General features: G+C 43.0%; 4 protein-coding genes across 10 annotated transcripts; 3 read left to right on the forward strand and 1 right to left on the reverse strand.

Moving 5' to 3' along the window:
* The first annotated feature begins 4,275 nt into the window (after nt 1-4,275).
* On the forward strand, nt 4,276-11,693 carry cabp4 (calcium binding protein 4). 3 transcript variants are annotated; one of them, XM_081707322.1, is made up of 8 exons: nt 4,276-4,392; nt 6,084-6,119; nt 6,482-6,647; nt 9,518-9,548; nt 10,132-10,275; nt 10,380-10,489; nt 10,951-11,098; nt 11,471-11,693. In XM_081707322.1, the coding sequence occupies exons 2-8, from the start codon at nt 6,085-6,087 to the stop codon at nt 11,518-11,520; spliced, it is 684 nt and encodes a 227-aa protein (XP_081563448.1). In that variant the 5' UTR covers nt 4,276-4,392; nt 6,084; the 3' UTR covers nt 11,521-11,693. The 3 variants fall into 3 exon arrangements, with proteins under 3 accessions (XP_081563448.1, XP_026881695.1, XP_081563449.1); XM_027025894.2 differs by having other exon boundaries at nt 11,557-11,693; XM_081707323.1 differs by lacking the exon at nt 4,276-4,392 and adding an exon at nt 4,600-5,024.
* Nucleotides 11,694-11,823: 130 nt separating this feature from the next.
* lonrf1 (LON peptidase N-terminal domain and ring finger 1) lies at nt 11,824-22,633 on the reverse strand. Of its 2 annotated transcripts, XM_035521796.2 has the most exons (12): nt 21,918-22,633; nt 20,807-20,922; nt 20,398-20,520; nt 19,602-19,715; nt 19,142-19,382; nt 18,772-18,877; nt 16,707-16,821; nt 16,441-16,562; nt 16,085-16,243; nt 15,785-15,947; nt 14,509-14,661; nt 11,824-13,235 (listed from the first exon to the last, which is right to left on the reverse strand). In XM_035521796.2, the coding sequence occupies exons 1-12, from the start codon at nt 22,534-22,536 to the stop codon at nt 13,077-13,079; spliced, it is 2,190 nt and encodes a 729-aa protein (XP_035377689.1). In that variant the 5' UTR covers nt 22,537-22,633; the 3' UTR covers nt 11,824-13,076. The 2 variants fall into 2 exon arrangements, with proteins under 2 accessions (XP_035377689.1, XP_035377690.1); XM_035521797.2 differs by lacking the exon at nt 11,824-13,235 and having other exon boundaries at nt 14,522-14,661; nt 16,085-16,284.
* Nucleotides 22,634-22,638: 5 nt separating this feature from the next.
* Nucleotides 22,639-40,893, forward strand: LOC113587295 (low-density lipoprotein receptor). 3 transcript variants are annotated; one of them, XM_035521798.2, is made up of 14 exons: nt 22,639-23,403; nt 25,168-25,334; nt 25,808-26,179; nt 26,368-26,487; nt 27,236-27,361; nt 27,472-27,643; nt 28,397-28,612; nt 28,709-28,827; nt 29,074-29,213; nt 32,329-32,473; nt 37,337-37,411; nt 37,672-37,850; nt 39,672-39,783; nt 39,971-40,893. In XM_035521798.2, exons 2-13 carry the CDS (start codon nt 25,274-25,276, stop codon nt 39,732-39,734), a joined length of 1,788 nt encoding a protein of 595 aa, XP_035377691.1. In that variant the 5' UTR covers nt 22,639-23,403; nt 25,168-25,273; the 3' UTR covers nt 39,735-39,783; nt 39,971-40,893. The 3 variants fall into 3 exon arrangements, with proteins under 3 accessions (XP_035377691.1, XP_081563447.1, XP_081563446.1); XM_081707321.1 differs by lacking the exon at nt 39,672-39,783 and having other exon boundaries at nt 22,639-25,334; nt 37,672-37,858; XM_081707320.1 differs by lacking the exon at nt 39,672-39,783 and having other exon boundaries at nt 22,639-25,334.
* Nucleotides 40,894-42,114: 1,221 nt separating this feature from the next.
* b3gnt3.4 (UDP-GlcNAc:betaGal beta-1,3-N-acetylglucosaminyltransferase 3, tandem duplicate 4) lies at nt 42,115-49,395 on the forward strand. 2 transcript variants are annotated; one of them, XM_081707908.1, is made up of 3 exons: nt 42,118-42,228; nt 42,399-42,439; nt 46,959-49,395. In XM_081707908.1, the coding sequence occupies exons 2-3, from the start codon at nt 42,415-42,417 to the stop codon at nt 48,086-48,088; spliced, it is 1,155 nt and encodes a 384-aa protein (XP_081564034.1). In that variant the 5' UTR covers nt 42,118-42,228; nt 42,399-42,414; the 3' UTR covers nt 48,089-49,395. The 2 variants fall into 2 exon arrangements, with proteins under 2 accessions (XP_081564035.1, XP_081564034.1); XM_081707909.1 differs by lacking the exon at nt 42,399-42,439 and having other exon boundaries at nt 42,115-42,228.
* Nucleotides 49,396-63,730: the final 14,335 nt, after the last annotated feature.

The following is a 63,730-nucleotide window of genomic DNA, read 5'->3' on the forward strand; positions in this document are numbered from 1 at the left end:
GAGGCTCCATCCTGTAAGCCGTATCTGTGTGTTACAGTCTGCTTGCAGCTAAACAGCAAAGCAGTGTCACTTCCTGTTTCTCCTCACTTCAACACACACACACACGTGCACACACACGCACACACAGACACACATACAATTTTCCCCTAAGTACAACAACCAGAGGCAGTTTACACCATTAGAGGCATTGTATACCACCAGAGGTATTATGGGAGTTTATACCACCAGAGACATTGTGGGAGTTTGCACCACCAGACGTATTGTGGGAGTTTATACCACTAGATGCATTGTGGGAGTTTATACCACCAGAGGAATTGTGGGAGTTTATATCACCAGATGTATTGTGGGAGTTTATACCACTCGATGCATTGTGGGAGTTTATACCACCAGAGGTATTGTGGGAGTTTACAGCAGCCAGTCTCAGCAGATTGAAAAGGGTAGGAAAGGAGAGGAAGGGAGACACAGGCAGAACAGAAAAATACATTTACATATTCTGGTTATTTAAGGTTTGGTTTCCTCAAAGCAGAAGGCAACACATTTATCTTAACTGCTGAGGTCTAAAAAATAAGATGGTAATAAATATGGGTGATGTATTACAGTAGTGTGACGTATTCAGGGCTGCTCCTGGTTGTTCTCCCTGGGGCAGCTCTGAGCAGGGCACAGACTCCGCCCACCCCTCAGTGGAGCATGAACTAACCCCGCCCCTCAGCGGAGTGCAAACTAGTCCCTCCCCTCAAACCACCCACCTACCCTACTCAGGTCAGGCAAGTGACCCAGATATTCCTTCCAGAGGACATCTTCATTCCAGCCCTCCTCTTCCTCCAGCACCCCACCCCCAGTCGCTTCCTTGGAATATATTTCCTCGTGCTGTTTTCAGGCAGGACAGACGGGAGACTGCTGTTAATGATGAATAGCACAGTTTCTGTCAGTTTGTCTCTTCCTCACTCTCATCTCTCTCTTCATCACACTCTCATCTCTTTCTGTTACGTAGATATATATGGGGTGTACCTCGGTTAGTCTAATCAGTATATTACCCTAAATAAAGAGAGGTGGAGGACCAGCCTGGAGCAGGATGCAACCAGCACTCCATATCTGAAGGTGACCGAGAGGGGGGGTGGAGAGAGAGAGAGAGAGAGAGAGAGAGAGAGAGAGAGAGAGAGAGAGAGAGAGAGAGAGAGATGGGCAGAAACAAATGGAGGCAGACAGACAGGGAGAGACAGAGAAGACAGATAGAGAGAATGCTTGATGAAATAGAACAGGGGTAGATTGATATCAGGGAAAATACTTCTGGACTTTCAACCATGAGTCAAACTGTTAAATTTAAAAATGGAATGAGAGAATAAGAGGAAATGAAACAGAGAGTACAGACAAGGACTCAGAGAAAGAGAGAGAGACAGAGAGGGAGAGCAGAGAGAGAAAGAGGGAAAGAGAAAAATGAGGCAGAAAGAGGGAGACAGATGCAGGCAGAGAGAGAGATGGAAAAAGACAGGAAAAAAATGGAGAGGGAAAATTAAACAATGACACTCTAAAATGTAGACAAACATTCAGGGACAGAGGGGGTAGAACAGCAAAGCAGGACACAGGGACACACGGGCAGATGTGCACTAACAGGGACACACGGGTGGATGTGCACTAGCAGGGACACACGGGTGGATGTGCACTAACAGGGACACACGGGTGGATGTGCACTAACAGGGACACACGGGTGGATGTGCACTAGCAGTGACACACGGGTGGATGTGCACTAACAGTGACACATGGGCAGATGTGCACTAGCAGGGACACACGGGTGGATGTGCACTAACAGTGACACATGGGCGGATGTGCACTAGCAGGGACACACGGGCGGAAGTAAATTATCACAGAGCAGAAAAGAGGGAAAGAGAGAGGAAGAGAGATGGAAGGAGAAAGAGAGAGATGTGGGCGGGGAAAGAGGGAGAGAACATGTCTTTTTTGAGGTGACCAGTGCCCTGAGGGGTAAATGAATAGAAATGTTGCTGTTATTTCTGCACATCCCATCATTAGTCTTTCTACAGCAGTACCAGTGTTAGCTCACACCGCTTATTATGCTTTTAACACACCTCTGATAGACACACCTCCTCTGATAGACACACCTCCTCTGATAGACACGCCTCCTCTGATAGACATGCCTCTTCTGATAGACATGCTTCCTCTGATAGACACTCCTTTTCTGATAGACACGCCTCCTCTCATAGACACGCCTCTTCTGATATACCTTCTCTGATAGACACGCCTCTTCTGATAAACACACCTCCTCTGATATACAAACTTCTTCTGACACACCCCCTTTTCTGATAAACACACTTCCTGTAATAAACACACTTCCTCCAATAGACACGCCTTCTCTGATAGACACGCCTCCTCTGCTAAAACACACCCTTTTGTATTTCACATTTAAAATGTAACAACATTGTGGCACACAAGGTCCAACTAAAGAGGATAGTTTGGCATTGGATGTTAAGGTGGTGGCAGACCCAACCCTGTCCAGCTGAGTCCCAGATACACAATCTTCCATCTGACTGAGTCCTACTTGTTTTTTTAAGATATGACATTTTGTTTTTATAATGAAGATATCCACTTTTTTAGAATGTCTTTTAAAATAACCTTACTCAAAGAACATTAGAGGTGGCCTATCCTGACTCAAGGCAAAAAAATGGAATGAACAAGCAAATATGTGGTTATAATATTGGCACCTCAGCATGGTGGAGAATGGCTGCAGCGTGTCTGCTGGGAGTGGACCACGGGTCACTGCGTTATTGCTTTTCTTGCCTTCTGGCCCTCTGAGAGATGAAAAACAGTAGCGATTGAAATCGACCGTGCTCCATCAGGGGTCTATGGTTTGTTGTGGTAAGCATGATCACAGAAAATGGAGTAGATCTGCTTCTTCACACTCAAATAATACAGGAGTCACCAACAATACAAAGAGAATGCAGGACTCAAACTAAACTCTTTATCCTTCTTTGTGCCCTCACCCTCACTGTCTCTTGCTCATTCTCTCTCTTTCTCTCTCTCTCTCTCTCTCTCTCTCTCTCTCTGTCTGTCTCTCTCACTCTCTCTCTCTCTCTCAGCCTTGAAACATTCCAGGAAGAAGAACTGAGGAAAGAACAGATGTGAGTAAACATTGGTAATGATGTAATGAGTAATGACTTCAGTAATCATGTAATGAGCAATATCAGTAATGACATCAGCAATGATGTAATGAATAATGACTAATGACATCAGTGATGATGTACTGAATAATGAGCAATGACATCAGCAATGATGTACTGAATAATGCGCAATGACATCAGTAATGATGTAATGAATAATGAGTAATGCATCAGTAATGATGTAATGAATAATGAGTAATGACATCAGCAATGATGTAATGAATAATGACTAATGACATCAGTAATGATGTACTGAATAATGAGTAATGACATCAATAATGATGTAAAGTATAATGAGTAATGACATCAGTAATGATATAATGAATAATGAATAATGACATCAGTAATGAACTGTGTTCAGACTCGCTGCTCTTTGGACTCCATTTTTGACGTTGCAGACATGCCTCTCACTCAAGCTCCAGCTCTCATGTATTCAGGAATCTTCTAGAAATGCTTGTACCGTGTGTGTATATATATATATATATATATATATATATATATATATATATATATATATATATATATATATATATATATATATATATATATATATATATATATATATATAACAGACCAGTTATATATATATATATAATTCCTCTTCTGATAGACATGCCTCCTCTGATAGACACGCCTCCTCTAATCATTATTTATCTTGTTTGTTTTTTTTAAATGGAACATCAAAGGATTATCAAGAAGAAATTGTATCATCTTTTTATAATTAAAACAAAGAGTCACTGTAGTTACTTGTTTTCATTCAATTACTTCTCAGAGACATGGCAATAAACATTCCCATTAATAAATCTTCAAATCTCTGTCTTTTTGACAAGCCTTCATTACATCCATGTTATCCAGTGCTCAGGGAATCAGTATCAGTTGATTTGGTAGGATTTTACACTTGGGTGGTTCATATTACACAGCATGTCTCATCATCTGCTTTGAAGGTGAATTAGGTGTTAGTGCAAGTGTAAGCCTGTAAGTGTCTCTCACACACACACAGCCTCAGACAGGTACATTCAAACGTACAGTCACATGACTTAATTCAAACCCCACATGAACATGCCTACTTCATCGGATGATCCCTCCAAAATTAGACAGATTATCATCTGTCTGTAGATTATCGAGGGAGACGAGGCTGCACTCTAATCCAGCATCTTTCCCACAGAAGGAAAACTGCTCTGAAAGGTCTCCAGCACCTGCTTCTCCACCCTTCATGCTGAGGGTGAGTATTACAGCAGCTCTAAATGTAGCTGTTTTTTTTCCCACACATGCAAACCTATCTTGATGGTTCCAGTTGTATGAGAGTTCTGGTTCTGAATGGGTGAGTTGAGGCGCAATTCTTCACACAGTGCGCTGCTTCACCGTTACTCTGTCTGCGAGGCAGCTTTTTACACCCCCCCCCCCCCCCCCGAGAGCCACTGTTCACCTCTATGTAAGGATCTGACCCCATCTGATTCCAGTACCTTGGACAATCACATTCTGAGCATCTGTACGGATCTGACCACATCCAGGTCTGAGGCCGATAGTGCTTAATATGGGCGTTGGTCTGGCAACAAAAACCCAGCTGTCTCCACTACTGCCGTGGTAACGGAGGGGCCCGTCACATCTGTGACCTAAACTTGCAACAGAAGATCGGATTCTCCTGTTTGAGACAGTCGTGATGTTCTGGAGCTTGTTCAGAAAAACCTTGTAATGGTTTGGCAGCGTATGTTCACTGTAACCGACCTGTTACACAACAAGAAAGAGACAAGGACACTCCAGCTGACCACCTGACGCCAACAAAGTAGATTCAGATTCTCAAATATCAAATACTCTCCATTTGAGGCTGTGGGATTAAATCATCGAAAAAACATGGTAACATTTCCTTCTTGTTGAGTCATTATTTTACATACAGATGAAAAGCAAGCTCATCTTATCAGGCAGTCCAGAAAAGATGACTACAGCAAAATCACGCAAAGTCGGAACCGAACTTTCCTACTGGCCAATCCGGGTTAAAATCTTAAACAATAAGACAATCTCATGTTACAGCCTGCAAATACGGACCCTTGGCTCTGCTTGGTTTGGTAATCTGTGTTTCTCTTTGAGGGTGAAAGAGCTCCATTTCTGCAGGTATTTTGATCTTTCTGGCTGTGATCAGCCAGAAGTTGGGGTATAGTTGGTGTAGATGAGCAGGGGGTATAAAACCTTTCAAGCTTATTTTTGCTCTCCATGCTCAGTCAGTCGATATCTTCAGATGAGCCTGATTAGATGCCACAGGGATGCTGGTTTTGGGGTGAAATAACACACAGTAACAGCTAACCTTAGACAATCTCTGCTACACTAAACTTGCTTTAAAATGTTACCAGATTTTCCAAATTTATCACTGGAAAAATGTAAGAAATGCCTGTAATTTACAGGGGATACCTGAACTTGACATTACCCTGTGTTACACTAAACATACACATGTATACACCAAAAAAAAAAAAGCAAAACCCCTCTGAATGAGTGTGACCTGCAGACCTGCCTGTGGCTCTCTGTAGTTGTGTTTGCAATTATTTTCTCAATCCTCTAATATATTTCTCCAATTAGAGCTATTAGGACCTGAAATTGCTTGTGTCACTGTTTAAATTGGCAGTGATGGGCCTCTTAGTTTAATCACTCCTGTATATTAGTGCTGTAACTCTGTGCTGCAGGTCTGTCTGGCTCTGTGCTGCAGGTCTGTCTTTGTCTCTGTGCTGCAGGTCTGTCTGTCTCTGTGCTATAGGTCTGTCTCTGTCTCTCTGCTGCAGGTTTTTCTCAGTGTTTTCTCAATGTTTTGGCAGGACTCTTTTTTTAACCCTTTTTTCCTGTTACCCTCTGCCAGTTACTCATTAATTGTCTCCTCTCTCCCTCTCCACCCTTCTCCCCATCCTTTGTCCTCTGTTTCTCTGTCAGCATGTCTCAGAGGAGTAAAGCACCCACAAGCCAGAGGTAAGTGGTTTTAAAAAAAGAAACGTGAGGATGACGACATTGGTGAGGATGATTGGTTATGGTGAGGATCATTGGTTATGATGATTTTAGTGAAGATTTTCACATGCAGTCTTAGGGAAAAAAGCACAGAAATGTGCCTTAAAATATAATACACCTTAAAATATCAAGTACCTTAAAATATAAGGTACTTTAAAATATAATGTTTCTCTTTGGGGCAGTTTGTCTCTAAGATACAGGGCCAGGGTATAGCCTCAGGTACTATACCCCCAGACACAGCTAGGTAATGAAACCCTGGGGGTGAAGTTATGTGCCTAAGCTGGATCCTCTTGGTGCCCCACTGTGCCTGTGTCTGTTCCTCCTAGCCACTCAGCCCGTCCCTCTACATCAGACGCTCCGCGCTCCGCTCTGAAGAGCAGCTCCAAGCACTCGAAGGATTCATCTCACAAAGGCAAAGAGATGCGTAGGCGGGGTTTCAGTCAGGCCTCCGTCACTGCATACGCACCATACCTCAATGCCCTCTTTGGACAGGTAAAATACAGAAGCCCCGCTTCCATCAGATGGCCAAACAGAGCAGCGATAAGGTCTGCAGCAATGCCCAACTTAGAGGGTCTCACACAAAAGCCCTACCATGTGTGATGCAGGGGTCTATCGGGCCTCAGGGTTATGACAACTTTGGTCTACCGTTGAAATGAATTGACCTGGAGCTCCTGAGCAGCTCAGCACTCCAAACTGGCCCCATCATCACATGATTGCTGCTTTGATCCCTGCTGATGCCAAAGCCATCACTGGTTCTGAGACATCATATTTGGTCTCCCTCTCTGAGTGCCTCATTCCTCAATGTCATGCTGTCTACTTCGTGTAGGTGTGGGTGGAGCAGGAGGTTGGCCCTCAGTTCAGTTAGTGTTGGTGTCCAGCGGCTGGCTACAGGTGTTGTGTAGGATACACAACCTTCACCCTCCCGGCAGGCTGGAGTTGTTTGACTAGGGGGGAGTTGTGGAATTAGAAATAACTAACACCAGGGGAAATCTAGGCTAAAAAATAAATAAAAAGAATTTCTCCAGGAGGGACTATAACTCTGGGTTGGGCACTGTCAGTATTCTGTGTGGCCAGGTTACTAAGTCAGATATACACCACACAGTGTATGATGCAGTTATACAGTAAAAGAACACAGTCCATTAAACTCCTTCAGTGTTCAAAGACCCTTTTGTTTGAAGAGGTCAAATTAATTCCCTGTAGATGCTTGTACACGACTAGTTCCTTTAGCCTAAATAATGCGACTGAAGTCTAATCAATCAATTTATTATTATTAAATCTAATTCTTAAACTAATCCCAGGCCTAATCGTAATCTCAACCAAAATGCTAACCCTAATTCTGAACCTAACAAAACCTAACCCTAACTCTAAACTTAACTCTAACCTAATCCATATTGAGAATCACCTGAGTTTTAAGCATCAGAAGGGCCATCAGAAGTGTAACCCACAAATCTTTAAAAAATGAATAACATGGTACTCTGAGACTGCACACATACACACATTGCAAAAACCCAGCAAGCAAAACACAGAAGAGCAGGACCAGAGGGGTGTGTGTGTGTAGAGGTGGATTAGGGGTCCTTGTGTGTGGTGGTGGTTTAGAGGTTCTCTGTGTGTGTAGAGGTGGTTTAGCGGTCAGTGTGTGTCTGTGTGTAGAGGTGGTTTAGGGGTCTGTGTGTTTGTAGAGGTGTCTTAGCGGTCTCTGTGTGTGTAAAGGTGGTTTAGGGGGTCAGTGTGTGTGTGTGTAGAGGTGATTTAGGGGTCTGTGTGTGTGTAGAGGTGGTTTAGGGGTCTGTGTCTGTGTGTAGAGGTGGTTTAGGGGTTTGTGTGTGTGTGTGTAGAGGCGGTTTAGCGGTCTCTCTGTGTGTGTGCAGAGGTGGTTTAGCGGTCTGTGTGTGTGTGTAGATGTGGTTTAGTGGTCTCTGTGTGTGTAGGGTGTGGTTTTAGGGTGTGTTTGTGTGTGTTTAGAGGTGGTTTAGCGGTTTCTGTGTGTGTAGAAGTGGTTTAGCGGTCTGTGTGTGTGTGTTGAGGTGGTTTAGCAGTCTCTGTGTGTGTATAGGTGGTTTAGCGGTCTGTGTGTGTGTGTAGAGGTGGTTTAGCGGTCTGTGTGTGTGTAGAGGTGGTTTAGCGGTCTCTGTGTGTGTAGAGGTGGTTTAGCAGTCTGTGTGTCTGTGTAGAGGTGGTTTAGCGGTCTGTGTGTCTGTGTAGAGGTGGTTTAGCGGTCTGTGTGTCTGTGTAGAGGTGGTTTAGCGGTCTCTGTGTGTGTAAGGTGTGGTTTTTGGGGGTGTTTGTGTGTGTGTGTGTGCATGCAGAGTGGACATTTATATAATTGCTTTCTATCTGCTGGCTTTCACCTGTGCTGGAGGTTGGCGGGTAAGAAGATTATACAGGTATTAATAACCTGCTATGATGATTCACGGCTCCTCTCCTCACACTGGCTGCTAACCTGCGAAATGTGACATAATTTACATAAAATAATGAATGCTTGTATGGGAGGGGATCTTTATTTATTAGATACCATCATAATTATGATTTTTTTATAGGGGTCACAAGTTGAATTAAAAGAACTCAGTTTGATCACTTTGCACAGACATGTTTATGTGTTTAGTGAGTTTTTGTTTTGGTTGTGTAAATGTGAATAGTGTGCATGTATGTGCATGTGAAAGGTACTGTACACACACACACACACACACACACACATGTACACACACACGTGTGTGTGGTTGTTAGCATTGACACATTCGCTCTGCAGAGCTGCACACCTCTAGCTATGCTGGCAACACAAGGAGAAACTCTGCACGTTATTACACAAACAGCTACTGGCAGCACCTGCTATATCTGCATGCAGTCAGCCCCCCACAAGTGTGTGTGTGTGTGTGTGAGTGTGTGTGTGGACATCAACACCGGTATGGAAGCATATGCAACTTAAACTCAAATTAAAATGTTCTTTCTTTACTGTGCCAGAGCTCATTCAGTTGAAGGAACATAGTGATATACTGCCTTATATGTGTGTATGATGCATTGTGTGTGCATGTGTGTTTGTGTGTACTAGAATGGTTCATCATTTCATCATATTCGTCACAGTTGGTTGTATGTGTGTATGTATTGACGTCAGGGAGGGCGAGACACATTATGGTGTAATCCTATTAGACAGCACTTCTCTCTCTCTCTCTCTGCTGAGCTGTTCTGTTGATTGTGTGATGATAATTAGTGAATGTGGATGGGTTGGGGATGTAGTGGTAAATATGGGCAATATCTCACAGGGCTCTCAGCTCCAAAGCTGTCATGATTTCCATAGTTAGATACTTTTTGTGTCAATTCTCTGTTTCTCCCTCTCTCTCTCTCTCTCTCTCTCTCTCTCCCCATAGGACAGACAGCTGTTGCCAGAAGAGCTGGATGGTAAATGTGAAGCTGCTACATGTCATATAAAACAGTGAATAGTAAAACAGTGAGCAGTAAAACGGTGAACAGTAAAATGTCAGCAGACTGAACTGCATCTCAGATGCTCCCAGACACCCTAAGCAATTAATGTATAAGTGGAGTATTCTGGTTAGTGAAGAGTGAGAGGTGAGAGGGAGTGAGGATGAGGAGTGAGAGTGAGCTGTATCCGTTATTGTGGTGTATTGAGTGGCAGCTCATGTTGAGTGACAGGGAAATCTGGTAAATGGCAAACAAAATAAAATTTGGAACAGTGAAAGCATCCTGTATCCCCCCGTAACCCAAAAACACGGTGAGAGGCTCCAGTCTGTATTACTGTACCGCTTAAATGCTGGGGTCCAGGGGTAAGACTCCAGGTGTTTGGTATGTGGGAGATGTGTGGTAAGAATCTAGGTGTTTGGTAGGTGTGTGGTAACACTTCATGTAGGACTCCTGGTGTGTGGGAGGTGTCTGGTTAGACTTCAGATGTGTGGTAGGTGTGTGATGTGTATAGTAGGACTCCAGGTGTGTGGTAGGTGTGAGGCACCCTGTCTGTTCTTCACAGAGCTGCAGCAGGCATTTAAGGAGTTCGACTATGACCAGGACGGATACCTGCACTATAAGGACGTAGCTGAGTGCATGCGCACCATGGGATACATGCCCACGGAGATGGAGCTGATCGAGATCATTCAACAGATCAAAATGAAATGTAAGACTGTGTGTGTTTATGTGTTTAAAGATTTCAGAGACTGAAATGTTCAAGCTACAAGTCAAATCCTTTCTGGACTCATTTGGTCACGTGTGTGTGTGTAGGGGGTGGTCATGTAGACTTTGATGATTTCTGCGAACTCATGGGCCCGAGGATGGTTATGGAGACCACCGACATGGTGGGCCTTCCAGAACTGCACTGCGCTTTCAAACAGGTCAGCGGAGCAGGAAAACATGTCCTACCTGCCACAGCCCACGTCAGTACGCACTACCTAGTGCGTTTTGAGACTAACCCCAGCCTACTGGAGAGGACTGTTTGGGAAAACTATCTTCTGAACTGCCTTGGTACTTGTGCACCACAGACTGCGATTTGAAGTTCTTAAACTTCAGTGAGGAATATTATTCTTGGGATCACACCCCTCGAGTTCTGAAAGTCAACTGAAAGTTGTGCCCACGTTCACCACCCAGAAAGCCCATCTGTCAGCTAAACGCCTGCAGGCAGCAACTGGATAGAAAGCTATCTGAGCATTTACACATGACAATGAAAAGACACTCAGTGAAACGAACCAAAAACACATGGAAGAGACGTGAAAGGGCAAAGTAGAGATTGAATCCGTTTCTCTTTTATTTCTCTTTATTTCTATCACATCATCCCACACGTCTCTCTCTCCCCCAGGTTGACTCTGATGGTGATGGGCGGATCAGCTTCGAGGAGCTGAAGGAGTCGATGACCACTCTGCTGGGTGAGAAGCTGAAGAAGGGCGAACCGGAAGAGATCCTGTCCGACATCGACCTCAACGGAGATGGAACTGTGGACTTCAATGGTGAGCCAGGACAGTGTGTCCATGTCTGATTCAGAGAGGTGATCTGTGCAGAGGCTGGGCACCATGGACAGTCTGCCTGACACGTCACCATAACAACATATGCCAACTCCTTTTTCACCAATCCCAAAACTGTTCTAAAACCCCCCCAAAACCAAAAAGACCAAAGTTAAAACACAAACAATATTAACAAAGTGAATAAAGTGGAAGCTTCCATCAGTGAACGAAAAGCTAGATGGAATCAATTAGCTTGGGCCTTCTCAATTAGAATAATGCTACCTGATTTACATAATGATCTAAATAGGTCGTAATTGGCTTTGATTGGTTAATAGCACTGGTAGCATTTTTCAGATGAAGTTCTTTTTTTCCCTTTAGACCACAGAAAGTGGATGAGAGACTACTGCATGCGACGTGCCCTGCTTTGATTCAGTCATCGTTTACTGTTTTCGGTTTCCTTTCAGAGTTCGTCATGATGCTGGCAGCCCATTGACTGGGTGAACATTCCTTAGTGTCCACTTTGTGGTATGTTTTATATAGAGTACACTGTATTGTAATTTGTGTGAATATAAATTAACTAAATAAACTATCGCTAACAGTGGACAGGAATATAGTCTGCATACTGTTATACACATGGCGTGCAGCTATACTGACACAGATGTGGCTGCAGAACTAATGCTCTAGTGCCACCTGCTGGATCATTTCAGCAACACAGGGCCTGAGAAAACATGTTTCTTAAAATGTAGTTTTATTTTTAAATTAAAATTAATGACATAAATATTCAAGCAAAAAGCAGTTTAATAAAATAAAAAAAAACAAAAACAAAACAAAATAATTTGCATACACCCAAGTCAGTTCTTGAGAAACTGTTCATGGACAGACATTTGGCCGCAATGCGACTATAGATGATTAATCCACCAAATTGTTACTTAGAAAAAAAAAAAAAGAATGCAAAAAAGCCAATGCATTATGCCACATAAGCAGAATGCAAAATGGTTTTAATAAGGCAAACGTTAGTGCACGTGTACGCTGGAACAGCGTACTGGTGTTGACCGAAGAGACACGCCCCCGCGGCACCTGGAAATGCGCCCAAAGGCCCAGCAACAGTGCCCATGGCAACAAGTGTTCTACTGTCCTGTTTAAGCCTCTAAAACATACACAGATACATCTTGGGAATATAAGGATATGTATATTCCATTTTTTAGAATGAATTCAGTCATCTGAGAAATCAGAACTTTTGGCTTCAAGTTAACGCAGGTCTTTCAGTTCATTCAAAATCACAGCAACACTACGACAAATCCATAACACATTCCGAACCAGCAGGGAGTCACTCAGGGGTCACCAACTGTACGGACTAAAAACACACGACTATGTCTGGAAGTCCATATTTGGAGCAGTGCAGTTTTCAGGAACACAGCGAGGCAAATATCCATGTACAACAGGGGGCCGTGTTCCTGTGGTGAGATGGACACAGGCAGAGGGAATACCAGCACACTGGGGGAATCTTACATAGACAGAGGGAATCTTACACAGACAGAGGGAATTCCAGCACACTGGGGGAATCTTACATAGACAGAGGGAATTCCAGCACACTGGGGGAATCTTACACAGGCAGAGGGAATACCAGCACACTGGGGGAATCTTACATAGACAGAGGGAATTCCAGCACACTGGGGATGTCTTACACAGACAGTTAAATCCTCACATGTACAGAAAGCTGTTGTACGAATCGTTAAAGTCCTGTCACTTTTTGACAGGACGAAGACATGGGATGGCTCCCTCAGAACACACACGCACGCACACGTGTAAATATATATATATATATATAAAGTCACAGAACTAGCAAACAGGTCATTCTGCATTCGTGCAGATCAGAGCTAACACATGCTATCTGACCACCAACGTAGTAACAGCTAACTAACATCAATATTAAACCTGGGCTGGGGTGGTTCTGAGACAAGAGAGGACTGTGTGTGTGAGAACTCTATGGACTGTGCGTGTTCTGCAGGTAGGTGAGGATGTGTTGGATCTTGACGAGTCTCTCCTTCAGCGTCGTCATGGAGAGGAGAGAAAGCTGATAGCGTGGATCCACCGGCAGAACAGCTAACAGCCACCAGCAGCAGGCTGGACCATTAGGGGGTGCCTGGGAGTAACAGGAGAAGGGCAGAGAGACCGAGGATCAGCTCACCCATATCCATCTACTACTCATTAATATTAACCTCTGCTGGGCCAGAACCTGGGACTCTCATTCAGAATTACGTTTAAGAGTGTCATTTTTACTTGGCTTTGTCTAGACCATCTAATTCAGGCATTTACACTCAGAACTGCATTACATGATCACATTGTGATCATTCTGACACATATTACGACCATGTACACTGCAATACAAAAACCATTAAATGTAGCATTTAGTATTAAGGACAAAATTAGATAATGGCACAATTCCTTACATATTGAACATCTGTCATTAGCTAAAGGTTTGTATATAGCTCACATCTCCAGTAGCATTGCATTGCGCACCAAAAATTACCACAATGACTCCCTTATATATTCTTACTGAAATATTAAACTTAGTCTCATCACTTCAGTCAAGGCTTCAGTTTGGTGTGTGTCATAGTTCAGGGACGGGGGGGGGTGTTTCTCTTATGGTGCAATGTTCGCAAACACATGACTGTTTTTTGCGATGGCCCAGCTACACTTTAGGAAGAGGCATTTTTATGTGCATTTTCCTTTTAATGCAAGACATTCGTTGAAAAGTTCTCTTTCTTGTCTGAGATGGTGGTGGTGTTTCCATGCAACACGCACCCTCCATGAATCTGGTACGGCCAGTAACTGACATACAGGACCCAGGACTCTGGTACGGTCAGTAATTGAATACAGTATATAACTGAGTGTAAAATGTGTGCCAGACCCTAATAAAGCGATTGCTCTGTGCCTACTGAACGAACACACACACGGTCAGTGAGGGTTAGCGACGGTCAGTGAAAGTCAGGGAGGACGATACAAACAAATGACCACGACACAAGATTCAGCACAGCTCATATGTGTGCAGGAAGCACTCGTCACAATCTAACCTAAAACAAACGAATCTAATCTTTAAAGATGAACCGCATTAGGGACAAAACGGCCCTTGCAGGCCTTTTATTTTGGAGGGGCACCATCACGCCCTAGAGGGGCATGCTTTGGGTGATTAATATTAATCACAGTTTTCATCGGTGGGAAGTGGGTAGCATGTCCCCTGACTTCTCATTAATCATGGACAGTTTATGTTGGTTCACTGTTTACAGACACTGGAAGGTCTTGGCACAACAGGACCATAACTACATAACCACACCCACCGCAGGGGCTTATGGGACTTTGAGTCCAAGTGTGACTGGCTGAGAAGACGGCCGGGAGGGGGAGGCGGGCAGGGTTACCTGGATGTCGTCTTCTCTCTCAGGCATTGGACCAAAGTGCTGTAGGATCTGGTTCCGGAAGCGGTTCTCCAAAGTGTGGAACCACACACGGGCCTGGCTGTAGACTTGATCATAGAGCTCCTGCAGGCGAGCCAACTCTCCCTCATCTACCACCTACACACACACACACACACACACACACACACACACACACACACACACACACTCTTCCGTTTCATTTAGTCCCATTGCCACAGGCAGCCATGCAGTCTTTACACACATTTGTGAAAGAATGGGTTGTTCTAAAGAGCTCACTGAATTCAAGTGTGGTACTGTAATAGGATGTCACCACTGCAACGAGCGAGTTCATAAACGTTTTTCCCTCCTAGATATTTCATGATCAACTGTGAGTGGGATTATTGAAAAGTGGAAGCATTTAGGAACCACAGCAACTTAGCCATGAAGTGACAGAGCATGCAAGGTTACAGAACGGGCTCACCCAGTGCTGAGGTGTGTAGTGTGTAAATGTCACCAATGCTCTGCTGACTCAGTAACTGCAGAGATCCAAACCTCCTCTGGCATCAACAACAGAATAGACACTGTGTGCTGGGAGCTTCGTGGCAGGGGTTTCCATGGCCACGCAGATGCTCATGAGCCTTACAACACCAAGCACAACGCCATGCGGTGTAAAGCACGTCGCCACTGGACTCTGGAGCAGTGAAACCTGTTCTGTGGGGTGATGAATCACCTCTCTGTCTGGCAGTCTGATGGATGAGTCTGGGTTTGGAGAACGTGACCTGCCTGACTGCACTGTGTTTACCTCTCCTCTACCACTGCTTTACAGTTATGTTATGGGGTTTTTTATGGGTTGGACTGAACCCATTAGTGCCACTGAAGGGAAATCTTAATGCTTCAGTTTACCAAGATGTTCTGGACAGTTGTACGTGTCCAACTCTGGGAGGAGTTTGGGGAAGGAGCCATACTGCTCCATCATAACTGTGTCCCAGTGTACATGGCATGAAGGCACAGTGGGGTGAGTCCAGTGTGGAAGAACTTGACTGGCCCACACAGAGACCTGACCTCCTCCCCAAACACTGCAGGGATGAACTAGAACAGAGACTGAGAGTCAGGCCCTCTCATCCTACATCAGCGTCTGATCTCACCAACACACAGACACACTTGTCGAAAAACCTTCCCAGAGGAGTGGAAACTGTAGCTCGTGTGGGTGCCCCGATACGTTTTGTCTGTGTAGCGTGTTAACATGTATAGTGTTGTGGCATGCGGCTGTGAGCCTCACTCTCTGGTCCTGCAGATACTCCACATGTGCAGTGCAGTATCCGTCCCTCATGCTCCGGGACAGAACGTGGAACCTCTTCCCTCCGATTGTGTCCACCACGGAGCGTCCATCTGGCAGGTAGTGCACGCTCCGGATATGGAGCATGCAGCCATAGTCCGCAAAGCTGGAGAGGAAAACACATTTTTCACACACACACACACACACACACACACACACACACACACACACACACACACACACCTTTAACACACAACCACACACACACTCAGCTTTAACACACATGCGCATGCCTGTACGCACCCTTTGCGGGCATCATGGATACACATGCCAAACTGGCGTGTACCCGTCTCCATGCAGCGGCGGACCATGAGGCGATAACGGGGCTCAAACACGTGCAGAGGGCACGGCACAGTGGGGTACGCCATCGTGCACACGAAGATCGGAACGCTCCTCTGCAGACTGGGGACACGCGGAGAGGGAGAAGGATGTAACGCGTTACTCTGAGGGAAAAATTTGTAATTAATTATAACGCAAGCAAGAGCTATTAACCAAGCTACTCAGGAACTCTGTGGGGGGGATTGTTTTTGTTGATGTGTTTTTTTCTGCTGAGGGTGTGCGTGCGCATGTGTTAGAGGGTGGGTATACACTCTGCTTACTCAGAGAGTTCTTTAGTTTCCTCAGTGTAGAGTCTGTGCCTCCCCGAGTACTCCTGAGGCAGGTACTGTCTAATAATATTCTCCAACAGCCTGGTGGAGGAGTATGTCCTTCGGGCGAGGTACTGCAGAGAGGGATGGGAGGGGATCGAGAGCGCGCGCGAGTGTGAGAGAGAAAATAACACTACATACATTTATTTCCGCAGGAGGTTTATTACAGCAAACCAGATTTTGCCTCTCAGAAGCTGCATGCGTAAACGTGCTCTCACCACTTTGAGGCTCTCTTTACAGAGGGGACATTGAGGACTGTGATCCAGGCATCGCTGTAGGCAACTCTTACAGAACGTGTGTCCACACGGCGTCGTCACTGGCGCATAGAACAGTCTAGAACAGGCACAGCAGAGAGACTCATGCTGAACACTGCAAACGAGCTCTGTGTGAAACACCACTGTGCAGAAAAACCGTGAAGGTCAGTAAACCAAGAAACCGTCAAACGGAGACCACTGACTGGGACTCCTACGTGAGGAGGAGCAACTCACAGGAACGAGTCCCAGTAATAGCATGTCACCATACTGAGTGATATTCACACATATGTAACACATAGGTAATAAAATAATTTTCTTTTTAATTTTTAAAAAATCACAACAAGAAATATAAAACAAGAGTCAGCATTGGAAGTGCTTTTCCAAAATGGAGAGAATTATTCCAGAATAATGAAGCTGGACACAGAATTGGTGACATGCTTCCTGCACAGCCATGTAAACGCGATACATTTAATGCCCCGAATTGCTTGAGTGACGAGACTTTACATAAAGATTTGAGTAGATCAATCTTCACCACTCAGACAGGTAATCAAAGTAAAGCTTTGAATGAACTATTGTCAGAGACGTAATCAAACTCCATTGTAGCTAACAATGCTAACTAGCTAGCACAGGTAGTGAAACTCGTGAGCTTGTTACAAGAGACACACCGAACAGGCAAACCACTTTACTATTCTCACAACAGCACATCCTTATGAGGCATGTTTACAATAACGTTAAGTGTTTGTGTTTAGAATTTCACCATCAAGAAGCTAAATTTCAAAGTGGGCACTACCTTGTATCAGGGTCATGCCCTAACCCCAATAGCATCACACCTTAACCCCAATACCACCACGAACTAACCATAACTCCATCATACCCTAAGCCCAAACTCCGACCCCAAACCCAATACCATTCATGCCCAGACCTCAGAAGCCACCCTAAATACCATCACGCGTTAACATTAACTGTAACACCATCACGCCCTAACCCCAAACCCTGACCCCAACACTAGCTAAATAGAATTTTACAAGCAGACTGCTTAGTTCTCTGCCATTCATGTCCAGACCTCAGAAGCCTCTACACTCCCAGTGAGCTAGCTAGTTAGATACAGTAAATCCATCCATCCAATGCCAGTTTTACATTTTCTCTATAAACTGCATTTCACATGGGACGAATCAAATTGCTTTATAGTCCTCAAATGAAGCAGTAGGTTTCATAGAGTGGGTCCCCACAAGAAGGCAGCCATGTTTAAAATAAATTTAATACAGAATCTCTCAAACATGAAGGGTATTCGATGTCAGTATAATGGCCATTTCATAACATGTATAAATCACTGGAAGAATGACTTAACGCTCCTTTTAATTATCAGAAATAATCCAGTGCCAGAGCCTCAGTGCCAACACAATGTCCCAGACATGCAATAAGAACATCAGGACCAACAGTGTTAATAGTATCACTCAACAAAGCAACGGATCTTAGTAACAGAGGGCAATATGACCTCTTAGCAACGGAGGTTACAGAGCACATGACGCACAACATTTTTAAAACAAGTAATTCAAAGCTAGTAAACCTTGGCACTCTCTGATCCTGCAGGTGAACATATTTGTATTAATTCCTTAAAATAACCATCACCAAATTTCCATTAAAAATAAGAAACCCAGCTCTCAGAAGTAATTTTAAAGTGATCTAAAATGAAGCTCGGACCATTTGGGTCATTGAAGTAAAATGCTATCCATGTTTCAACGGCCAAAGTTATAGTTACTGACACCTCCTCCCCCACCAGGACCGGACCCGCATGGGTTGGCGCAACGCAAGAGTGGCTCAGAACCCCATAACGTTCTCACACACACTCACACTTGCCCTGCTTTCTGACACTTTCTACTCTGCAGGGTTCTGCAAGGCAAATGGCAGAACAGTGAGACAGGTAGCAGTAGAACAGGTCGAACACTGTCATGGGTGTGCTGAGTACGCTCTAAATCCAGGCATGTTGAGAAGTGTGTAAGTATTAATTACATACAGGTGTGTTCAGTACCTCATGCACAACGAACACTCAAAGTCAGTGGGGTCCAGCAGGTGTCTAGGCACTGTTCGATGGACTTTGGTCTCCTCGGTGACCATCGGGGCTACAGTGGCAGTCTCTAAAGTGCAGAAACAGAGTTGGTTCAAAGCTCCCTGGGTGTTCTCAGCCTAATGCTAACGGTAAGGGCTAATGCTAACGGTAAGGGCTACTGCTAACGGTAAGGGCTACTGCTAACGGTAAGGGCTACTGCTAACGGTAAGGACGGGGCTGCTTCTGTCACACCAAGGCTAACACTACTGGGGAAAAGAAGAACAAAGTTACAGCCACTTACAGCGCGAGATGGGAAATCTCCCCTGATGGGGGCTGAACTGAAGTGTCTCACCTCCTTGTCTCTTGTGCTTGTTGCCATGGCAGCTGGGCAGGCCAGGCCACGCCTCTGTGCCAGACAGCTTCCTCTTTAGCAGTGTGCCCTTCTCCTGGTCACCCAGCTGAGGGGCGGAGCAGACCCGCTTAAGCCCCTCCTTCTCAGCCCCACCCAGACCGTAAACCCGTAAGGAGTGGGCTCGGTTCAGACCAGACCTCTCCAGACTCTCTGGCCTGCTGAGCTTCTGCACACAGGAGGTCTAAGCACAGAGAACAGCTACTGTAAAGGACACGCAAACACACCAACATTTGAAAATGTGGAACGAGAGCTTTAAGCTTAAAGCTGAAATGAGTCTTAAATGGACAGGGTAGTCCAGCCAGCGTCCATCAGAGGTCAGCACAAATAAAGCAGGTAACACTAATGCAGTACAGGGGAGGAGTTGCGGTTTAGCGGAGGAGGCCGGCGGGTCGGCCCTCACCTGGCCGAGCACCTGCTGGGTCTCAGGGAGTAGCTGTGTGGACGGCTTCTGGGTGGAGTCTCTCCCAGCGCCCGCTATACTCCCACAGGTTGGGGACAGCAAGCCATGGAGAATCTACCACGGGAAGGAATCCAGGAAAAAGAGATCAGTAAAGAGAACGAGAGAGAGAGAGAGAGAGAGAGAGAGAGAGAGAGGGGGGGGGATGGAGAGAGGGAGGGAGCGAGAGAGAGAGAACAGAGGTTCTTGTTCCACTGGACCCACATGGGACACACACACACAGTCAGACTGGTTATACACACAGTCAGACTGGTTATACACACAGTCAGACTGGTTATACACACAGTCAGACTGGTTACATTAGCTGCCTGGAGCTTCTGTTCAGAACCTACAGTAATTTACAGACCAATGCCCTGAACACAGGAACATGTCAATCGCAAAAAGGTTTGAACACACTAGTTTAGAAGCTCAACTAGTTAAAACTATAATGCTTAAATTAGGTGTGTGTGTGTGGGGGGGTCTATTCAAAAAGAAAAGTTACAAGGTTTCAGCCAAGGGAACTAACTTGTTTAAAATGAAACACTGCATTCAAGCCGTAACAACAACCCAGCACGTCGACTGATGTTCATACAAGCCCTTCATGCTAGTGTGACCACAGCAGGGTTAATGTGTAACTGCATCGAACCAAACTAAACGCAGCCACAGTGACCTTCCTGGAACAGACAGACAGACAGAAGACAGGCGGCATCAAAGGCCGAAGCCTCAGAGCTTCTCTGGGGCGCCTCTGCAGAAGACCTACCCCTTCCACTTCTTGCTTGGCCTGTTGGAAACTCTCATCCACGGCAAGGCACTGAAGGAAGAGCTGCAGGGATTCATCCAGTCTCCCCATCTCCTGGAGAACCTTGGCTTTGCAGAAATACCCCTGCCCAAGGAAGAGAGGAGATAGTTGAGAGACACAGTGAGGGGGGAGAGAGAGAGAGAGATGGAGAGAGATGGAGAGTAGAGGGACAGAGAGAGGGAAGCGACAGCGACAGAGAGAGAGAGAGAGAGATGGAGAGTAGAGGGACAGAGAGAGGGAAGCGACAGCGACAGAGAGAGAGAGAGAGAGAGAGAGAGAGAGAGAGAGAGAGAAACGGAGCATATTTTGCGCCTCTGCCTTTATTTCTGTTCATTTGCAGACAGCTGTGCACCTGAGCCGGGGCGCTCACCTGGAGAGACGGAGCAACACTCAGACATGCCGTCCAGTCGTCCAGGGCTCGATCGTAGCACTGCAGGCCATGATATGCCTCTGCTCGACACATCCGCAGCCTCACATTACTAGAGTCTGGACCGAGGACAGAGAAAGACAGAGACCGTCAGTACGGTGTGGAGCATCTGCACAGAGAAAGTGTGAAGGCTTGTTCTGACTTTACTCCACCCAGCAGACACACCCAGGTGTTTATAGCTAACCCCACTAGGACTGCAGCCAGCCCCACACACACACTACTGACACTGAACTGGTATGATTTACCTGTTAAATCTCACAGTTTGACTAGGCAGAGGTAATATCTGTTACAGTGCAAATCAGGAAACTTTGTGCCATTCCAAATGTTCTTTATACACTCAATATCACATCCTTATATTAAACCAAAGGTGCGAACGTTTTGCTGTCTTGGTACAGTTGGTGAAAAAATTATCACCAGCAGGGAAATTCAGGAAAGATCGGAACTGTGTAGATCACCTGCATCCGAGCGGTTGGATTTTAGTTCCCACACTGCGCCTGACCCAGAAATGACCCCGTGACCCTCTCTTCTCAGTGTATGCCACATACCAAATTGCACCAGGTGTGAAACAGTTTTTTAATGTGTTGGTGACTGACCTGGCCAGGTATGTCGCAGTACCTGTATTTGATTACGAGCTAAGAATCGTATCGATGGAGTTGAATTCACTATGGCACGATAATAAAGGCTATGAATATCTATTTCCTCTGACAATCATCAGTGTAGCAGTTAACACAGACAGTGTGTAAAGAATTTCCCCAGCTCTCTCGACATTACAAAACACTCCGCTCCGCGTCACGACCTCCCTTACACAACGTGCATCTTTTGCGCATGCCCTCTTCACGACCGTTTTGTAATAGCGTCGGGTTACATGATCCAGAGGTGGGGTTCATTCCGTAACACGGGGGAAAGCGCTCCAACACTACAATGCTGGTCAGCACAAGTCGGGGAATCTGGGGGTCTTCACTAAAAACAGGTTTAAAGCATTAGATGACACGCGCTAATGCTTCATGCTGACATGTTTATTTCCGAGAGCAGGAGGCGTGCGGATCAAACTTACCGGATTCTAACAGTTCACTCGCCAGTGACACAGCTTGGCGGAACCGTCTGCTGCTCAGCAGGCCCTCGGCCTCCGCTACCGTTTTCGTCTGTTTGATGTCCTCTGGGAACCACTTTTCTACAAGTCCAGTTAAAAGCACATTGAGTCGGAAGTCTGCGGGCTTCGTCTCCAGCTCCTCGTCGCACACTTTGCATTTGGAGAGCAGCCCTTGTTGCAAGCAGCCTCTGCAATACGAATGCCCGCACGCGACGGTAACGGGTTCCCCCAGAAACCTGCGGCACGCGGGGCAGTCAAATTCGCTGGGCTCGGACCCGCGCGCACAACTTTCCCTCCCCAGAGGGGCTCGCTCCTCCGCCTGCTTCTGGAAGTTCCGCAGGATGGAGCCGACCAGAGTGCTCAGCTGCTCCGGGCGGACGCGCTCGTCCCGCAGGGCCGCCGTAAACATGCCGATGGCTTCCTTCAGACGGCTGTCGGATGCCAGCACGTCCGCTCTGAGCAGCACAAGTCTCCGGTGCCCCACGCCGTCCTCCGCGCCGCACGCGCCCTCGCGCTCGGCCGATATGAAAAAGCCCGCGCGCTCCTCCAGAGGGGAGCTCTGGCCGGGCTTCTGCACCGACATGTCTTGCTGCCTCCTCCTGCGGGACGTTACGTAGAGGCGAGACCAACCATAGCAGCTACGAAAACCCCGACAGTTCCAGCGAGAGCACAACTCGGCGGATACGGTTGCGCGTGCCAGCGTGTTACATAAAAATATCGTCACGTGACCGGCAAACGCCGCGCTCCCATTGGACAGAAATCTCGATTACAAAACCTCGCTTGTAAGTTTTGTAACAGCGATACTGGGAATGGTGTAGACAAGACCATCTCCAACATACTTAAACAGCTATAAAGCAAACCTACAATACTGACGAGACTCGCGTTAAAAGCCTTAAGAATGTAGTTCGACATATTCCTACATCATGTATCAGGAGAAATGGTGAACAACTGATTCAGGCGCGTGGTTCTTTTAAGCAATAAAATATGACCTTTACTCTAATCTACTCGTTATTTAAACATGTCAATAATTGCGCTCTGTTACAAACACCGAGGCAATTGTCTTTATTTTGGAGATCATGTCGGTTGTTTTCATTGAAATATCTGCACATGCGCTGAAAGCCGCTCTATAATTCTAGCAGCAGAAGAGTGAACAAGTTACGTTTGGGTCACCGTGCAAATCAAATCAGTAGATATTTTATTCTACAACAGTTTTGAAATCCTTGGATAATCGTTTAGGTGAACACCCACATCGCAAATAAATCAGACAGGCTCCCAGATAAATCTGTACCACTCTCTCCTTTACTGTGGTCCGGACACCTTTATCCCCGTGAACACTTGCAAGTTTGCACTCTGAAGAGTAATGCGCGCGCAGAAGCCTTCGGGTTTCCTCCTACTGTAACAGTGAAGGCATTTTTATGCACATTGCTCTTACAGAACGGGTGGCGATCATGTAAGTTAAGACATTTTATGTTTTAAATATTACTCTGCTTCATGGTCTCTTTGCTTTTGGGGTCATATTTGGCGTGCATTTAGTGCAAATTTAGTTTGTATTTAGGTTGTCTTTAGCTTATGTTGTATTTATCTTAAGTTTGTGTTTATCGTATTTAACTTGCAAGATAAGAGTTTGTATGTAATTGGTATTTAGCTTGTGTTTAGATTGTCTTTAGTTTGTATTTAGTCTGCATTGTGTTTATCTTGTAGTTAGCGTATCCTCAAATTTAGTTCGAATTTAGTTAATATTTAGCTTTTCTTTGGTTTGTATATAGGTTGTATTTAGCTTCTATCTCTAACTTGTCTTTAACTTGTATTTAGATTGTATTTATTTTAGATCCAGGTTATATTTAGCTTGTATTTGGCTTGTTTGCTACATGGTGGCTTGGTGGTTAGAAAACCTGCCTCTCAGCGCTAGGGTTTTGGGTTTGTGTCCCTGTTTGGGTGGAGTTTCCATGTCCTCCCTGTGGGGGTTTCCTCCCACAGCCCAAAAACATGTGCTCTGTCCTGGGTGTCATCCAGCCTCCCCTCCCCTTCCCATGATGTAATAGGACACAAGCCGTATGGAGTTCAGCTCTGATCTTCCCCAAACGGACAGAGCAGTTGCTTTGGATAAAAGTGTCAGATAAATGCCGTGTCAGTGTTAGCTGAGAGTGTAATGGTGACTCCATGTGAGAACTTGCACAGTGGACAAAATGGCCTTAAACTCACTGCCAGTTTTTCTACATTGGACAATAGATTTTATCCTTCACAGCAATATGTGCTGGGTGGTCGCATCTGTTGTTAATGTGCATAGCAAAGACCGCCCGTCCCCCTCTTCTGCTTGTCACTGAGCTCCCGTTTGTATGGATGACATGAAAACTAGTCAGTTCAGTGTCAGAATCTGGAATCTCCGGTTTGAACCGTGTTTTGCTTGCATCCTTCAACTCCACACCAGGAGGTTCATGTGCCTTGTTGACCTGCTCTTTATCCACCATTTTCAGTACTGCACTGGTTTACTAGCTGCTTTAAATTCCTTACCAACAGAGCCTCTACCATCTTAATGGTCCAGCTGAAAACAAAGTCTTAATGTCCCACCAAGACCTAGAGACACTCGTGCCTGCTGTTATCTCCAGCAGGGTTGACCACTGTAATGGTGTCCTAACGGGACTCCCCAGAAAGCCCCTTCAACATCTACAGCTGCAGTGAGAGTGTTAACCAGGACAAAGATAACAGAGCACATTACTGCAGCTCTAAAATCAACACTGTGACTTCCAGTTAGTTACAGAACTAACCTTAAAGCATGACTACAACTATCCAGATCACACAGATCACTGTGTGGATCAGGCCCAGAACACTCAGATCTTCTCATAGTAGAAACCCAGCAGGGCTCTCAGGCCCCTGGGCACAGACCAGTGTGTGGAGTCTAGAATTCAAACCAATCACAGCAAAGCAACCTTTAGCTCCACTGCTACACACAACTGGATTATTATTATTATTATTATTATTATTATTATTATTATTATTATTATTATCTCAATTGTGAATCAATTATATTTAATTTGATCAGTATGACACAAACCCAAAATTTGCTTTTGACTGTGTTTAAACTGTCGAGATACATATTTTGTTCAATAATGTTTTATTTATTTTATTCACGCTTTTTTCCTTATTTATTTTATTTGATCCTTCTATTCATAGGCCAGTTTGTTTAAACCCCACCATTTTTTTTGGGTTATAACAGTTTTCAAAGAGCTCAACACACCACCCTTTGTTAAAAAGAAACTCGTCGCTAACAGCGAGCTCTTGTGCGTCACATTCTCGCGACACTTGGCTGCGCTGGGTGAAGCATGGAGCGGCGTGTCGCTGCGCTGTTGATAACCGGTCTCCTGTCTTTAAGACTCGCAGCAGGTAAGGACTGATTTAGCGTTTATTCTGTCTTACACTCTGCAGCTATACGCATTTGCTTATTAAAAACGTGACAATGCCGTTTAACGTCACGGGTTAAGGTTAGCGTTCAAAGTTAAGCTGTTCAAACCGGTAACTTTAAATGAATGAAATGTCACTTTGACGAAACGAACGGGTAGCACGCGCACAGTAGTTGCGCGGTATTTGCAGGGTGCCGGACGCGTGCACACAAGCTACAAGCTCGCTCAGCAAGGTGACGGGGCATAGCACGTTACCTTCACGTTAAGGACGAGCACACATTCACGTGGCTGGCCAGCAAGCCTCTAGTGCCTGAACGCTGTGACAACTCCCGACTGTGTTTAGAATAGTAATCCTGGCCTGATTAGACCAGCGCCACACACATGTTTTTCCATGTTTGTCAACTGCACACGAGGTGAAGGTCCATAATGGGGCGTCACGCACACATGCGCCATCAGGTGTGCAGGGCTGCAGCAGCGAGCAGTTCACGTGCGGCAACCGGCGGTGTGTGTCGCTCAGCGTGCGCTGCGACGGCTTCGATGACTGCGGCGACGGCGGTGACGAGGCGTCCTGCCCGACCTGCACCGCCGACGCCTTCCATTGTGCGGCAGCAGCGCGCTGCGTTCCAGCTTCAGCCGTGTGCGACGGCCGGCCGGACTGCGCAGACGGCGCGGATGAGCATGCAGTGGCGTGTGCGCCCCCTGCCGGCCCGAGGCCGCAAGGCTGCAGCAGCTCCGAGTTTGGTTGCTCCAACGGACGGTGTGTTCCTCACTCATGGAGGTGTGATGGCTCCAGCGACTGCGAAGACAGCAGTGACGAGAAGAATTGCAGTAAGGAAGCGCTTCTAGAGATACTGATGCTAATACTGACACCAGTATTGATACTGTGTACGATATTTCTGCTAAAGTACTGTATTGCATTAGTATCAGTAACAAAGATGCCCAACCATATACAAATGAGTTTGGATGCCATAATGTTTAAAGGCCCCCCCCGATGGCTTTTATCATTTACTCTCCAGATCAGAATGAGTGTGAGATCAATAATGGTGGCTGTTCCCATATGTGCGTGGACCTTCCGTTGGGCTTTGTGTGTGACTGCCCGGCAGGCATGCGCTTGGTGAGAGATGTACACTGCGAAGGTGAGATATTAATTAATCATCTTATTCTGGTAATTGAGCTTTGCGAAGGGCCTGCCGTCTATTGTGGAAGACGGACCCTCCTAAAGTGGCCCCCTGAACCTCCTGCTGATGAGACTCAGTCAATGCTCGTCAGCACCCCTGCTGGAAATCTACAGTATTGCAGCGGAGTAGTTCTGCGCAGCTACAGTAAAGTTTGTCTTAAGGCGATATTTTTAAGGGCTTGATTTGTGAGAGACAGTGTTCAGTGACCAGTCACAGGCCACGAGGAGGTGTGGTGGTGAAGATGAAGTATTTTGAAGGCTTCAGACTGGAGCTGAGGGCTGTCAGTCTCCTCGCTGGCACCAGGCTAGTGCGCAGGAGAAACGGAGGAAGATGTTTTGATACCAGGTTCTGGATTTCCTTGCAAACCAATAGAACGCCACCAGGTGGCACTCTACAGCCATCACATAGATGGCAGCAGGTGATATTGGTTGTTAAATGATGGACGCCACCAACAGAGCTTTTAGTTTACGTTCACGCTGCAGCTGAAAGCGCCTTGAGTCAGGATCTTGCACTAGCAGTATTGTATAGAGTATTGAAGCCTCACCAATATCAGAACAGAAACTGCAGTGTTATTATTATTATTAGAGAAGCAGCACCATTGTTCTCTGGTTTATGAAGCCTTACAGTTAGCTGTGATCTGCTGTGTGTAAGTCAGCTTGTTGATGGTTTAGAATTGTAAAGGTGTTGTCCCCTTTTTGCCCAACAGAGGCGGATCTGTGTTGGGATGCAGACGTGTGCGATCAGACGTGTGTCAGTTCCAACGGCTCTTTTACCTGCGACTGTCATGAAGGATACGTGAAGAACTTGGAGACTGGCCGATGCGTGGCTACAGGTGGGACGTTCCGCTCTTCTCATTCTGCTGTGTTTGTGTATTTTATCCTTATAAAAAGCGCAGTGTATCCGAGTGTGTGTGTGTGTGTGTGTGTGTGTGTGTGTGTGTAGGTGATGCAGCTAGACTTGTGTTCAGCAGCAGTGAGGGGATTGGCTGGATGGGAAAGTCAGATTCATCATGGGAGCAAATCGCCAGCATTACGGGAACTCCTGGGCCTATCGCAGCTCACATACCAAACAGCACCCTCTTCTGGAGCAACCCTGAACACCCATACATTTACAGGTAGAGCAGCTCCCTGAAGCTGTGATCCATTCGAACCTGGATCATTCAAACAGATTTCCTGAGCCTGAACCTCTTATCCTGAGTGTGATGACGATGACGACGACGATGACTATATAGTTCATTGCTCCGTTCTTGTATTTCCTGCACAATTTAGCATCTTTCTTGATCTGGCGAGTTCCAGAAATGTTTTGTCTGAGCTTCCTGTACCAAGCCTGACTCTGGTTCAGACATTTCCTGGCTGTGAACATCTGGATTAGGTGACGTGTCTGATCATAACTGTGCTTTATGAATCACTTGGGAAATTGAGTAAAAATAGCCGAGAGAGCTGGAGGGACAGAAACATTAGTGAAGATGGCGTGTTCTAAAGGTCAAGCAGTCAGAATGTATTTATATAGGATAATCAATCAAAATAAAGTTGTAAAGATTCAAAGATTAGTATTTTTTGCAGGTACATAGCTGTACTGAAACTCTTTTTTTGTAATAAAGGCTTGGTCAGGCCTAAAGTTAGCAAGTTCACTGGGATGAAAGTTTCTTGATCATGGGTTTAATGACCACAGCATTTGGTGATTTAGAAAAATGACCAAGGCTACGTGACAAATTTTATTATTGTCTGCAATGATTCCGTTACACTGGCAATCAGTTTAAGCTGCTGTGTTGGTACTGAGTATATGTGATGACGACTTGGTTGAACTCATGGTTGGTGTTTCAGTCTTACGATCGTGATCTCGGTCTGTTTCCTGATTGGTCTTTTAGGTTGTCTTTGGATGCGGCGGATAAAAGGCCTGTAGTGCATTTCAGAGGCACCAAGGGAACTGTGGGATTGGCCGTCGACTGGATCCATGACGTCCTATACTGGACCAGCACCAGTACTAGAAGCTTGCACATGGCTACGCTGGGCGGGTCGGCACGTAGGGTCCTTATTGCTGCACTCTCCTGGCCCACAGCGGTTGCTGTCCACCCTCTGCTCGGGTAAAAGCTTCCCTACCTGCACTACAAAATGGCCTTCACTTTTTTCACTGTGATTTTTATTTTTGTGTGTTTTGTGGTAACACCCCGCCACCCCAGGCTCCTGTTCTGGGCAGACAGCGGGAAAGTTCCCCGGCTTGAACGAGCGGGTCTCAATGGCCAGGACAGAAGAGCCTTGGTCACCTCAGACCTCCGCAAGCCTGTCTCCATCGCTCTGGGTTAGACCACACCCTGCCCATTCTGTCCTTCTCTGTGTGGGCTGACCCATACGCAGTACAGATGGACGTTTGCTATTAAAAACATCCCTGTTATCCACCCCCAGAGTTTATGGGGAATCGAACATGAATGGTGACTTGAACCCTAAGATTTTTAAACAAGTGCTGCAGATTGATTTGATCAGTTCATAGACTCTTTGCTGACTGCATATATGTAGACATTTTATTTTTTATTCTGTTATTTGTCAGATATTCCACGGGGGCTGCTGTACTGGGCTGACTCTGAGTTTCGTGAGATATCGAGGATCACGTTCGATGGGCAGCACCGGAAAGCGGTGGTGGAATCGAACGGCTATGTAGACCAACCCTTTGGCCTGGCGGTGTTCGAGGTACACACTACCGCTACACACTGCCATCTACAGGCTGCTTCCAAAGGTGCACACAGAGTATTCCTATTCAGTCAGAACATCAGTTTTAAAAGTACGCTGAGGCCCCAGATAGAGTGTGCTGATTGGCTCGTGCTGTTTACTAGGGTCCACCTATGGGTGTTGACAGATGAATTGTGTAAATAACAGTACATGCAGTGAACCGGACAAAGAAGCTCTGATCTTACCAGGATCTCCTGGAAATGTAAACTGGAATTTGAGATGGCAAAATAAACATGAATGAACTGCCACGTAAACATGTTAAGATCTAGACGAATAAAAAAAGTAAACAGGATTGAGCAAATGACTGTTTTATACGTAATATGAGGATATGAGAAGAGAAGAAGAACGCAAACATAATAAATCCCTAATAAATAGCACTGATGAAGTTTAGAAATCCCCATTATTTGGGCCCCTGACATAAATTAGACAAAACCCTCCTTGACATTGTCGTACAAAAATTGGAGCAGGCAATGAGAGTCAGAATTCATAATGATGGAGAAAAACAAGATGAACTTTGAGCCCTACAATAAAGGAGCTGCCTTGAGAACATGTGAAAACCTCACATATGGGGTGGGGGGTGGGGGTGGGGTGGGGGTTGTGGCTCTGGAGTGATGAAACCCGTTGATGCAGGGGAGTCCGTGAGTGTTTGCGCCAGTAAGGTCAACATTTTCAGCAAAGTTTAGGTTGTTAGACCTGCAGCCTTTGTGTAGACATTTCCGTAATCAGAGTAGCCTTGAGAAAATATTTGTTCTTCATGCAGGCATGTGATGACTGATAAATCCCTCTTTTAACAGCTCCGACTTCTGCTTTTGTGCGTCACGCTTGACATGCACAATGAGCCTTTTTGCTGTTGTGCGGTCCACCCGTGGTGTTAGCGGTTTATTACATACCTCAAGGACTGTGATGTTCAGCTGACAGTGAGTGTCTGATATGTCACACCCTTGAAGGAGCGGTCTCCTATAGCAGGATGTCTGCTGTGTGCGCAGGCCAACGGGCACTTTGTTATCGCTATGACGAGGCTTTGAAGTGGTTCAGATCTGTTCTGCAGAAGAAGTGATCTTGTACTCCGCTGCAGTCTTTGTGCAGCCATGTTGGCTGCAGCATTAGCAATAGAGGGACACGCGTCTACAGAACCATATGCGGTACATTGTTTGGGTTTGACCCCAACCCAGACCCACTGATCATTCCTGCCGTCTGTACTCACGGTACCGTTCTGTTCGTCCATTCCACTGGTCTGGTTCTGTGGGTCTCCGCTGCTCTGCTGAGCTCTCAGTCAGTAAGCTACAGCCAGCTCTTCCACACTCACACTTCTGATAGCACTTGTGTTCAGAAACCTGAGGAGCCATTTTCTGATCTGTTTTTGTTCATTTGGTCATTGGAGAAGCATCATTCATCCAGCCATAGTCTTCTCTCTCACCTTTTCATTTCTTGTTAAATCCTCCCACTCTAGAATGCTTGGGAGACACCACCATTGTGTATTAGTGTCTGGTTATCACTTTTCTTCTAAAATTATGATTGAGCCCATTTGTGTGTGTGGATGCACCTTAGTGTCTATCTCTGTGTGTGTGCATATGTGCATGTAACAATCTTGTAAGTGCATTGTTTCCCTGATTTACTAATTAACATTTGGTCGCAGACCTAGCAGATATGTCACTCTAGAGATATGACTCAAGAGCTGGGGCTCTCTCTTATTCATGTGCACAGACGGGTTCAGCGGGTCTAAGCAAACACCGTTGCGTAAAATGTCACATGACCTGAAAAATCCCACGCGTACAGATATTGTTCTTGTGAAGTCTGATAATGAACTTCAGCTGTGCTCTTAAACAAACACACACTTTGAGTTCAGGTGACTCACCTAAAGGGGGTGCAAAATTAAACCTGTTTGTATTGGTCCTCTATGCAAAAGCAATTGGCAATTCAGTCGGAGTTCTTTTGAAGATCCTGTGAGATTTTGCCTGGGTAGGTTTTCCCCTCCCATACGAAATTGTCCATATGCTAAACGTACTTTAATCTGTACAGTAATAGTATGTATCTACTTTATTGAACTCAGTGACATGTGTTCCCTAAATATCCAACCCTGAGAAGTTTATGGACAGTGCCTGTAGTCTACTGTTGGACTGTTAGCACCTGTACTCCTGCCTGACCAGTGGTGTGCATGTTGAATGGTTTGGCCAAGGTGGGTGTGTGTGTGGTGGGGGGTCTCCTTCAGTGCTCAGCGGTATCCTGCCAAGAGCTGTTGGTGTGTGAAGCACCGCTTTATACCCAGAATTATACGTCATCATTGATTGCTATGCAACAATCGTTGTCATTGTCAGTAAGCACTGTGGAATGCAAGATGAGGGATATTGAACATGTTTTACATGATGCATCAGAAGCAGAGCGCTTTTCTGGAACCCGTTCGTGTAGACTTGGTGAGGCGGCATTCCTGACCTCATGTTTGTTTCCTTCTGAAGCCCTGCCAAACCACATCTCTCAAGATCTGGATACTGACACATGCACATGCAACCATGAAAGATGTCCTGGGCATGTGGTGTGACAGCATTTTCTACATTGCCCACACCTTGGGAGATAACAGCAAACAATCAAATCAAAGCAACGTTTATTTATATAGTGACTTTTACAACAACTGTTGGAACAAAGCAGCAGTTTGATTGTGTAATAATAATAATAATAATAACCTTTTTAAAAGAAGGTTTATAAAGTGGTTTATGGGAACTTATTGTAGAAATGGAATAATAAAGCAATGAAATATGAAAATAAAGGAAAATGTCAAGCAAAAAATACAGTGCATTAGCAGCAGGTCTCTGGGGGCAGAAACAGCATTTCTTGTAAAGATTCTCTACAACATGAATGTCCGTAAGCAACAGTAACGGGTTGCCCTAGAAACCTGTGAGGAGCTGCAGAGTCCAGTCAGCCTGAAAACCTTCTGTCACTAGAGGGGCTGTTTCTTCAGGACGAGTGTGTGAGGTAGCGTGACTTTAATAGTGCGTTTTGTTTAACTCGATCTGAATTTACATATTCAAATCTAGGAAACGTAACACTGTGTGTGTGTGTGTGTGTGTGTGTGTGTGAGAAGAGCCGTGTGTATTGGACTGACAGGTTGACTGGTTCAGTCTGCAGTGCTGATAAGCACAGTGGCCGTCTGCTGCAGGTGACCCAGAGTCCTGGGATGCGTTTCCCAGCAGGACTCGTCATCTACCACCAGCTGCTCCAGGACACAGGTGTGTGTGCCCCCCCACCAGAGGGACACTGGTCATTAATATATCCCTATACTTATTCTTCCTTCAAAAAGCACAGCTTTGAAAGAAAATTTGAATTGTTGAGCAAGGTGTAAAACAAAAGTACAGTACCAGTCGAGACTCTGGACACAACTGACTGGGTGTCTGTGCGTGTGGAGGGGGAGAAACTGGATGCTTTGGACAGAGATCCTGCATCAGTTGTTGAAGCGAATCCTGTCTGAAGTTCCAGGAGGTGGTGGAGAAGGAGTTCTACTTTTCTACTTTTGTTTCTTTTCCATGTTTTTGAGAGAAGGCGGGTGCTGTCTGGTGTATACGGACACAAAATACCCAATCAGGCACAACATTAAAACCACCGGCAGGTGAGGTGAATGTGTTAGGCAGCCAGTTCATAAAGTTGGAAGCAGAAAAGTATCTTTGACCAGGACCAAACTGAGACTGTAGAAGACAGAGCGTCTCCTGAAGGAAATTTCCCAGTGTGCAGTGGTTAGTACCTACCAACGGGATCCCAGCATGGACAACCAGTGAACCATCAACAGGGTGCTGGTGAGGAGTGAAGGCCCGTGTGGTCTGATGAAAAGCGACTGTAGCGCGTGCACACACACATCATAGCTTGCGGTATATGGGACTCTAGTCTGTGGCTACAATCAGGGTGCCTATGCTGACCCCTGTGTAGCCACAGACCAATCAGAGTGCCCATGCTGACCCCTGTGGAGCAGTGGAAGAAGGTGGCCTGGTCTGAGCACGATTTGTTTTGCATCATGTGGACAGCCGGGCAAGTGATGCACTCTGGGAAGCAGGCAGGCCGGTGGAGGCAGTGTGATTCCCTGGCCAGTGTTGGGCTGGGAAACTCTGGGTCCTGGGGTTCATGGGGATGTTGCTTTGACACACATCAGCCGCAGACACGTTGTGCTACGCGCCTTCATGGCAAGGCTGTTCTAATGCGAAATCTTAATTGAGGAAGTGTTCCTGAGAACACACAGCTCCACAAACATACCTTCACTGTCTACTGGGTTTCATTCTCAAATGCACCTAAAATATTTGAGACAATTAGATTTATGATAATTCACTTGCATAGGGAATAAAGAAGATAAGTGGGGGGGGGGGGAAACAATTTCAAAGACTTTAGATGCAGAGTAAATGGGAGAGCTGTGATGTGTGAAAAAAGCACCAGAAAAACAAGCACCACCAGAGAGTGTGTAGGGGCGGACACGGCTGACATCTTTACAACCACAAACCCTACTCGCTCACATCCTGCACTGTTGACGAGTGGAACTGTGACTTAGAAAAGATGTGGTGGGGGGTTTGGGCTGGAGTGTTGAACTGCTGCTGATGAGAATAAATAACTTGCATTTTAACCACCAGCAAGGAAACCGCACATGTCGCTGAGACCAGCGAGACTGGTTTTGAAGAAGAGAGCTGACGGCCTGGGTGCAGCATGGTGGGGTGGAATCTGTCGGACCTCATGGAGCTCGAAAAACCCTAATCAAGCACACGATGGGCTTAATGTGTCTTGAGAGAAGCTTTTCTGTGGTTTAGATTTTAACTAGTGTTTTAAACCCGAGAAAGTCGCTTGGGTTAGTAAATGCCCACGCTGTGTTCTCAAACCCTGCATCTTGACGCTCTCCTTTTCTGTTTAATTTATGAATCTTACGTCTGCTGCTAAATCATTGCATCTTGGATTTAACTGAAGTTTATCTTAAACCTGCTGAAGTCTTGGTATTGCTAAGGTTTAAGTTAAGATTTTTGTAAATAAAGTGCATTTTCAGCTTATATTCTATACTTAGGCTTATGTTCTTTTTAACCTTTTTTTTTTTGTGGGCTTCATGGCAAGTTTTAAACACTGAGTTCCCACACTCTACTCGAGTATTCTTTTAATGGGATTTTTCAGAGTGCCATTCAGAGACGCTAACCTGTGCTTAGGCTAGCACTATAACTCAAGGGAAGCTGGCACCTTCAATTTCTAAAACGAATCGATTATGTAATGAATCCGCAGGTGAAGTGTGCCTTTGGAGAGGCGTTAGCAGGTACCGGTGCAGCGTAGCCTTGGTCACCGAGCAGCACTGTACACTAAGCCCCTTCTTTAAGCTGGCTGCTGTTAGATGTTTGTGCATCATGGATACACAGTGAGGCCCAGTGACATGCACAGACTGTGTCACTTCTGTGGGTGTTAGGTTTGCTCTGGAAACAGTGAGCCCAAACAGTCTGCTAAAGAGAACCTCATGAAATGAACTAGGCTGTGCAGAGCAGAATGAAACGCAACTCGCTGTTAAGACTAAACTTTGAAGGTGTTTACAGGAATTTACATCTTTAAAAAAAAACAAAAACTCAAAAATTGACTAATTTAGGATAGATGTTTTGTGAAAAAGCCATTCCTAAAACATGATTGGCTGTATACTAATTGTAATTGGTTTGGGTCTTACTTTTAGAAATTGTTACTGTAAAGATCAAACGTTCTGAGCTGTAAATGACCTGTGGTTGGCTGCAAATATGTGTTGGTGGATTTAGTTCTAGATTAGCACACATTGACACTGTAACATATGAACACATAGTTTAGCACACGTAGTGAGAAATACCTCATGTGAGGGGAAAACATCAGAGACTGAAGCTGCATAAATGAATAAACATATAACACTTACAATAAACAAAATGCCAGACACGCCACACAGTAGATCGTAACAATGAAAACTTCATCTTGGTTGTGCTCTGTTTTTGTATTAGTGCGTCTTTACATACGGATTGTACTGCCAGTCATTCTGAAGCTTTTATGTGGTGAAACGGTTGTGGTTGATTGGCCTTGTTTCTATAAAAAGCAAGTCAGACATTTGCACTGGCAAATTGGTGCTTTATATGCCCAAATTTAGGTTGGGGGATGGAAACACTTCGCTGTGTCTACATCTAGTGCGCGGTTCCACTCTGCTTCATGGGTGAGGTTCTGATGTTGGTTGCTGTTTTTTTTTTTTTTGTTTTTCTTCCTCAGCACACAGCATTCTATACATTACTTCAGAAACAAGTGTCACGAGGGATGTAGGTAAACTGATATACTTGCAGCCTGACTGTCATACTTGTTCTGAGACCTTGGTCCTTTCCCTTCTGAGGAAACGCAACTCCGTTCTGTTCTTTGAACTGTTAACACTCAGTTGTTGTTATATTGCTAGTAAGTCAAACCTGTTGAGGTGCATTGCTAAGATCATGCCTTAGTCTGATAATTCAGATGGTCTAACTGGTATTTTCAGTTTGAGGGCCCTTCAGTTTAATGCTTACATTATATTTTCGCACTCTCCTTTACCATTGCCAAGGTCAGCCCCTCTCCATATTAGTGATGATGGGTCTTTAACAGTGTTCTAATTTAGACTGATTTGAACTACACAGGTTTGGGTGGATGGCTTTGATGCATGGCTGGGTTATTTTCATGTTTACTGAGTTAAACACTGATTTAGGCTAGACAAATGGTGAACAAAGGAGTTTTATGAAGTTAGGTACGCATGTCCTGATGCCGTACGCTGGCTTATGCAACAGAATGTGCTCTCTGGTGTGATTTTGGAATGAGATGAGCTGGTCAGGTTTTCCATGGGTTAAGCCTTCACCCACCCACACCTTTTGGTTGTAGGTGAGTAGGGTAAAGGTGGCAACATGAAGGTACGGTTTTCCCTGTTCACCGAAATGCATCCCAGCAGTTCCACAAAACACTGAGGCTAACTGCTTTTTAATGGTAGACTTACAAGAGGCGCTACATCTGTCATCTAACCCAGTCTTCGTCCTGAACCTGTTGGTGTTAAAGTGCCAGGATTCTGGACCTGGAAGTTTATTATTAGGTTTTGTAAGACTTACTTATTCCTCTGAAATCTTTTTTGATCGACTAATAATGTATACATCAGCATTGGACCCCTATTACATACTATCCTATACTGAAGAGAAGATAACTACTGTATTGTATGTATGTATTTTTAATAAATTAAGTCTAATTACTTTATTTTCCATCCCATCAGTATATGGGCATATCACTCATATTACCATATTATAATTCTGTTATCTCTGCACTAGCTGCCAGGGAAATATTCCATTGTTTACAAAATACTTCTCCTGACTTATAACTCTACAAGGTGTGCCTCGGCTGTGTCATATTGAACATGTCCAACCTGACGCACACAGCAGATCATCACACTTTGTCTCATAAGGCCCCTCAGCTTATGACCAGCACTCGGACACGCTCTCAAAACACTGATCTACTCCCAACACGTACTGGTTTACACCATCTTATGGTTAAGTCAAGCTGATCAGATGGGTGAGTCATATCTGCGTCTGTGGGAGTAGGTGGGGTCAGTTCATCTGCTGGCAGCACTGGGATGGTTTCTGGTGTCCTTGCATGCTTGGTCACTGATGTGACACAGGTTTTACTAAAAGGTTGAGGGAATATGTTTTGAACCTGGTTTAGTGTGCCTGCGTCCCGAATTAAAGCAGTTGTAACAAGCGTTGTTTATACTCTTAACTGTTAGGAAGTTAAGAGTATAACATTCAATTGACACCCACCCTCTGGTTTCTTTCCCTTTCTGTTGTTTTTCTTGGCTTTTTATTGCTTAAGTTGTATTCTTTTGTGGTGTCTGGTGTAGGCCAGAGTCTTGGTTCCTCTCAAGGTTTCTTCCTCGTGCTCTTAGTTTTTCGTTGCCACTGTTGCCTTTGGCTTGCTTACAGGGGGCTTGGACCTGATTATAAAAAGTGCCATATAAATATAGGCTTATTGATTGATTGGTAACCCTATATAAATACAGGTTTATTTATTGATTGATATCCTCATATGAATACATGTTGATTGATAACCCTACATGTTGTTTTTTCTCACTTTCACAGGCAAAATGCTGTCTGCCACTGAGGGTCCCCCTGTAGTTGTTGATTCTACCTTCACCTGGATTCTGTGTCTGATTGGTGGGTTTATTGTTTCTGACACAGTTGCCTTGATTGGTCAGCTGCATGCTGCTCGATTCTAGACGTTGCCCTTAGGAGTAGTCATGATTAGTATAAGAAGAAAAGTTTTCTACTCTAAAAGACTGGCAATGACAATCATCTGAAAGATACCAGGCTGAAATGCATGTATGTCTTCTGGAAGGTTTGTACTTATATCAGTGTTATTCTCCCAAGGCATCTTATACTGGCTGTCATTTTGTGTGGGTGTGTCCTCTGTCCAGTCTTCCTCAGTGTGCTGTTGGTGGGTCTGCTGACATGGTGGTGGAGCAGCCAAATATCGTCCTCCTCCTCCTCTTCCTCTTCCTCTCGTACTGGCTTTGATGATGATGCTTTGATGACTCGTACTGAGTCTCAGGACCTCCTTGTACCGACTGGACACACCAAAACACAGCCTGTCAAAGTGTGAAGGTTTACACGCACACACACTCACTCACACTCACTCTGTCTCTCTTATATTATACTTTGTCAGGGCATAAAGCTTATACATGTCACTAATTTACATGTCACTTTATATATAACCCAGCAATAACACAAATGTATGTGTGTGATATTCTAGCCCAAGCTGACTGGACTACATTCCACAGTTCTTCTGCACTCTTGGATTTTGCATCACAATAAATATATATATTTTATATTATTTATAATATACAGTGGTGTGAAAGTGTTTGCCCCCTTCCTGATATCTTTTTTTTTTTTGCATGTTTGTCACACTTGAATGTTTCAGATCATCAAGCAAATTTAAATATTAGACAAAGATAACACAAGTAAACACAAAATGCAGTTTTTAAATGAAGGGGTTTTTTTATTAAGGGAAAAAAAATCCAAACCTACATGGCCCTGAGTGAAAACGTGATTGCCCCCTACTGTTAAAACATAAATTAACTGGTTTATCACATCTTTGGAAAGCTGAGTTCAATGTCTCTAGCCACACCCAGGCCTGATTACTGCCACACCTGTTCTCAATCAAGAAATCACTTAAATTGGACCTGCCTGACAAAGTGAAGTAGACCAAAAGATCCTCAAAAGCTAGACATCATGCTGTGATCCAAAGAAATTCAGGAACAAATGAGATACAAAGTAATTGAGATCTATCAGTCTGGAAAAGGTTATAAAGCCATTTCTAAAGCTTTGGGACTCCACAGTGAAAGCCATTATCCACAATTGGCGAAAACATAGAACAGTGGTGAACCTTCCCAGGAGTGGCAGGCTGACAAATTACCCTGAGGTCACAAAAGACCTCACGACAAGATCCAAAAAACTGCAGGCCTCACTTGCTTCAGTTAAGGTCAGTGTTCATGACTCCACCATAAGAAAGAAACTGGGCAAAAATGGCCTGCATGGCAGAGTTCCAAGACGAAAACCACTGCTGAGCAAAAAGAACAAGAAAGGCTCATCTCAGTTTTGCTAGAAAACATCTTGATGATCCCCAAGACTTTTGGGAAAATACTCTGTGGACTTGCGAGACAAAAGTTGAACTCTTGGAAGGTGTATGTCCATTACATCTGGCATAAAAGTAACAGCATTTCAGAAAAGGAACATCATACCAATAGTAAAATATGGTGGTGGTGATGGTCTGGGGCTGTTTTGCTGCTTCAGGACCTGGAAGACTTGCTGTGGTAAATGGAACCATGAATTCTGCTGTCTACCAAAAAAATCCTGAAGGAGAATGGCTGGCTGGCCATCTGTGACCAAGTTGAAGCGCACTTGGGTTCTGCAGCAGGACAATGATCCAAAACACACCAGCAAGTCCACTTCTGAATGGCTTAAGAATAACTAGGCCACTCCAAAGTCTTCATTTTGTTTGTTTTTGTTAAAAAGGTGGTTCATGCTCAAATCCTCCAATGTGGCCAAATTGCAACAATTCCGCAAAGACGAGTGGGCCAGAATTCCTCCACAGCGCTGTAAAAGACTCATTGCCAGTTATCGCAAATGCTTGAATGCAGTTGTTGCTGCTAAGGGTGGCCAAACCAGTTATTAGGTTTAGGGGGCAATCACTTTTTCACACAGGGCCATGTATGTTTGGATTTATTTTTTCCCCCTTAATAATAAACCTTTCATTTAAAAACTGCATTGTTTACTTATCTTTGTCTAACATTTACATTTGTTTGTTGAACTGAAACATTTAAGTGAGACAAACATGCAAAAAATATCAGGAAGTTTTTTCATACTTCCTTTTTTTTCTACTTTCTTCTTTCCGCCTTCTGTCTGTCTCTATTTTTAGTACCTCAGCTCTGACCTTGACTTCAGTAACCCAAAAACTTGCCTTTTCATGGTTGACAATTGACACACACCTTTTCCAGAAAGCATTTCACATTTTTAGGACTGTTTTACTGGTATGAATGAGAGTAGATTCCCCACTGGATTTACTACATTTTTGTTCTGAAAATGCACAAACTCATAAACACCATCTGTGCTGGGTTTTAATCATTATAAATTATAATCATGTTAGGGATATAGTACTTTGCAGTGGAGACTAATGAACGTTTACCATAAAGTCATAAATGTATATTTTGTTTTCAGAGTGGAGACACGTGATTGGAAGTGAGACCATGGAGAGACCAGAGGGAGAGAGTGTGGGTGTGTGATAATGGTTGAAAGCCATTTCTTTTGCAAAAAAAGAAATGTCTGGGGAGATTTATTTAATTTATACTTTGTTAATTCTGCCTTGCTGTTGGCTCTGCCGTGGTCATCTGGTATCTGGGGCAGATCCCGAGTCACTTGTGTATAAATCATCTGTTCATGATTCTTCTTGCTCATTGTGTTTGACTGACTTTGATTCACCTTTTTGCTGAATCAGATTTGTTTATTAATCAGTACTTGTGATACTGAACCTGCTGTATATTTCTTCTTTGTAGTTTGTTCTTTGTATTTATTAGCTTGTGTATGTTCTGAGATGGATCAGTGGTTGATCAGAGCTGTGAGGGTGTTGAGAGGAAAGCATCACTCACAGGAGATGAAGTGCACTAAATACCAGTGAAATAAGTTATCTTTACCAGGCTGACTGCTCTTGCAACTGTACTCTGGTCTGAGTTGTTTGTATGGCATGTTTGCTTTGTCCTTATTTCTGTTTTACTCTTAAAAGCTGGTGAGACTTTCACTAAGATGAATTTTAAAGCTAGATTACATTGTCAGTGAGGACTTTTCATTCATTACCTGAACACCTGATTTGTTTGTCAGATCAGGTTTGCAGGTGTAAACCCAATCTGTAACCTACAGTTATCTAATGCAACTCTGATATTTATCAGTATGACTCCCTGGCAGTTAAAGCCATCATCTTAGTGAACGTAACTCTGTTTTGCTGATGATTTGAGAGAACCCCCCCCCCCCGGGAATTCATATTTGTTTCCCTCTCCTGAAATGAAAGATGAATGCTTTGGATTTGTTTTCCTTTAAAATGTGGATCCTTGAGAGTCAGTATTAAAACTAGAAACTATACAACCAAACACCGTGTATGTTTTTTTTGGGGGGGGGGGGGTTGTCAGGAATTGTCATTTCACTCTTGTTGGGAAAATATAATTAGAATATAATATAATGACTCATATCCTGGGCATAACTTTGGACAACCAGTTGTCCTTCTCAACTTGGGTTTAAAATCTGACCCAGTCTTGCAGGAAGCTGCCCAGGTGCTTGTGCAGTCTCTAGTCATCTTAAAGCTTGACTACTACAACTTCAGACAAGCATGGAGACTATTCTCTGTCCTGGCTCCTAGATGGTGGAACGAACAGGGTCCCTTGCAGTCTTCAAATACAGACTGAAGACCCATCGATTTGTGTAATATTTAAATGACCACTGATCGTGCACCTGTGTTGACTAGCTAAAGCTCAATACCCTACAATAAGTACTAGTTTGTTGCACTTATTGTTGTCTACTGTTGTGTAACGCTTATGTTTTGCAATTCTAGGCTTCAGCATTGATCCCTGTATTTCAACAGCATTCTAGTTTAATTGTATATTGAACTCGAACCTACTCTACTGGCTCGAATACATTCTATGAGTAAATGAAAAAGCATTTTTGTAAGTTCGATAAATTCCGTAAATGTAAATGAGTGCTGTACATTTACCACATACAGCCCAACGTATCTGGGTCATGCACCATGAAACTAAATTCCTTTTCGAGCACTACCATACTTAAGAAAGACCGCAAAAATATGACGGAATACATACACACATATCGATTCACACGGGATTAATATAACCTGAGGTTATATATGGCTCGTTTTACAGAATGCAAGGCGCCGGAATCTAATGACACGAGAGCGCGTATTCAGACTATAATCACTGAAGAAGGCTGGTAGTAATGACTTTAGTCCACCTTCCAACGTAAAATGCATCCCGTCCGAATGAGGCCAAAGACAGCGGCAGCGTCAGGTGCCTGGGTAAACGTGGGTCCCCGCGTGCGCGCTTCTGTCAGCACGGAACGGAACGAGGCGGAGCGCGAGGGAAAGTGCATGCAGCCTACAGTCACACGCACGCAGGTATTAAATTGATCACTGCTGCTTGTGCAGCGAAGTAGTGTTTTATATAGAATAGTACCAGCAGAGCCAAGCACTCGGGTTAAGATTTGATTTCATGCTCGGACTTCACAACATTTCGTGAACACGTTACAGAACACCTGGCCTCGCGCTGAGCATCTGGTCTGTCTTTGCTCGAGGCACTCCCACGAGCGCTAATCCACCAGTTAGAAAAGCCGGTATGACAGCACTCGGTGAAACGACACTCGAGGAGGAGAGCTCGTCTGTTTCTAATCGCTAGTCGAAAATCACGAGATTTGAATACAGGGTGAGATTATTATTAAAACTGGGGGGGGGGCAGGTTTATGATGGCGATTATTCTGAAGAAAACAGCTTTATTTGACTTTTTTTTACGTGAATTACGTTCAACGTTCGGTAAAATTGTTCGTTTTTAATTTAGTTTGTACTAGATGTGTTGTATTTACCATTTTTACACAGGAAACATCACCCGAACATGCACACATTCGGGCAGATTTGCAGTAAGTAAACTTTCTTCTGCTGTTGCAGTACGTGCTGATAATGCGGGCATTTCGCATGTTATCTGGACGTTATAATAATAATAATAAATTAATAAACATATGTCGGTTTGATATTTTGCAATATTGAAAACGATTACCGACTGATCAAATAATCCAGAAGATCTAGTCTACTACAGGCTTGCGGTACAGTTCCTTTTATCTTCACTTTAGGACATTGCGCATTTTGAGACAATCGTTTTAAAAATGAGTGAGGTCTAAGAATAGAATCGCTTTTAAGTACCGTTTCTCAATAGAAATTATTGTTATTTATTTGCTTATTTATTTCAATTTAAATCTGATCAGTGATACATGCCAAAGAACATGGGGAGAAAAAATGAACAGTTAGGGCTAATAGTAGCTCGCGCTGGATTACGCTCGCTCATATAAAATACATGTAGTCTGTGGCAGGTTCAGGGGTTTGAGTATCAGAGAACAAGTGCAGTTCACAGGAAGCAAGAGTACAAAGTTAAAACAACAACAACAACAAAAAGCATGAAACTGGAAGAGGAGATGACTGCCTCTGCAAATACTCAACCCGGCATTTTCATGTAGCTATACTCTACCCGGTATTTTGATGTAGCTATACTCACGAAAGTTCTCTCACAAACCTGTTTTAACTTTGTACTCTAAAGCAGTTTGTACAGCATCTTTGATGTATGAAAGGTGGTATATAAATAAAGGTTGTTATTATTATTGTTGTTATAAAATCCACCCTGTGCCCTCAAATAACAAGGACGCTTCCCATATAGCAGGGGCTATATGTTATGTAGCTACGTTTGTGTATATTTCTATATGACGTTCAAAAGGCGACGTTTATTATATGTTGTTTCTTTTACATTTCTCTAGTGAGCATCTGGGTTCACTAACTTGATAAAGTTAGTTTACTAGCTGAGTAAACGTATTAAACTCCCCAATGAGGCAACCGGACCCAGCACTGAGGCGCTGTTCCAAACTGCTCCCCCCACCCAACCTTTGTAAAGGAAATCACACTTTTAGTTAACAAAGGCTCAAACAGGACAAACCAGTTGTAATACAACTCTATGAATGAAATGTAGATGCTATCATCAAACTACAATAATTCTTTTACAGTGGGAGACTTGGAGATGTTCCAAGGCATAATCCCTCTGAATACATGGACTCAGAGGTTAAGATACTCGACTAGTAAGATGAAGGTTGCCAGTTTTTTTTTTATTTTACATGTAAATGTAAATCTGTAACCAAAAGCATTACAAAGTCTTTTCCTAACCAGAAACCAGTGACGTTTTTACCAGTGGTAAAAGAAAAAGGTTGGTAAACCTCAAACTTTAGCATATGCCCAGACATGTAACTGAAAAAATGGCAAACCAAACATTGCAAACCAAACATCTATATTGGTTTCTGCAATAAAAAGTAGGGAAAGGAATGAATGAAAGTATATAAATGAATATTTCCATTGGAGAAACCAATATTGATGATCATTATATTGAACACATTTAGACCATCATGATAAATGAATTTTTTTCCCTCCCAGTGGCAAAGCTGTAATGCTAATGGACATTGGCATTAATGACATCCATTTTATATGATTTAGCAACTTACAGTTATCACTGAATACAACTTGAGTAATTGAGGGTTAAGGGTCTTGCTCAGGGACCCAACAGTGGCAACCTGGTGGTAATGAGACTTTAACTGGCAACCTTCTGATTACTAGTCAAGTACATTAACCACTGAGCTGCTACTATCTATTTTCCTAGCCACTTGTTGCCATGACAGCAATTAAGTTTGGAAACTCAAAGAAAAAGAACTTTAGAACCCCATGGAATTAATGTTATAACTTAAACATCTACTTTTTCGAAACAGGATCCACCTCCTATAATTTGAGAAGCACTTTGTTTGCACAGCTGATAAAGGACCTCTGTCTGAAACATCCCATTTCTCAGGAAACCTTGTGTATTTCACTGCACTTTTGACTATCTACAACTTTTATTGAAGTACACTCGTTACTCACCTGGATTCTTCTTCAAATTTATACACAAATACACATACACATTGTTTCTATATACAGTTGAATTCATATGTTTACATACACCTTAGCCATATTCATTCATTAAGTTTTTCACAATTCTTGACACATAATCCTAATACACATTTCCTCTCTTAGGTCAGTTAAAACAGTTAGGCGATTTTGGAGCTGTTCCTTACTGAGAGCCCCTCCAGTTCAGTGTCTAATATAGGACACGTTTTACTGTTGATACAGATAATTTTGTACCTGTTTCTTCCAGCATCTTATGTTGCTGTTCTTGGATTGATTTTGTATGTTTCGGATATCACCCCTCCTTCTCACCAAACATTAGTGACTCATTAGACAATTTTAGACAATGGTTGTACAATATATATTTATTTTACAATAAAAACAAAAAATGTTTTGTATTGAGCAGGGTTCAATCCAAAGATTTCTTATCCATCATAGTGAATCATCTCATTTACTGTTGCTCTACCAGTTCTGATGGTCATGCTTGAAGTTGATAAACTTACCTTGCATTGGAGGCAGGAGCCAGCAGATGAGTGGGCTAGTGGGTGGCTTTTTGTAACTGTAGTCATTCTAGCACTAGGAGTCAGAGCACATTTCCTTCCTGAGAGGTATGATGGCTGCATATTATTGTTTGAATAGTTAAACACATTACCTTCAGGCGTTTAGAAATTTCTTCCAAGAATGTAATTCAGTCTTTCAGATTCATAATCGAAAAATAGAAAGGGGGGAAACTGGGACTAAAGGTCCAAACTGTAGCGACAAGAGAAACTACCAGGAAGTGGCTCAGTGAGTTGACACAAGATATGCACTACTGCACAGAGACCAAGAGGAAGTGAGGACCTCTGTAGGGGGAAGTGATTTGATGATAACAGGCAGATTGAGCTGGTGTTCCAATGAAGGCAGTCTAGATGGGCGGGTCATTTGGTCAGCAATGATAGGCTGGGTCTATATGGGTGTAGTCAGGAGGTCAACAATAATAGGCTGGGTCTAGATGGGCGTGGCTGAGTGTAATTGAGCGGTTTGCAGACTGATCTGTGTCCCAGAACACAGTTTTTTAAACTGGATTTCTCAGGCACCTAATAGACTGTGCTGATGCCATTATTATTTTTGTTTTTATGATGTTGTACATATTTCACAGTTTATTTAAATTAATAATAAAAGTGGAAAAATTGACTAATGCAAATATAAAGATTTTATATATAGGATAAACAAGCAGACCAGTCAAAAAACAGAGACCATGGTCTCTCTGAGGAATGAATTGGCTATATTTGCTATATAAATATGTCCAGTAGTCAAGGACTCTTTTTTTTTCACTGTTAACAACCAATAAAATAAAATACAGTATTCTGAATCCCCATCCCCAGATCAAGGATCAAAAGTGTTGTCAACAATTGTTGATTGTAACTAGAATCTAGAACCTGTAATCTAGAATCTCCAGCTAACATTCTTGTGTTTAACATGAACCACAGAGTAAAGACAGGAAAAAAAGAGAGGAATCACTTTTCTTGATGAGCTTTACAGATCACTGTGGTCTGGCCCAGTCTTGCTAACCTAGACCTGTATTTTGATGTTTACGCTGCACCTCCAACAGTTTAGGGTGTAGGAGTGTAGGATTACTCAGACATGTATAAAGTAACATCATAATGAGATAGGGGCACTGACACTGCATCAGGCATCAGGTCTCCCTCCTCAAGATGATCAAACACACCAAGCTTAGATCCCTAAATATGTGCAACTGGTGCTATCATGCATGCAGTAGCGTGTTGTGTTTCCTCGTGACTGTCAGGCTCCAGGTAGCATAAGTCATTTCTCACCTTTGGGTCTGAGGATATTGGGGTGTCTATCTTACCTGGAACCTACATCTCATTTAAGACAGACACGTTTCAGCAATCAGGCATAAAGCTGTTAGTTTGAATTGAAGCATAATGCCATCTTATTGTCATATGGAGATTAGAGTTAACAGAGTCTAAGTGACTCTGCCACTTTGATTGCCAGTTCAAGCCCCGCCACTGTTAGACCCCTGATCAAGACCCTTAACTCTCAATTGCTCACGTGTATTCAGTCATAATGGTAAATCGCTTTTGATAAAAGTGTTAGCAAAATCTCATAAATGTAAATAAATATGATCCCATGTTTACTTCCACACCTCAGAGCCTCAGGAAGAAATCACTTGTTCAAACAGACTCATTCTGCTTAAGAGATTGTATTTGGAATGTTCTCTCAAGTTGTAAATAAAAAAAAGTGGCAAAGACTTGTTATAGATGTTGTGCTGCTGATTCCCAAGAAAAAAAAAAGATGTCTGTATTGGTTTATTAGGGTATAGAATTAGGGTTTATAACAATTTGATGAACTCATGAACATTTGCCAATTGGCCCAGATGTATAAACTGACTTTATGATAAAAGTACAACTTACACTGTTGCACCATGTTCTGATGCCTCATTGATAAAAATTGTATGCTTCTTTACAGGAAAAAAGATGAGTCGACAACAGGTGGGAGTAGCTGCTCTGCTTGCCATGGGCGCTTTGTGTTTGGTTATAATGCTGGGGCCAAATCTGCAAGTCACCAATAAGGAAAAGACTGGAGAACTGTATCAGGAAACTGAACTCATGTCAGCAGAGCCGCTTCAGACAAAAAAACCTCCTACCAAATGTGAAAGAAATGTTTCTGCTTCTAAGCTCACAAGATTTTCCAACCTGCCACTTCACATCCAAGACTTCCTGTTTTACCGCCATTGCCGTTATTTCCCAATGCTGCTGAACGTTCCCAATAAGTGTGGTGGTCCACAGAATTCTGCACACGTGTTTCTTCTGCTGGTCATCAAAAGCTCTCCGGCGAACTACGAGCGAAGGGAGGTCCTACGTAAAACGTGGGCAGCAGAGAGGATGCAGAATGGCAAACAGATTCGCACGGTGTTCTTGTCTGGAACCAGTGGAGATGGCTACGAGAAGATGAGGCTGAACAAACTCCTGTGGCTGGAGAACCGTGAACACCAAGACATTCTGCAGTGGGACTTCAAGGATTCCTTCTTCAACCTCACCTTGAAACAAGTCCTGTTCATGGAGTGGCTGGACAGATGGTGTCCCAATGCACACTTCCTGCTCAATGGAGATGATGACATTTTCGCCAACACAGATAACATGGTGGAGTATCTGAAAGAGCAGGGCGACGGGGATGGAAACAAACACCTGTATGTTGGACACGTTTTGTTTGAGCGGCCTGTCCGGTTCTCTGGTAGTAAATATTACATCCCAGTCCAGGTGCAGGAGTCAGACCACTATCCGCCCTACTGTGGCGGAGGTGGGTTTCTGCTTTCACGGTTCACTGCCAGGACTATCCACAATATGTCCCAGTCCATCACCCTGATGCCCATCGATGATGTTTACATAGGCATGTGTCTGGAAAAGGCCGGTCTCAAACCTGAGTCACACATGGGTGTGAGGACTACTGGTCTGCATATTCCCTCTCAGAAGGTGGACTCATTCGACCCCTGCTACTACCGAGAGATACTCCTGGTCCACAGGTTCCTCCCTCACCAGATTTTTCTCATGTGGCATGAAATCCACCAGGATGATTTAGAATGTGGAAAGATTCTTTAAATGCATTATAAATGATGTGATGGGTTTAGATAAAAATATTTATGAAGTTATTTTCATAAATATTCACTAGTACTTTCATAAAGATTTAATAGTGACTATAAAAATACTTTTTAACTTTATAAACTTTAATTTACACTTTAGTACTGGGATAAGTTAGCAGGCTAACTCAAGAATTTGAAGCTAGTATTTAGGCAGAGGCTAGCCTGCCTTGATAAATTAGCTAGTAGAGTTGTTGCTAGCTACCCTAAACAGTAACTGGGAGCCTTCAGTAGACTAGCTTGGAACTTGGAGAGCTAGTGGCCAAAGCAAGGGTTAAGTCACCCTAATATCAGGGGCTTAAGTCACCCTAATTTAAGGGTTAAGTTACCCTAATGTCAGAGGTTAATATTAGGTGTTAATTCACCCTAATGTCCGGGGTTAATATCTGGGTTAAGTCACCCTAATGGCAGGGGTTACATCACCCTAATGGCAGCGATTAATATCAGGGATCAATGTCAGGGGTTAAGTTATCCTAATGGTAGGGATTAATGTTAGGGGTCAGTGTCAGTAGTTTAAGTAACCTTAATGGCAGGGATTAATGTCAGGAGTCAATGTTAGGGGTTAAATCAGCCTAATGGCAGGAATTAATGTCAGGGGTTAAGTCACCTTAATGTCAGGGGGTAAGTCAGGGGTTAAGTCACCTTAATGTCAGGGGGTAAGTCAGGGGTTAAGTCACACCAATGTATTAGATGGCACAGATGTGCCAGAAGAACATTCAGCTGTTGAAGTAACAAAAGCCTCGTAACAAAGCAGGCAACTGCTATACTGAGCAGAGTGAGGATAGTCTGTATCTGTTACAGGAACAAAGAAAGAGGACCGGAAAAGAGCAGAGTGGTTATTTTTGTGCTATTTGTACTTCCAAAAGAATGTTTGAAAGAGATACATCAAGCCAGTATTCAATTATATGCGGTCTTAAGATGTGTGGGTTTGTCCCCCATCCCACCATACAGCCCCAGTGATTATCATACTCCCATCAGATGATTCAATGTTGTGGAATAGGTTTGGGAGAAGTTTGCTTTAGTAGAGTTGTGGAATAACTCCAGCTGGGGAGAAAGACCATGCCTGAGACTCTTGTTTGCTTATTACTCCCCGTTTAAACTCCCAAACGTCCCTATATTCTGTGTCTCACACCCAACTCCATGCTGACCCCTCACCGGTTCCTGTATTTCTCGGCTCTCTCTCCAGTGATGGAGGGATGACTAACCAAAACTCTCACCTAAACTAATGAAAAATAATGCTTAAAAAATAAACAAATATTTTTCAATGTATTTTATTTGATCTTTTCCATTTACCTTAAAACTAAGATGAAAGATTAATATTTATTATGAATTTAATTTTAAAATAAAAATATCTATTTTTAAAAAATGCTGCCCATGTTTTCATGTCACTACCAAAGCACAGAAGAGACTGGGAGTTTTCATAGGCAGCGCCGTGCTTTAGCTACACACCTGCTTTTTAGACCAGGAAGTGAGACTGTGTCCCTGTCTTCTGCAAGACAAAACCATGTTGGTTTGTATCCCAGAACACCAATAGCAAGTAGACATGTCTGAAACCATGCTCAGTGTGTACCACAATGCTCAGATGAAAGTAGATGGGTCTTCAACAAACAGGGCTTGAGTTCACAGACACTCTAGTGCTGTCACATACAGGCAAAAGCGTGCATGTACAGGGACCGACTTACATGTAAGAACAATTCACTCACATATACCAAATACATCAGGAGTCACATACACGCACAAAAACCCATAACAGCCATTAGTAGTACTCATGGCTCCAGTTAAGAATTGAAGTATAATGCAAGGCCTCAAGTAAAAAACCTACAAATGTAGCTTAATTATGTACTCATGAAGCCCTATAAAAACCCACGACAAGTAGCATTACATACAAGCTCATAAGGTCCTCTCACAGAACCTACCGACAAATGGAGAGGACGTTCTTGTGTGCCCACTGCAATCAGACTACATAACAATATCTGAAAACACAGTCTGTTTCCAATCAAACTATATAACAACAGCCGAAGACACAGTCTGTCTGCAATCAGACAATATGTCATTTGTCATTTATAAAATATAAATGAAATAAAATATAAATGACAATATAACAACAGCTGAGGACACAGTGGCTTTGTTCTCTGTTTAATCAAGGTGCTGTGATAAAGGTGTTTGATGTTAGATGAGCAGTGGGACCAAAATGTTCTAACGTTTTTCCTGATGTACTGGAAAAGAATGTCTTCATTTATGTTCATCAGGAGTTCACAGCAGGGCTGGCACAATGGCGCATAACTGTAATGATACTGAGGGGTTTCGGACACGCACTGTCGACTTCTAGAAACAGACACTCATTGCTTATTTCTTTTTCTTTTTTTCTCTCTCACTGCTTATTTTGCTCCTTATTATTTATATTGTTGTTATCATGGTGCCCGCTGTCGTCCAGAGGAGGACGGCCCCCCTTTGAGTCTGGGTTCCTCTCCAGGTTTCTTCCTCGTGCTCTAGGGAGTTTTTCCTCGCCACTGTCGCCCTTCTTTTGCTCACTGGGGGCTTGGACTCAGACATTTGCAAAGAGAAAAATAAATTAAAAAATGAAAAAAATAAGCAAATAATGTCTAGTCCAACTTTCTAGAGGTCCTAGTCCTGATGATGTGAACATGTCCAAGACCCATCCTGGAAGAGAACGTCTATTAAGGGCAACAGAGAGTAGTTGGTTGGGGTGGAGGTGTGGTGGGCTACAGCAGGGGACATCAGAGGGTGGTGGAAGTTGTCACGGTAAGGGCCCTCCTCCCAAACGTCTCCCCGTGTGTGTGTGTGTGTGTTCGTTTGTATGGCCACGCCCTCCTTGTGTTTCACACCTGCTCCTCATTGTGTATCATTAGTGTGTGTGTATATATGTCTTTTGTCTAAATGTGAATATTGCCTGTGTGCTATGTCTTCCTTGTGTTGTGTTGAGTTGTGTCATAATAAATGTATATTTCAGTTCTACGTGACTTGTCCCCGCATCCTGCTATAACTCCTCATTGTCACAGGAGCGACCATGGCTGCAGACACAGGTTGAGGCTCAGTAACATTATGACATCAGAGGTAGGTGTTCCTCAACAGAAAGAGAGACTAGATTATTAGGCATGTTCAGGTACGAGGGTGTGTAAATTAGGAAACTATAAAATGCAAAGCTGGACTCCGGCAGATGTAGCTATGGCAGCTTAGAGCCAGAAGGAAACACAGGCATGAGGGCACCCTGGAACATCAGCACTCCATCACTCTCAGTCAACAAACTTGAGTGATAAGAGAGAGGTAACGTGACAGCATCACAACATCCCAGTTTACCATAACTCTCAGTGCCCATGGATCCCCAGATCTACACCTTTACCTAATATGTGTAGTTAATAAAATGCCTGACCATATAGACTATTCAGCCTAGCCATAAATATTGAGTCTGTGTCTGAATTTTGAACATTTACAGGATGGTCATTCCATAGTGTTGGAGCTTTATAAGAAAATGCTCTGTCCCCTGCAATAGATTTTCTTACTCTTGGTACTAGTAAAGAGCCTACACCTTTTGATCTAAGCACACATGGTGGATCATAATGCACTAGTAGTTCTCTAAGGTACTGTGGAGCAAGACCATTCAGTGCTTTGTAGATGATTAGAAGTATTTTATAATCAATACAAAATTTTATTGGGAGCCAATGTAAAGTAGCTAAGATTGGAATGATGTGATCAAATTTTCTAGTTCTAGTAAGAACTATTTTGAACTATTTTGAACTAGCTGGAGCTCGTTTAGGCACTTAGTGGTACAGCCAGATAGTAACGCATTACAGTAGTCCAATCTTGAAGTCGTAAATGCGCGGACTAGCTTTTCTGCATCATGGGAGGAGAGCATGTTCCTGATCTTTGAAATGTTCCTGAGGTGGAGAATGGCGGTTCTAGAAATATTATTTACATGAGCGTTGAACGAGAGACTGAGATCCATAATAACTCCAAGATCTATAACTGTAAGAGAAGATGTGATTGGGAGACCATTGAGGTTCAATGAGTAATTAAAGGGTGAGGACCCAGCTGTCTCTGGGCCTAATAAAAGCACCTCTATTTTGTCAACATTAAGTGAGAGAAAGTTCCTCAACATCCAGCGTCTGACGTCCTTTATGCATTCCTCAATAATGCTAATCTGATATGTCCTCTGGTTTGGCTGAGACACATAACTGAGTATCATCAGCGTAGCAGTGGAAACTAGCACCGTGTTTACGTATGATGTCACCTAGAGGTAGCGCATATAAAGAAAAAAGCAAAGGTCCTAAAACAGATCCTTGTGGGACACCATAGCTAACCTTGTTGTAGGCCTGTAGTTTGACAGCTGACACGGGTCGAGGTTAGATTTTTTGATAAGTGGTCTGATTACTGCTAATTTGAATGATTTAGGAGCTTAGTCAATGTTCAAGGAGGAGTTTACTAAATTTAGTAGCGGTTAAATTACTTCAGGTAGGATTTCCTGAGAAAGTGTGTGGGCAGTGTATCTAGTAAGCAAGTGGAGGATTTTGAGAGTGAGATCAGAGATGTAAGTTCTGGCTCTTGGATCAGTGTAAAGGATTCTAGAGTTGTTTTTGACTTGATTGTTATGATCTCTAAGAAGCTGCCTGATGTCAAGTTAAAGCTCTTAATGTTATCTCTAATGTGCTTAATTTTCTCATTAAAGAAATTCATGAACTCATTGCTACTGTGTGATGTACTCTGAGCACTGGTGTCGATTTTATTTCTAGTTAGATGTGCAATTGTACTAAAAATATCTTGGATTATTTTGGTTATTTTCTATTAGGTTATTTTCTATATTCTATTAGAGATAAACTGTTGGAGCGGTAATTAGTGCTTTTCTATACTTGAGAAGGCTCTCCTTCCATGCAAGCTGGAAGACTACAAGCTTATTGTGGCGCCATTTACGTTCTATTTTTCAGGTGTTTTGTTTTAAGCTGTGAATGTGGTCATTATAACAAGGTACTAATTTAAATTGTGAATGTGGTCATTATAACAAGGTATTAATTTAAACTGTGAATGTGGTCATTATAACAAGGTACTTATTTAAACTGTGAATGTGGTCATTACAACATGGTACTGATGTCTTGTCCCTAATTTTTTACTCTTAAGTGGAGCAACATTATTGAGTGTGTGGTGGAAAACTGATTCTAAGCATTCAGTTATTTGATCAGGTTCTGTGGGGTTTGAGGGCATTCTAGTCACATATAATAAGTTTGGGAGATTTCCAATAAATCTAGGGGCAGTGGCTCACGTGATGGTGTGTCTGGTATGGTAGCGAGGCGAGGTTACTACACTGTGGCTCATATGTGGTTCAAATGAAATTAGGGAATGGCCTGAGATGGCATCTGGGATAGAATAACTACGTTCTGTATGTATAACTACGTTCTCTACACCGTATGTCAGTACTAAGTCAAGCGCATGTTCACCAGAGTGTGTGGGTTCTCTTATACACTGGGTGAAACCAATTGATTCTAATATAGGACTGTTCATTCTGTAACGGTGAGTGGTAAGGAGGCGGACGCATGTGCGGAGAAGAGCGAGATTTATTAGGGGCAAATCCAACAAGGAGTTTCAGTATACATGATGCCAAACAAATAAAAGTAGGTGAAGAAAACCAGGAGATGCGGGCTAGAACTGTCACGCTTGGTCCGTCCTGTTGTCCGTCTCTATGGTTTCCTTGTCTCATGTTTCACTTTTCCAGTTCCGCTCCAGTCCTTGTTTTGGTTTTCACTGTTCATGATTTGCACCTGTGCCTTGTTTAGTGTTCATTAGTTCAAATATTTAAACCCTGTCTGGTGCCCTTTGAATTTTGCGGTTCATTATTTGAATGATTGTGTTTGGATGTTTGAATGTGTTAGAAAACCCGTCTGTTTTTTTGAAGCCTGCGTTTGTTAGCCCGTGTGTTATCTTAACCGTTTGTTCTTCCTTATCTCCGTGTGTTATTTCCTAGTTTCTGTTGTAGCCTGCTTCCCCTGTTTGCCTTCGTGAATTTGTGTTTTTGGTTCATCATGTATTCTCCGACTCTCCGTGTTGGCTCTATGACCCTGGACTACCCTAACGACTACGACTCTGGATTTGCTCCTAATAAATCTTGCTCTTCTCAGCACATGCGTCCGCCTCCTTACCGCTCGTCGTTACAGCAACATAGAGGCAAGGACAAAGAAAGGCTAGGAAACACGAACAACTAAGAATCACAAAAACAGGTTTGGATAAACAGACTTACACATGGGCTTATATACACTGCTTAGACTTCCAATGAACAGCCAAGACAGATAACAAGACAGGGTTTAAATACACGAGCTAATAAGAGTTAAACAAGACAAATGTGCAAATAATCAGGAGCGGTGAGAATAAAACTAGTGGTAGCTGGTAGTTCAGTGGTTAAGGTACTTGATTTGTAATTGGAAGAAGATGGGTTCAAGCCCCACCACTGCTAAGTTGCTACTGTAGGGCCCCTCAACAAGACAATTAACCCTCAAATTGTGCATGGTCATAATTGTAAGTTGATTTGGATCAGCTTCAGATAAATGTGTAACTAAGCAACCACAAGAGGGAAGTAAAGCAAAACAGATATGAGAGAGGGAAACCATGGACACTAGGAGGGTGGCCAATGGTGACAGATTTAAATGTTTATCAGTATCTTAATCATTTGTGTCCAGCCAAAGGCCTTAAATGTCCAGTGCTGTATTTTTCTCATTTTAGGTTTTATTTTTAATTTTTTATGTATTTCTGTTATATTTGGGTATGTGGGATTTGTTTTAGAATCTCATTACTACCCTTGCTGAACCTGGGAGGGTACCCTATAATATATAGCTGCTTCTATCATAAGAGCCAGTTTGCCATACAGGTATGCACAGTACATTAGCATTGTAGATAATTAGCCAGTGAGCTGAGGAAGGACATTCTAATATAATATTTCCTTCTTGGCAGGAGCGAATGGTAGTTTAGTGCTAGCCACTGTTTGTGTTTTTTTGTTGTCCTACAGACATATATTGCTTTTATTGGTTTGTGTGTTTGGTTCGCACCCTAGCAGGATGCACCACATCCTGATGGAAACCAGCATGGATCTCCAGTTGTACTGGACTGACTCCCCTCTTTGTTCTTTTCTAGTCATCTTTACATACCCACGCAAGATCAGCCTGTTCTCAGCTTGCTGATTTTACAACCACATTTCTTTGCAAACCTTCAGAAAAATGTTTATACCTGTAAACTCTGAGTGGGGTTGGTGTTTATTTAAACCATCTTAAATTTCATGTACTTGCCCATGTATCATTCAGTTCAAATTTACTTGTATAGTACGTTTCACAACAGGCATCAGCTGTACAGACATCAGAGTCCAATTACAAGGCAACATTAGTAAAGAAAAACTCCTTTCAGATCATGAGGAAGAAATCTTGAGCGCAACCAAGACTCAGAAGTGGATGCCATCCTGTGGTAGACACCAGATAACAAACAATACAAAAAGGCAATTTGAGTTATGTGCCAGTTTAAGAAAAGATGGGCATGTACAGTAATTAGTACTGTATTAGGAAAGATAGACAGGTTAAACTAATGGCATTAAACAGAAAGCTTAAAATGAATCGGAAGAGACCGGGGAGTAATATGTGAGCATAACTGAGGTCATCTAAAAAGAGTGACAATGAGAATGAAGTCCATCATGGCTGCCGGAGGGTGAAACGGCTGTAGTCGGAGTGCACAGAGGACACAGTCAACAAACCGGACAGAATAAAGCTGCTGATTGTCTAATTACTAAAATCTCCAGCCAAGGCTTTCACTCTCTTCAGGGTGAGAGGTCATAGCTTTGTTTTCAAGCACAGCAGGAGTGTCTCTGACTAACCTGCCCAAGAACACACGCGAGAACAGCACACAGAACGGGAGACAAACAGAAAAACAAGTGAGATCAGACCAACCATACAATCTTCAAAAAAATACAGATAGTGTAGTGTTTTTAGAACTCAGAAAAAGAAGAGACAAGCCAAATGAACTACAATGAATGAGGAGAGGACATTTTATATAGATTCTGTCACTGTACGGCCCCTCCTCCTGTGTGTGTGTGTGTGTGTGTGTGTGTGTGTGTGTGTGTGTTCGTTCAGATGGCCACGCCCTCCCCGTGTACCACCTGCTCCTTGTTTTGTGTTGTTATGGTGAGTGTATATAAGTCTCTTGTTTAATTGTGGATGTTGTCAGTGTTTGACCTTACGTTAGCCTAAGCGCTACGGTGCCTTTTGTGCCTTTAAATAGACGTCGTTGTGTGTTACACGGCTCCTCTTTGCATCCTGCCAAGGATGAACGTGGAGAGGACATTTTATATAGATTCTCACAACGAACATCTGTGACACTGAGGAGGCAGAGCAGGATGCGGAGACTAGTTGCCTAACGCCGAACAAACATTTAACACACAACAACGACTACGTAGCTCGAGGCTATCAGGGTCAAACATAGACAACATTCACACTTAAACACGAGACTGATACACATGCACACTAACGATACACAACGAGGAGCTGGTGTGAAACACGGGGAGGGCGTACGGACGAACGAACAAGCACACACACACACACAGGGAGACGTTTGGGAGTAGTGGTCATGCCGTGACATCACGAGGCCTCTACCCATAATTTAGTTTTAGCTGATCATTAATTGCCATATAGCCAATTACAATTAACAATTTTTCCTTTTAAAAAAACTACAGTTTTTAAAGAACAACGCTATAGTTCATTAGCCATCTTCTAAGATGGCAATACTTAGTAGCTCCCACTTGAAGAGAGACAAAGCTGAAGCTAAAATAAATAACCAAATAATCCCAGAAGCTTTGTGACTAGGTGATTCCTGAAACTTCAAGAGACAGGGGGACCCGACTGCCCAGTGCTAGACTTGAAGCAAGGACACAAATGTACAAAACATACTTCAGGACCAACAGCGCTGTTATCCGTATTCTTTGGTTGTTCTTTGTCATCCCTCTTGAGTCGCTGTGATAACTCCTTCCCTTTCCATTCAGTTTTAACCAGGACAAAAGTCACCATTGCTAGGTGTAATAAACTTCTACCCAACTAGCTAAGAACTGTATGAATTAATGAATGAAGTATCGAGCGAATCGGGCGAAGAAAGTTAAACTCTATTGGCTGTCAAAAACTGGCAGGTGGAGCTGATTACTTTCTTATAAAGCTCATTAAATTATTATAAAGCTCACATTATTCTAAAGCTCATTAAATTATTCTAAAGCTCATTATTATAAAGCTCATAACATTATTATAAAGCTCATAACATTATTATAAAGCTCATTAAATTATTCTAAAGCTCACATTATTATAAAGCTCATTAAATTATTATAAAGCTCAAAACATTATTATAAAGCTCATTACATTATTATAAAGCTCACAACATTTTGATAAAGCTCATTACATTATTATAACGCTCACATTATTATAAAACTCATTACATTATTATAAAGCTCATTAAATTATTCTAAAGCTCATTATTATAAAGCTCATAACATTATTATAAAGCTCATTAAATTCTAAAGCTCACAACATTATTATAAAGCTCATTAAATTATTATATAGCTCAAAACATTATTATAAAGCTCACATTATTATAAAGCTCATTACATTATTATAAAGCTCACAACATTTTGATAAAGCTCATTACATTATTATAACGCTCACATTATTATAAAGCTCATTAAATTATTCTAAAGCTCATTATTATAAAGCTCATAACATTATTATAAAGCTCATTAAATTATAAAGCTCACAACATTATTATAAAGCTCATTAAATTATTATATAGCTCAAAACATTATTATAAAGCTCACATTATTATAAAGCTCATTACATTATTATAAAGCTCACAACATTTTGATAAAGCTCATTACATTATTATAACACTCACATTATTATAAAACTCATTACATTATTATAAAGCTCATTAAATTATTATAAAGCTCATTATTATAAAGCTCACAACATTATTATAAAGCTCATTAAATTATTATAAAGCTCATTACATTATTATAAAGCTCACAACATTATTATAAAGCTCATTACATTATTATAAAGCTCAACATTTTGATAAAGCTCATTACATTATTATAACGCTCATATTATTATAAAACTCATTACATTATTATAAAGCTCATTAAATTATTCTAAAGCTCATTATTATAAAGCTCATAACATTATTATAAAGCTCATTAAATTATTATAAAGCTCACAACGTTATTATAAAGCTCATTACATTATTATAAAGCTCACAACATTATTATAAAGCTCATTACATTATTATAAAGCTCATTAAATTATTATAAAGCTCATTACATTGTTATAAAGCGACGCTTCTAACGCCGTTATAGGGACGCAAAAGCGACATAAAAACCTTGTTTTAGCACTTAAAGTGACGTTTTTATGCAGCTTTAAACTGACATTGAAATGCCTCAAAATACGAAGTTTCTGTGGCATAGTTTACTGTGTAGAGTAATATAACTGTATTTTGTGGTATAAAAACCTCCAAAAGGTGAATTAGTGGAAGAGGCTGCATGGGCTTCTTATCACTGGCTACATTATTTTTGCTAGTAAAAATAATTTCAGGACTTGAAATTATAACCAGCATTCTGGTTTATGCCTAATGTGTCAGTATAAATAACTGCAGTGCCTCCTCCACGACCAGTTAGATGAGGGCGGCATACATAGCTGTAGCCAGAAGGACACGCTTCATGTAAAGCTATGGACTCGTTTGGCTTAATCCAGGTTTCTGTTAGGCAAAGTACATTAAATCTATGATCTGTTAGGAATATTTTTTATTATGAGCGCTTTAGATGTTAGGGATCTAACATTTAGTATACCTAGCATTAGCTCAAAGGTGCAGGCATTGTTCTGTGAATCAGTTACTAATTAGGTTATTAAGGCATGTTTTTCTTTGTTTTCTGTATTTCTGCTTAGCTCTGGGAACAGACACAGTGCTAGTATGATGAACCTTGGGTGAACTCACATAGCGACCAGCAGATGGGTGGTTTGGCCTGTCTGTCTGCTGGGATTCCTTGTTCTATGGATGGTTCGTAGGGCCTTCGGTAAAAACTACGGTGACATATTTGTTAGGATATTCTCAGGGTTTGTCAGGCCACACCTGCAATACTGCGTTCAGGCAAATCCACCTTGTCTCATGAGGGACAAAATGGCCCTGAAGCACGTTTTCCGGGTTGGCACCAAGATGGTATGCGGCATGCGAGGCATGGACTACGGTACTAGGCTTGAAACCCTAGGGATGTTCTCCTTGCACTATAGGTGGCTTCGAGGTGACCTCATACTCACCTATCGTATACTCACTCATAAGACTGGACTTGACCTAACTTGGCTATTTACACCAGCTCCCCGACCAGGCCTTCAGGGACATTCTATGACACTGACTAAGCCCAGGTCGGACCGCATCAGACCTGAGGCTCGGTTCTCTAGGCGGGTTATAGACTTGTGGCGCTCCCTCCCTGAGGATGTCATCATGGCACCCACAACTGCAGCTTTCAAGCAACGATTGGATGCCCTTTCCCGGCATCTACGCATGTTCCCGCATGTTCCCGCATGCGTAGTCCCCCTCTTCCCCCTTTACTTCTCGATCACACTCTATTCTTCTTACACTTCCTCCCTGTTTAATTCCTCTTCTGGCTTTGCCTTCGTTTCACCAATACCCGCCTTTCCCCGGCCCACTTAACTGTTTTTCTTTATTATGTCACGTGACGGGTGCCAGTGGGGACAGCTGTCGCTGGTCGCGTGGGTCTTACGGGTTGGGAAGCGGTTGTCTGGCGCGTGCTACCTTGGTTGCTAGGTAGCGGATCCAAACGATCCCATCTTAAAGTGGACCATGTGTACGATCGGGAGAGTTAGAACGAATAAAAAAAAATGTTGGTGGAACGGCAAGAATATTTCTTCCTTAGCGTCTTTGGTCTTCAAACTGTCAGAATTAGACTTTTGATTTTATATTAATAAACACGCTGTATAGATATTCAATATTTGCCTTCCTGTTACAATAAAATTACTTCTGGGCGTCATGAAAATTGTTTTAATATTGAAAGCCAAAGTAGTCAAAATTCGCTTTTTGGAGTTTTTTTTACACTGTTATATTACTTTACACAGTAAACTATGCCACAGAAACGCCGTATTTTGCGGCATTTAAATGTCAGTTTAAAGATCCATGAAAACACCACTTTAAGTGCTAAAACAACGTTTTCACGTCGCTTTTGCGTCCCTCTAACGACGTTAGAAGCGTTTTTAAAAGGAAAAATTGCTAATTGTAATTTGCTATATGGCAATTAATTATCAGCTAAAATGTAATTGTTGGTAGAGGCCTTGTGATGTTTGTTGTGAGAATCTGTAACGCGGGGAGGCTTGGCAGGATGCAAAGAGGAGCCGTGTAACACACAGCGACGTTTATTTAAAGGCACAAAAGGCACCGTAGCGCTTAGGCTAACGTAAGGTCAAACACTGACAGCATCCACAATTAAACAAGAGACTTATATACACTCACCATAACAATACAAAACAAGGAGCAGGTGGTACACGGGGAGGGCGTGGCCATCTGAACGAACACACACACACACACACACACACACACACACACACACACACACAGGAGGAGGGGCCGTACAGTGACAGAATCTATATAAAATGTCCTCTCCTCATTCATTGTAGTTCATTTGGCTTGTCTCTTCTTTTTCTGAGTTCTAAAAACACTACACTATCTGTGTTTTTTTGAAGATTGTATGGTTGGTCTGATCTCACTTGTTTTTCTGTTTGTCTCCCGTTCTGTGTGCTGTTCTCGCGTGTGTTCTTGGGCAGGTTAGTCAGAGACACTCCTGCTGTGCTTGAAAACAAAGCTATGACCTCTCACCCTGAAGAGAGTGAAAGCCTTGGCTGGAGATTTTAGTAATTAGACAATCAGCAGCTTTATTCTGTCCGGTTTGTTGACTGTGTCCTCTGTGCACTCCGACTACAGCCGTTTCACCCTCCGGCAGCCATGATGGACTTCATTCTCATTGTCACTCTTTTTAGATGACCTCAGTTATGCTCACACATTACTCACCGGTCTCTTCCGATTCATCTTAAGCTTTCTGTTTAATGCCATTAGTTTAACCTGTCTATCTTTCCTAATACAGTACTAATTACTGTACATGCCCATCTTTTCTTAAACTGGCACATAACTCAAATTGCCTTTTTGTATTGTTTGTGTTATCTGGTGTCTACCACAGGATGGCATCCACTTCTGAGTCTTGGTTGCGCTCAAGATTTCTTCCTCATGATCTGAAAGGAGTTTTTCTTTACTAATGTTGCCTTGTAATTGGACTCTGATGTCTGTACAGCTGATGCCTGTTGTGAAACATACTATACAAGTAAATTTTAACTGAATGATACATGGGCAAGTACATGAAATTTAAGATGGTTTAAATAAACACCAACCCCACTCAGAGTTTACAGGTATAAACATTTATCTGAAGGTTTGCAAAGAAATGTGGTTGTAAAATCAGCAAGCTGAGAACGGGCTGATCTTGCGTGGGTATGTAAAGATGACTAGAAAAGAACAAAGAGGGGAGTCAGTCCAGTACAACTGGAGATCCATGCTGGTTTCCATCAGGATGTGGTGCATCCTGCTAGGGTGCGAACCAAACACACAAACCAATAAAAGCAATATATGTCTGTAGGACAACAAAAAAACACAAACAGTGGCTAGCACTAAACTACCATTCGCTCCTGCCAAGAAGGAAATATTATATTAGAATGTCCTTCCTCAGCTCACTGGCTAATTATCTACAATGCTAATGTACTGTGCATACCTGTATGGCAAACTGGCTCTTATGATAGAAGCAGCTATATATTATAGGGTACCCTCCCAGGTTCAGCAAGGGTAGTAATGAGATTCTAAAACAAATCCCACATACCCAAATATAACAGAAATACATAAAAAATTAAAAATAAAATCTAAAATGAAAAAAATACAGCACTGGACATTTGAGGACTTTGGCTAGACACAAATGATTAAGATACTGATAAACATTTAAATCTGTCACCATTGGCCACCCTCCTAGTGTCCATGGTTTCCCTCTCTCATATCTGTTTTGCTTTACTTCCCTCTTGTGGTTGCTTAGTTATACATTTATCTGAAGCTGATCCAAATCAACTTACAATTATGACCATGCACAATTTGAGGGTTAATTGTCTTGTTGAGGGGCCCTACAGTAGAAACTTAGCAGTGGTGGCTCTTGAACCCACCTTCTTCCAATTACAAATCAAGTACCTTGATTTGTATCAAGTAAATCAAGTAAACAGACAGTGTAGTTTATGCTACAGGAAATAAACACTAACGAAAGACTAACGGAGAACAACAATGATAAATACAACTATGAGCATTAAGACTTAGACAAGCGGGGATAATACAGAATCGGGCTACGCAAGATAAACAAACAACATTGTAACAGACACATGAAGACACATATAACAGAATTAAAGCAAGGAAAGCAACACAGACAGCAAGGGTAACTAAACAGGGAGCGCGGGGCGAGACGCGAGATTAAACAGGAGATTACTAAACACATACGAGCGAGGACAACCGAGATCCAACCAGCCGCGTAGGCTCGAGGAGCTATGGCAGCCGAGACTTTACCAGAAACAATGACCGACAAACAAAAGCCGCAGGGACGGGGTTTACATAGGAATGCAATTAGGGACAAACCCGGGGACAGTTGGGGACAAAGGGGAGGAGATACGGAACCATGGACACGAAAACTGGAAAACTCGGAATTGACTGTGATGTCAGGAAAACAGGGAACGCTCTGGTCTGTGGACGTGACACACAGAGGATCAGATGGACTGTGGTCTGTATCTGTAGAACTACTGAATGCTCCGATATGGAAAGTGGAGCTGATAAAGCAGACAGTGAGTGGACACAGAAGGTGAACCTCTGATCTTTGGAGTGTATTGATGGTATTTGGATCCTATTTTGATACATGAAGATACAAAATTTTACATTATATGCCATGGATAACTATCATTTAACTGTCCTCCTGTTTCTTTGGTTAATTCACTTCTAAGGACCGCATTATGGTCATTTTGAAAAGATATCCAGTGGTGTTTGAATCATTCAGACCAGTCTGGACTGGGTGTGCAGCTTGGACTCTGCTAAATTACTAGAATTTGGACTCGTTTTTGCAAGAGGAGGACAGAGATGACTTTCTTGAGACATTTTGCTTTAACTTTCAAAATGTAAAAAACATTGCATTTGCAATGAAGGGCTTTTACCTTTGTCATTCTAATAATAGGCCACTTAAATAATGTTGTTGTAATTTACAATATAAAACCTACCAGGACTCTGTGCATCTCTAGTGTACATATGACATATAGTATTACATATGACTACAAGTGTAATACTTCTAAACAAATAACAAAATAAACAAAAAATGAAGACTTTATCAGAAATGGGGGTAATATAATTTAATATACAAAGACTGTTACACTGGTTTAATAACAACATATACTACCAGTAAAAAGTAACACATTCATCCAACCCATGTATACATGTAGCTACTCTGTCAACAAAGGCCATA

Source organism: Electrophorus electricus, chromosome 25, assembly GCF_041902795.1.
Source record: "Electrophorus electricus isolate QZ-2024a chromosome 25, ASM4190279v1, whole genome shotgun sequence".
NCBI lineage: Eukaryota > Metazoa > Chordata > Actinopteri > Gymnotiformes > Gymnotidae > Electrophorus > Electrophorus electricus.

What these genes read in the sequence shown, in the direction of transcription:
- LOC113587295 (XM_035521798.2), top strand. Translation starts at nt 25,274, where the DNA reads ATGGAGCGGCGTGTCGCTGCGCTGTTGATAACCGGTCTCCTGTCTTTA. An exon ending in CAGTGACGAGAAGAATTGCA is followed by an intron (nt 26,180 to 26,367) that starts GTAAGGAAGCGC and finishes TTTACTCTCCAG; the next exon opens with ATCAGAATGAGTGTGAGATC. An exon ending in CTGGATTCTGTGTCTGATTG is followed by an intron (nt 37,412 to 37,671) that starts GTGGGTTTATTG and finishes TCCTCTGTCCAG; the next exon opens with TCTTCCTCAGTGTGCTGTTG.
- lonrf1 (XM_035521796.2), bottom strand. Translation starts at nt 22,536, where the DNA reads ATGTCGGTGCAGAAGCCCGGCCAGAGCTCCCCTCTGGAGGAGCGCGCG. An exon ending in CAAGCACAAGAGACAAGGAG is followed by an intron (nt 18,878 to 19,141) that starts GTGAGACACTTC and finishes TCTGCACTTTAG; the next exon opens with AGACTGCCACTGTAGCCCCG. An exon ending in GAAACTAAAGAACTCTCTGA is followed by an intron (nt 16,244 to 16,440) that starts GTAAGCAGAGTG and finishes GCGTGTCCCCAG; the next exon opens with TCTGCAGAGGAGCGTTCCGA.
- cabp4 (XM_081707322.1), top strand. Translation starts at nt 6,085, where the DNA reads ATGTCTCAGAGGAGTAAAGCACCCACAAGCCAGAG. An exon ending in GTTGCCAGAAGAGCTGGATG is followed by an intron (nt 9,549 to 10,131) that starts GTAAATGTGAAG and finishes TGTTCTTCACAG; the next exon opens with AGCTGCAGCAGGCATTTAAG. An exon ending in TCAACAGATCAAAATGAAAT is followed by an intron (nt 10,276 to 10,379) that starts GTAAGACTGTGT and finishes GTGTGTGTGTAG; the next exon opens with GGGGTGGTCATGTAGACTTT.
- b3gnt3.4 (XM_081707908.1), top strand. Translation starts at nt 42,415, where the DNA reads ATGCACACATTCGGGCAGATTTGCA. An exon ending in CACATTCGGGCAGATTTGCA is followed by an intron (nt 42,440 to 46,958) that starts GTAAGTAAACTT and finishes GCTTCTTTACAG; the next exon opens with GAAAAAAGATGAGTCGACAA.